This window comes from Nomascus leucogenys, chromosome 13, assembly GCF_006542625.1.
Source record: "Nomascus leucogenys isolate Asia chromosome 13, Asia_NLE_v1, whole genome shotgun sequence".
NCBI lineage: Eukaryota > Metazoa > Chordata > Mammalia > Primates > Hylobatidae > Nomascus > Nomascus leucogenys.
The window spans coordinates 11,440,686-11,512,774 of NC_044393.1; the positions used below are offsets into that span (position 1 = coordinate 11,440,686).

Below are 72,089 nucleotides of genomic sequence, written 5' to 3' on the forward strand. Positions count from 1 at the left end.
TGTTAGTCTACTTCCTGGTTGGGTTAACCTTCACCTGCTATATCCTGTTGTGGTCACTTCTGGTACCCAGATACCTGTTCCAGTACTCCAGAAAACTGGTTGAAGCTGGACACTCTCTGGAAAACCCAGCAACAAGAAAAGACCAGAAGCCTTAGGGCTGATACCAACAAAACACTTCCCTCTGTCATTTTCATTGAGGACATGATATACTCAGTCTGCATGGTGGCATGCCCCCAAATTCTACAGGATTTGAAGTTTTGAATAATCCCAGGCATTGGTTGAATCCTGCCTCTACCATGTTCCTGCTCTGTGACCCTGGACCAGTTCCTTAGAGTCTCTTGCCCTGCTTTTGTGTGTGACATTTATAAACTTGAGATCGGTGCAACAGTTCCCAACCCATATGGTTATCACGAACAAAGAGATGTACGAAGTTAAACATTAATACAGTGCTTGACAAAGAATATGTCCAATAAACATTATCATAATAAGAATATCATTATAATTATTATTTATTTTGGCCATTTTGATCTGGGATCATGCAAAGTATGGTCTCAATGGTACTTTCATTCCTGGAAAAGCTATCCCTCCTTACACACACACAGGAAGTCTTTTTAACTCATAGTATAGCTAAAATGTAGTCACTGTTAAACAAAACAGAAAAATAAATATATTGAATAAAACATGATTTCTCATTTATTCTGAATGTTGATATTTGAAGGAAAACATAATTGAGGATGAAGAGAGAGAGGAAGAGAGAGATGAGGTAGCAATTTTATAGGGCCTTGCTACTCAGTATGGTCCACAGATCAGCCTCATTAACATCACCAGGAGCTCCTAAGAAAAGCAGAAGTGCAGGTTCACCCTAGTCCTACTGAATCAGAATCTGCATTTCAAATGATCCCAGCCAATGCCTACCCACTTTAAGGTATACACTTAGCAGCACTATCCAGGGCTTAAAGCTGGTGGTGCTGGCTCTTCATGAAGTCAATTTTTACTCTAGAAAGTCTAGGTGACCTTTTTCTAGATGTACGTCTCATTAGCACAACTTTTATACTTACCAGTAATAATTAAAGCATTTTTTAAATTTCAAAAATTAAAATGGAGACAATGTTGGTGAGGAGAAAGAGAGGGACAGAGACAGAGACAAATAGATCAAGACGAATTTTCCTAAATGACTGCAGTGCAAGTCTCAGAAGCTACGGTGCCTGGGCTCTGGTTGCCAGGCAGACTAGCTGCAGCCCTGAGATTGGACAACATTGGTTTCAGTTCAGACCCTGGGTTTCTTCTAAATCCTACTGTGGCCATGAAAAGATGATCCAAAGAGGAAGTTTCCTTATAAACCAGTGGTGCTCCAAACTTGACTCAAGTGGATACTTGCAGTGGATTTTGAAGAAAAGAAGGCCCAGGAAAGAAGGAAAGAACACAGAATTTGAAGTCAGGGTCTTGAGTTCAATTCTACTAACACCATCGACTCACTGGTGGGAAGTGTAGCACAGAACCAAGAGCCTAAGGGTCAGTTCAGGCCAGGATTCAATACTCAGTCCTCCAGGGGCCAGTGTCAGAACATGGGTATGTTAGAAAACCACCCTGCTGTGGTCTGAATGTTTCTGACCCTCAACATTCATCTGTTGAAATGCTAACCTCCAGGGTGATGGTATTAGAAGGTGGGGTCTTTCAGGAGGTGATTTGGTCATGAGGGCAGAACCCTCGTAAATGGGATTCATGTCCTTATTAACAGGCCCAAGAGAGCTCATTTGCCCCTTCTGCCATGTGAGGACAAAGAAAGAAGGTGTCATCTGTGAACCAGATCCAGAGTCTGTTGATGGCTTGATCTTGGACTTTCCAGCCTCTAGAACTGTGAGAAACAAATTTCTGTTGTTTATAAGCTACCTGGTCTATGGTATTTTGTTATAGCAGAAGGAAAAAGTATTTTGTTACTTTTCCTAAGTAAGATTCTTTACTGTCAGTTACAGCAAGCTTCAACTATACAGAGTCCCATATGGTTGTTTTCACTGAAAGTAGGTAAAAGCAGCATCATAAATACAGAAAGTGCAAAGGTATCTTTGTGAATAAGGAGTTACAAACTAGACAACTTGAACTGGGTCTGGTTCAAAGGCCTATTTTATTGCTCTAAATGTGAAAAAAATTAAATATCAGTGTCCATAATAATCCAGATTTCTGGCTTCTTTTAAGGCAATTTGTTAATACTGAAACCACATTTAGGCAGGATAACAAGCAAATGGCACTGACCTTGGCTTATCCCTGTAGAGTTCAGCGAGACAGTACCCTCCAGTCCCTGTTTTCTTACATATGCCCGATTCACCCAGTTACGTTGGCTGATGAATCTTGAGAAGTATTTCAATTTGCAACCCCTGCCATAAATGAAAGACCTCTGTTAACCAATTTGGGGTGAGCTAGAGTGAGGTTCCTCCCACCACCGACCCAGTCTGGAACCCAGACTCAAGGGACCAACGTCCTTAGTTCATAATGAGCATGTTATATAATCACAATGCAGAACAGTTATCATTTCATTTAAAAGTAGTGACTGCTGGAATTACATTTCCCATGTAAAACAATAACACAATTCCCAGTTGATCAGCAAATAAATAAGAGAAAACAGCTTTGTAATTATTTTGACAGTGATCGGGCTCAAAGAAACCCATCAAATCCCATTTCATGAGAGAGAGGGCTAAGCAGAGTTGAGCAAACATTTTACCTGAGTCTAGTCCAACACATCCTGCTCCAAAGATGACTCCTATAATGAAAATCTGTCGTTCGCAAATGACTCATCATCTGAAAACTGTGCTGAAGATGCTGGAAATGTGGGTGATGCATGTGAAAATGAAATTAATCAATATGAAGATGAAGATCAGCAGTCTATCACAGCTGAGCTGTTTGATAATAATGAACTGAGGAAACAGACAGGGCTCAAGAAACTCATGAAAGTGCAGGAAATGTCAACAGGAATTATGAATTAGTAACTATTGCTAGAAATAAAGAAACAAGAGTAAGCAGACAAAAGAACAGTATTGTGTTGGGAAACAACCCCATGCATTTCTACCTCCCTTGTCTAAGCCACCAATATTGCTCCTGTGTATTATGACACTGGACTCCTCACTTGCCTGACCCACATCATGTTATCCTCACAGCAGCCAAAATAATCCTGTTGGAATGCAACTCACATCAAGGCACCCTTCTACTCAGAATAGTCCACTGGCCTCTATGTCACTTGCCATTAAAGCCAACATCCCCACAATGACCGATGAGACCTGCATCACCGGGATCCCACTTCCTCCCATTGCCCCTTCACTTACTCCAGGCGCACCAACCAGAAACACAGTGTTCCCAAGACACCAGCCATGGCTCCTTCTTGGAGCACTAACAGGTGCTCTTCCAAGAACTTGGAAGTTGCCTCTCTTAGGCAACCTCAGAACTTGTTCCCTCACTTCTTTACAATCCTCCCTTAAAAGACTTGTCTCTGCCCAGCCCTCCCTAGCCAACCTATCTGAAGTTAACAACCCTCTTATCCTAGCCAGAGAAATTCCCTACTCGCCACCCTCCTTCATTTTGTTCTTTAACATATTATTATCTCGAATACACATATTTTAGCCAAACATCTGGTTTATTGTCTGCCTCACCTGTTAGACTACAAGCTCCAGGAGATCTGAAAGTTTTGCTTATTTTGTTCTCTGTTGCATCTCCAGTATACAGATATGTACCTGGAATGCAGTAGATGCTTAATAAATATTTGTCAAATACATAACTATAATTCAGAGATGTACAGGAAAAGAATGATTATAACAATGTGTAAAAGAGATTTGTTAAATTTGCCAGAAATACGTCCAGGTAGCAGCCCCCATCCCCTCCCGAGGATTTGTAAAGGTGGTGAGACAACACCAATCTTCTCCCAAGTGAAAAGATAAAACGAAGGTTCTGGGACCACTAGAGGTGAACACTCTGCCTGCATTGGTGGTATCCTGGCCCTTTTTTCTCCTCTGGAGTAGTTATATGGTGAATCCCAGCCTAAAATCACCAGTCAGTCTCTTTCTCTCCCACTTCTTTATCAAGAATCAAAATGGACTGATTTGCAATTCAATTCAACAAACATTTATTTACTGAATTGAATTTGCAAGTACATTAAGGCTTCAATGTCACATAAAGGGAAAATTGTTAAGTTAGTCTTCAATGAGTTTTACTTCCACTTATTTATGAAGATTAATGATAAATATTTGGCATCAATCTGATTGCTTTTTATTTGCACATGTCTTCTATAGGAACCATTGATGGTAATTCAGCAATATTTGATGCCTATCTGCAAAACTATAGCAAAGGGTATGAATTAGGAAATGATGCATTTGCAAGATGGCCATTCTCAAAATCTATTATCAGCATCTGAGTGGGTCCTCCTCCTCTATCTAGAAAACTGATGCTCTTATATGGTACTTCACTGCTTCAAGATAGACCAATGGACCACAGACGAGAGGCCACATTCAGTAACATCCATACACCTAAGTTGGTATATATTTTACATGGAGTCTTGCTCTGTTGCCCAGACTGGAGTGCAGTGGCGTGATCTCTGCTCACTGCAACCTCCGCCTCCTGGGTTGAAGCGATTCTCCTGCCTCAGCCTCCTGAGTGGCTGAAATTACAGGCACATGCCACCACACCCAGCTAAGTTTTATATTTTTAGTAGAGACAGGGTTTCACCATGTCGGCCAGGCTGGTCTCAAACTCCTGACCTCAAGTGATCCACCCGCCTTGGCCTTTCAAAGTGCTAGGATTACAGGAGTGAGTCACCACACCCAGCCAGTAAGTATATTTTTCATTATCCTTTCTCCTTCCTTCAACTTGGAGCTATCTTAAAGGTCCAAGAAGCCCCGATGACAAATACTCATGCTTGTGTCTGAGTGCATTCTGTTTTCTTCCACAGTATTCTAGAGAAGTGTTTCTCAACCTCAGCACTGTTGACTATTGGAGATGAAAATTTCTTTGTTGTGAGAGGCTGTCCTGGACATTGCAGGATGGTTAGCAGCATCTTTGACCTCTACCCACTAGATGCCAGCAGTACCATCCTCCTGATCAAAATACGTCTCCAGACATTGCCAAATGTTTTCTGGAGGGCAAAATTGTCCTCAGTTGAGACTACTGTTGTAGAATGAGTCTTTCCATAAATTGAATTATGTTTTCAGCACCCAGTTGAAAACAGTACATAATTAGGCCCTATAAATGTATCACCATGGTATGTTTCATAGTCACCCCCTCCTCTCCTCATGTATTATCTCACCATACTTCAAGTTCTTCAGTGTCCTAATCAGGGAGCAATTTGGTTGTTTAAAAAAAAAAAGTAGAAATCCACTTAATTTAACCAAGTAAGGAATTATATATCCTAAGTGTGCACAAGAACTTCTCAGACCAGAGAAGACAGAGTGAAGACTTACAGGACTTATAAAGTAGACAAGTAGTCAACTCTTTCTTCTCTCTCCCTCCTCCTTTCTTTCACTCCCCTCTCATCATTTGTCCTTCACATAATAGCAAAAGTGATCCCTTTAAAATATAAATCTGGGCTAGGCACGGTGGCTCATGCCTGCAATCCCAGCACTTTGGGAGGCCGAGACGAGATCACTTGAGGCCAGGAGTTCAAGACCAGCCTGGCCATCATGGTGAAATCCCATCTCTACTAAAAAATACAAAAATTGGCTGGGCCTGGTGGCATGCACCTGTAATCTCAGCTACTCAGGAGGCTGAGAATCGCTCAAACCTGGGAGGCGGAGGCTGCAGTGAGCCAAGATTGCCCCACTGCAGTCCAGTCCCCTTGAGACTCTGTCGCAAGAAAAACAAACAAACAAACAAAAATCACATCTGTATAAATCTGGTCATGTTATTCCATGGTTTTCCAACATGCTTTAAAGAAAATCACCGTGATGACAGCTTTAAATAAAATCACCATGATGACAGTGACCTTCTGATCTGGCCACTGCTTAATGTCTCAGACCTTATAACTCTCTCCCTCCTTCTCACTTCTATAGCCACATAAGCTTTCTTGCCCCACTATATACGCTCACATCTCATGGATCTTGTACCTGCTTCCTCTGCCTGCAATGTCTTTTCCCCAGATAGCCCTGTGGCTTACTCTCTCATTTTATTCAAATTCCTACTCAAGTAGTACCTTCTAATAGATATCTTCTGCAGCTATTCTGTCTAAAGTAGCAAGGTCCCCTGCCCCCAATTTCTACTATTCTCTATCTCCTTTTTCTGTTATCCTTTCTTCATTGCCTTTAACTCTGTAACATAATTTCAGATGGCGTTATTTATTTATTTTCTTCCTCTCACCTCAGTTAAGCACATTCTGGGAGGTTAGGCCATTCCACTCTCATAATTTCAAAGCCTAAAACAGACGATGGCATTTTAGTAGGTTCTCAGTCAATATCTGTCAAGTGAATGAATACATATCTCATTCTTTATCCTTTGAAGAGGGACTCATATGTTCAACACACTTACAGGTAACCCATCATAGATAGTCCAAAACAGCAGCCTTAAACCTTGAGTCTATGAAGTGAAGTTTGAGTTTCACTCCAGTTAATTAATCCAGTCTTGGTTTCATTCTAAATTTGGAGGAGGAAACTGTCTTTTATAGTCAGTCTTGGCTGGGTGTCCATTCCTTGTTCAAGCAGCTGACATCAGAGATCAGGCTTCAAGGCTAAAGCTCTTAAGCCATAAATAGGGCAGATCCGCTAAGAAAAAGGAATAGAATGGGCTAAGATGCTCGAATCTTAGGTATTGGGTATTTTAACCTCATCCTCCCCTCCACTGTCAATACTCTAAGACTTTCCTGACTGCTAATTTCCAGGGAGCCAGGAAATAAAATCCCTTCACAGAGTGAAAACTCAAGAGTTATGTTGTCAAGAAAAAATGGCTAAGGTAATACATAGGCCAGAAACCATGGCAAGTAAATGTTAACCTCAGCCTATAATTTGCTCATAACTAAGAGTTTTAATCTTGAGATCAAAATAAAATGCCAAGATCAAAGTCAAAGGAATGTGACTGAGAAGAATGTAAAGTAATCTCAAAGACCATGAAGGCAAGAAGAAAGTATGCCCCAATTAGAAATCAGATGCAGTCCAGGTTGCAGTGTGGTTGGCTATACACGTGGAAATGGACACTGGGGGAAAGAAGGGAACATTAACACTCAAAGATTTAAGACAGGCAGGAAGAAATAAGCATGTGGGCTTCTATGGTTGGAATGTATCCCTCCACCAGGCGCAGTGGCTCATGCCTATAATCCCAGCACTTTGGGAGGCCAAGGAGGGCAGATCACTTGGGATCAGGAGTCCGGGACCAGCCTGGCCAACATGGTGAAACCCCGTCTCTACTAAAAAAGTACAAAAAGTAGCTAGCATGGTGGCGCGTGCCTGTAGTCCCAGCTACTCAGGAGGCTGAGGCTCAAGAATTGCTTGAACCCCGGAGGCAGAGGTTGCAGTGAGCTGAGATCACGTCACTGCACTCCAGCTGGGTGACAGAGCAAGACTCCATCTAAAAAATAAAAAGAAAAAGAATATGTCCCTCAAAGTTCACGTGTTGGAAATTTAATTCCTAATGTGAAAGTTTTGAGAGGTGGGGAGGTTTTAAGAGCTGATTAGGTCATGAGGACTCTTCCTTCATGAAAGGATTATGTTACTTTCATAAGAGTGGGTTTAGAATCACAAGAGTGAGCTCGTTGTAAAAGGAAGTTTGACTCCCTTTTGCTCCCTCAAATGCTCTCTCTCGCCCTTGTGGATACTTTACACCATGTTATGATGCTGCAAGAAGGCTCTCATCAGATGCCAGCACCATGCTCTTGTGCTTCAAAACCTCAACAACCATGAGCAACATCAATTTCTGTTCATTATAAATTATCCGGCTTGTGGTATTCTGTTATAGTAGCACAAAACAGACTAAGACATGGACTGAGCATGAGGAAATAGGTAAGAAATTGAATTCTTACCTATTATTTGATAAGAAAGTCTTTCACAAGAGGGTAGGCAGAGCAGTACCCCTTAGCAGCAGATCAACTAGGATCGAGCTCTGGTTGCTGGAAAGAATGTCTACATACTGCCTTAGGATTATAGGCCTTTCTGGTGTGAGAAGATGTGTGCTCTGTCCCGAACAAAAGGCTGAGCTCAGCAGCAGGCAGTGATTGTAGTTGGGCGCTAGGCCCAGGAGATTTCTCATGGTCCTAATAACCAGCTTCCATCATGAGCCAACCCATCATGTACACTATTTCCATGTTAATGTTGTTAAAATGACACTAACAGCATGTCACTCCTTTGTTCAGAAGCCGTCAGTGACTCATTGATGCCTAGTGGATGAAGTACAAATGTCTCAATCCTGTCTGCACTTGCAACTTTCCAAAATTTACACTAAAGAGTTCATTGTACAAGAACCAAAGAATGCAAGACTGGGCATTTGTGTCCTCCAAAAAGAGATATGCTGAATTTCTAACCCCCAAAATCTTAGAATGTGACCCTATTTGGAAATAGGGTCCTCACAAATTCAACTAAGTTAAGATGAGGTTATTAGAATGGGTTCTAATCCAATACTACTGGTGTCCTCATACAAAGGGAGAAATTTGGACATAGACAGCACAGAGAGAAGATTATGTGAAGACAAACAGAGAGAAGACGGCTATGTGACAATGGAGGCAAAGAGGGGAGTGATGTATCTACCAAGCCAAGGAATACCAAGGGTTGCTGGCCTTGGCATCAGAAGCTAGAAGACTCAGGAAGGATTCTCTCGTAGAGCTGTCAGAGAGAACATGATGCTGCTGACACTTTGACTTCGTACTTCTAGCTTCCAGAACTGTGATAGAATTCATTGTTGCTGTTTTAAGCCATCTGGTTTATAATATTTTGTTAAAGCAGCCCTAGAAAACTAACATATTGAAAAAGGGGCATACCAGGATCTTCCTTTTAATTTCACATGGGAAAAGTGACCAATATCTCAGTTTGCCTGGGTTTTCTCAGGGATTTTCAGTGATAAAACTGGGAAAGTCCCAAGTACACTGGGACAAGTTGGTCACCTTGTGTGGCAGCCTCCTCCCTTAGTAGGCAGAGTTCCATGGAGGAAGTAAAGCAGCTTTCACAAAGTTCCTCTTTCGAGGGTAAAGTTAGGGAAAACTGTTAGGTAGGGTATGGCAGCCTTAACCAATGTCCAGGGGCAAGGAAAGGTCAAGAGACCCTAAATATAAATTTAACATGAAGGTCCTAGAAATTATGATTGGTGAACTAGTCCCCACAGGAGCTAAATCAGGAGAGAGATAAAGCAAAGGGTAATTTCATCTTGGGGAGATGATGAGAAATAAAAACAATCCATATTTGGCCCTCCTGGAGCAGATTCACCAAATGTTCCCCAGCACTGGTATTTTTTAAAATTTGTATTTGTTTATAGCATAGGTAGAAAGATACCTTTTTAGTATGAATCTATTTCTTGTTTGGGTTGAGCACTTTCAAATATTTACTAACCACTTGTATTTCCTCTTATGTGAATGGAGTATTTGCCCATGTTTCTCCCATAGGTTTTAGTTTTGAAAAATTGGTTCACATGAGTTCTTCAATAGTAAATATATTTACAATGCATGTGCCACATATGTTGCACCTATCTATCCATGTTTATAGTATGCTTTTTAATGCAGTCTATGTTGCTTTCAAAGTATAGAAAATTTATTTAAATTGTTGATGTTTCCTTTTTGATTTTTAACCATTTTTTTAAATTTTGCTCTTAGGCAGTCCTTACCCACAATTTAAACTTGTTTTTAATTTTTAATAGATAATGGTAATATTTTATCCTCGGAGAGAGAGGAGCATAAAAGGTGAAAACACTCATCATTCCATTTCATTACAAAAAGTCATGTCATCTTTACTTACTATACTAAATGGCTCTTGTTCTTCCTTCCTATGGCTGGCACAGCATAAGCCAGTGGCTGGACTAGGGTGAGGGGAATAAGGTGCCAAGGGCACCAAATGGAAGGATTAAATAGTAATTAACTAATTAGTATGTTTAAAAACATAAATACAACACTAAAAATTCAAAGAGTGACAGAGGGCAACAGGGGAAGCAATGTTGGAAAAATAAGGAGGGGAGTAAGAAGAGAATGAAACAACTTTAAAAATTGGTATCACAAATAAAATAGAGAGGAAATTTCATTGGGGTGGAGTTGTGAGGATGAATTGAAAATTATTTCCTTGTTAATGAATGCAATAGATGCTGGAGAACAATATTAATTATTGCTCATTTTTATGTTATTTTGTACTTATAGAACTTACCTGTTTAAGCCCTATTTCACAGTTTTGCTCTGTGATATCTTTGGCTAGAAGTGAAAGAACAGTGTCTTGAAAAACTAAAAGTCAAGATTCTTAATGGAATACAGTGCATACTCTATTCCTTCCTTATCCACTTGAAGAATTATCATTCTCAGGCCTCCAATAGACTGCAACTGCTCCCTGTCCTTCTGCACCTAGCATCCCAAATTTCAACATGGACTTGAGGGAGCTGGCTGTGAGCTTGCCTTCCACTCTATGTACTACTAGGGTACCATAGAAAGGCAGTTGGTCTTTGTCCTGGCTCCTGACACATATTTCTTAAGTTCCTTGTAATTTCCTGCATAATAAGGGTGACAGGAGCATCTTTTGTTCAAATGAGGTGACTCTTGGTGGGTCCCTAGATAGCTTCAGGATGGGAAATAGTTGCCAGAAAGACCAAGCCTTGATTAAAAGCATGGAACTTTTAGCTCCCAACCTCCACCTCCCGGGAGGGGAAAGGGGCTAGAGATCGAGTCAATCATCAATGGCCAACGATTTAATCAATCATGTCTACATAACGAGACCTGCATTACAAACTCAAAATGACCAGGTTCAGAGAGCTTTCCAGTTCACAACCACATCCGTGTGCCAGGAGGGTGGGGCACCTCAACTCCATGAAGAGAGATGCTGCACTCAGGACTCATCTAAACTTTGCCCTATGTACCACTTTATCTGGCTGCTCATCTTTATCCTTTAGAATAAGCCAGCAGAAGTAAGTTAAGTGGCTTTCTGACTTCTGTGAGACATCCTAGCAAACTGTCAAACCTGAGGAGAAAGTTGTGGGAACCCCCAGTCTATGCAGCTGGTTGGTCAGAAGTATAGGTGACCTGGGATTTGCAATTGGTGTCTGAGCCCTTTAACTTGTTGAATCTGTTGCTAATTCCAGGTAGATGGTGTCAGAGATCAGTTGAATTATTGGACACCCAGCTGGTGTTCAGAGAATTGGATAATTCATTGATGTGAAAAGAAACCTCTGATTTGGTGTCAGAAGCACTATTAAGTAAAAATAGTTCAACTGCATAACTTCCCCCTTCTTGGGAATTCCCTTGCATCATTTCTGCCTTTGATAGCAGAGCTTACTGGCTCTTTTGATCTCATCATCCAGAAGTACAAAGTTCACCTTTTAATGGAGAAATAATTATATAAAATATTGCATTTTTTATTATTTATGTAATTTCTCTTAAGTAAGATTTAACACGTATAGGGCAATATTAATTGATTTAATGTGGCTCATCTTTTGTTTTAAATTAAATTCCCCTAAAAATAATTTTTATGTATAAATTCCTTATAAGCTGTGTTTTCCTTTTATGTACTCTCAACATTTATCAAAGACTAAATAATTCCCACTGACAAATGGCATTTTTACTTTAAGTTGCACTTTCCTATAATGTGATTTCAACGTATAGGAAAAACCAAATCATGCCATATATTTTTTTCTATACACATAACCTTGATATGTATGGAATCTAGGTGCTTGGAATTTAGGTTAACAAGATGGATGTGGCCTTTTACATCAGGAAGTTTAGTATGCAGAGTGTGTTAAGGAATGACTTCCCTCTTCTGGCCTAGAAGTTCTGCCTCTCTTTACTGCAGCACTTAGTTGGTGGACGGGAACGGTCCACAGGCTCTTAGAAAATTTGTTGGTGTGTAGCAAACAAGCTCACCTCTATTGGTTCCTGGCAGGAAGGAGGGATGCAGCAGCAACTCTGCAATTGTGAGCAATAATTTCCAAGAGAGACGTAAGACTGTGCTAATATTGACAACACCTTGTTGATTAACTTTCTCTGGAAGAGCATGTATAGCAACTAATCAATAACAAGTCCAAGTCTTCTCTTCTCCTACTACTCACTCTTTGGTTGATGGAGGTTAAAAAAAAAATATGTTTATGTAATTTTTAACAACTACCAGAACAAATCCTGAGTCAATGTTTGACAATCTAAATCCCTTTAAAGTCCTCCTAGGGATTGCAAGTTGTTTATTGATCAAATCCTCATGTTTAGAAAATGAATTCCTCTATGAAATTGGGGGAAGAAATTCCAGTCATATGAATGAGTTGGTCTTTTCTTCCAAGGCCAATAGTGAAATAATTTATAGAGAAGAATTATAAGTGAATTAGCAATTGAGACACTGGGACTTATCTTCAGAGGAGAAAATCTAAATATTTGTCCAACTGAAAACAGTCACACTTCTGTCTGTTAAAGAAAAAAGTAAACAAGAGACACAGTATTTAAGTCCTAAGAAGGGTGGCTAGAAAATGAGGATTTAAAATTTTATCCAAGAAAAAGAATGAAATAAGCACATTTTTACCTATTTCTCCTTTAAACTAGTTACATCTGTTGAAATTACGCATTTATAGACATTAACCATTTGGATAGTTGAGCAATTCTTTATTGCATTTTGTTCCTTAACTATTACTTTTAGGCAGGAGTGATACTAAAATAATCAGCAACCTACATAGCACGGGCACGGCACTAACCAATCAGAACAGACATTCCCTTGTGCAGGCTTTTTTCTTTTTACTCTTTATTCTATAGCTGCTTGATCAATAAGGAGTCTTAGTGTAGGACCTTAGGTGACCAGGATGAGGTAGGGGATCTTCAGAGGAAACTAGAGAAGGAGCAACATATAAACTAGTATGGCAATACCCATCATCCTTGCTGAATATCAACTCTTACTTTTAAGTCCAAAGTCAAACTCCATTATAAAAGACAGTGCCTCCCTCTTCTACACCTTACAATAGCTTGAAGGGGTAAATATTGTTGCCAAGACTTTGTACATGACCAAACAATGGTTAGGAGAGATTGCATCACTTTGCTGTATTAATTTCCTATTGTTGCTATAACAAATTAGCACACAAGTTTTGGCTTTAAAACAACACAAATTCATAATCTTACAGTTTTGGAGGTCAACAGTCAAAACTGGGTCACACTGGGCTAAAATCAAGGTGTCAGCAGGGCTGTGTTCCTTCTGGAGGCTCTAGGTCTAGAGGAGAGTCCATTTCTTACTTTTTCCAGCATTTAAAAGCTTCTTATATTCTTTGGCTTGTCATCTCTTCTTCTGTTTTCAAGTCAACATGCTAGCAGTTTCTAACCTCTCTGATTCTGACCTCCTTTTTGGGATGACATTTGTTCAACTCAGATGATTCAGGATAATCTCCCCCCTCAAGATTCTTAACATAATTGTATCTGCAAAGTCCTTTTTGTCAGGTAAGGCAACATATTCACAGGTTTCAAGGATTAAGACACTAGCATCTTCAAGGAGCCATTACTCTGCCTGTCACACTTGCTTAGTCTCACACAGCTGATAGTAGTGAAGTCAGGATTCAAACCCAGTCCCATCTAACCCCAGAGTCAATGATCTTGACCATGGTGGCTTTTCACCTCCCACAAATGCCATGCAAAAGGAATTTAAGTCATTAGAGTGACTATGTATTTGAGCATGAGCACGAGCAGTGATCATGAAAAGCATTTGTCATAGAAAAGCAAGCAGGTTCACAAAGCACTGCTTAGTAAATTATCCACAGGAACATGAAAATGCTTTGTTACAAAGAATGCTTAAACGTCTGGAATTTTACTTCCATGACTAACTGAAAAAGCGAATTATTCAGGCTTCCAACACTAAAATGATGCTTCTCTGATCACATAGATTAGCTACAAAGCCAAATTTGGGGAAGACTGAATTTTTAAAGAGTATCTTGGAAGAAGAAAGAGACAAACAAGGACACTTTAATGCCAAAGTTAGGGCTACTGTCATCACACAGAACACCCCAAAATCTCAAGGATCAGTTTGCAGACTTGACCAGCTCCAAGAAGCCACATGGATAAAATAGGGTTGGGAGGATTTGGAAAATAAAGCTTGGAATCCCCCAGCTTATGACAGAAGGAAGAAGGATGTATTTACTTGGATAAAGAGAGTTCAAAACAAAACTCCGAAAAAATCACAAATAAAATTGCCCAAGGAAAATGAAAAATAACAAAACAAACAATCCCGCGTGAACATACTGTCTATTCTCCTTTAACGGACTTTTTGCTAATTTCTCAGTTCATCAAGTTGCAAGACAACATTTTAAAAATGACCATGGAAACAGCCTGTTTGAAGGGCTGGTAGCAGAGCACAGTGGGCAAGGATGCCCTGTTTACAACGCAGATGCACACACACACACACACACACACAAACTGAACTTGATTTTTCAATAACTTGATTTCTACTTCCATTTTCTCTGCCCTGGGAGATATTTGGCTGTTGATTTAGAGATGCGATCAGCTCTGAAATACGACTTTTCTCCTTATTTTTATGAGAAAGAAGATTAAACAAAAAGAAAAGAAATTTCCATCTGCCTTCTATAACACTTCCCTAGGAAAAACTGATTGCTTTATAATAGGCAGCAGTGGTTCTCAATTGGGGCTATTTGTGCCCCAGTGGGCATTTGGCAATGTCTGGAGACATTTTTGGTTGTCAGAACAGGAGATGGGGAGGCAGGTACTACTGGCTTCTAGTGGTAGAGGGGATGCTTTGCCAAGCATCCTACGATGCACAGGACAGCCCCCATAACAAAGAATTATTCAGCGCAGAATGGCAATAATAATAAAGGTTGAGAAAACCTGACCTATAGCCTAGTGGATAAGAACAGGGCTCTGGAGGTAGATAGCCTGTATTCAAATCCTGGCTTCACTACAGACTAGCTGAACACCTTAATGTTTCCATATCTCCACTTCCTTATCTCTAAAAGAGATAACAAATGCCCCCAATTTAGAGGGCTCTTGTGGGCATCAAATAAGTTAGTCAAGGTAAATGCTTACAGTACAGCCTAACAAATAATATGCATATCACAAATGATGCACATATTGTTAAATATATCATCATAGACTACTAACCTCACAGGCTCAAAATTGCTTACCTGTTTAGCTTCCCCAACTCCCTCACTGAAGTGTGAGCATCCTAAGGACAACACTGAATCTTAATTGTTTGCTTCACCTCAGCACCAAGCACAGAGGTTAAGAAGACTTACAAGAAATGAGATGCCGAAGATTCAATCCACTGATGGTAGCCGTTGTCATTGGCCATCGCCCACATCCACTCAGCCCTTGGCACTCCAGGCCCCGTGGCTTGATGTTCTCTATGACCGAGGGCTTTCTCTGACCTGAAGTGCCAGGGAATCAATACCGCCAGTAAGCAGCCCTCAATCAACAACAGATGGAACTGGTGTATTAATACCCCAGTTCCCCCGGCCCTCACAAGCATCACTGTGAGGTACATGTTCCCCACTGTCTCAGGCTTCCCCAGCAGGTGTAAGCTCCAATTGCCCAAAACAGTGCCTTGCTTGATAACATGCCCTTTCCTGATTGCCTTCCCATCCTTGTCTCATTTTCCCCCTCTTCCACCAGTGTTTTCTGGCTTTACCTCCCATGTAAGCGACTGTACTCTGACCCTGGTCTTCAAGCTGGCACCTGGAGGAACTACAACTAACACAGCACTCCAGGAGCAGGATGGACCAGTTTCTCCAGGAAGATGATCTCCCTGAATAAATATTCCTGCACATCTGTGGGAGATAAGAAATCACAGTACTTGGACTCAGGCTCCATTCCTGCCCATTTCTCATCTCTTGGGAAGCATGTCCCTTTCCACAAGATGGCAGGTGCTGAAATGGGAAGTAGAAGAGAAAAAAATCCATTTTCAGAGTGATGAACTAAATAATTTGCCTCCAGGTCTGAGACAGGTATTAAATGAAACTTGAGGTAATCTTCCGAGCAGAGCTTGGGGGCACCTGTGACTTTTAAATGGAGCTACTCTGTTTCTAGGGAAATACATACTTTTAAAAATTACGCTTGAGGCTAAAAGCTTCCAACAATAAATCTCCTGGAGGCGTGCTCCTCTAGGGACAAATATACCAGGAAATCTTCAAAGAGGGTGCTCGGTTTATCACTTGGTGTCTCTTTCCCACTGCGGAAGGAAATCCCTTTGTTTCCGCTGAGAAATCAAGTCCACTGGGACTTCTTCGAAGGATCAAGAGGTCTTCAGCTCGTCCCATCCCCACCCGTTAAAGACCACAGATCATTTCATTCTGAAAATAATCCTTTGGGGGTTGAAAGCAGACAGCATATTAGCAATCGATGCTGTTCCTCTTGACCTGAAAAAAAAAAGAAAATCAAGCATACAAATAACAACAAGTACCCATCCTGCTGTGAAATAAAAATATAATCTCACATCTGTTCCTGTATCTTTCACAGAAAACCGGATGATACTATTCCTAAGAACTTGTTGAGCACTTACTATGTGTCTTAATCTGTTTTCTATTGCCCATAATAGAATACATGAAACTGAGTAATTTATAAGGAGATTCATTTTTCACAGTTGTGGAGGCTGAGAAATCCAAGGTCAGGGGAGTGCAGCTAGTGACAGTCTTCTTGCTGATGGGGATTACAGTCCTGAAATGGCCCAGGGCATAGCATGGGAAGGGGGCTGAATATGTTAGCTCAGGTCTCTCTTGCTCTTCTTATAAAACCACCGGTCCCACTCTTATGTTAACCCATTATCCGTTAATCTATGAATGGATTAATTCATTCATAAAGTCAGAGCCCTCATGACGCAATCACCTCTTAAAGGACCTACCTCTCAGTATTGCCACATTGGAGATTAAGTTCCAACAATAGTTTCAGAGGAGACAAACATTCAAACTGTAGCACTATGTATAAGGCATTTAAATTTATCTCACTTAAAAACTCCACAAGATAAGTAAGAGTATGTCCATTTTACAGATGGACAGTCTGAGAGGCAAAGCTTTAAAAAATTGATGAAAGTTATGCCATTAGCTCATAAAAAGCAAAGCTGGGATTTTTTTTAACCCAGGAGAGCCTGACTTTAGAATTCTACACTCAGTGATTACCTTATGTGAAACTTAAGTCAATTTAACTAATAAACATCATCTGAGGAAAGCTGATTAATTATTCCACTAGATATCAGGGAGCGTATAAAAACTGACAGTCGTCAGAGGGAAAAGCCCAATGAATGGGGAATAATTGCTGCTGATGGCTAGTGAAGTCTTTCATCTAAGATTCCATATCATCATAAACTTTATTTCTCATATGTATATGAAACATGCATGCAACTACAACACAGTTGTTGAAGAATCTAATTTGCAGGAAAATGAAATTAAATATAGGAGTAATAGAATTAATAGAAAAATGAGACTTGGAGATGAATCTACCCTCACTAAAGAAAATGAGGAAAAGAGACTCATGTTATACTGCACTGAGACCAACACTGTGACTGAAAAACCTCAGTTTCCTGCAAAGTGAATGTGCTAAATTCTCTTCACATTCCCCATCTGCCTCCCACTCAGAGCTGTGTGCCAGACTGCCCTAGCCCATTCTGAGCTCCAACACTCACTAGCTATAGGGGCTTGAGAAGTTCCCTCATCTTTTGTGAGCCTCTGCTTCTCACTAAAATGCAGCCAGGGCTAATAACTTCATCAAAGGATTGTTGTGAAGACGAAATGAGAAATGCATGCAAAGGCATGACTCCGTGACCAGCAAGTGATAAGCACTCAGTAAATATTCCTGGGTCTCCTTCTGCCCTCATCTAAATCCTGAGAGTGCCAGATAGTGCACACAGATACCACTGGCCCCAAGCTCTACCCAGTGGCCTTTGAGCTTGGCTTCCTTTGCAGACCAGAGCAAAGAAGGGAAACCTTGGTTAGCTGAACTAGCCTCTGCACTGAGTTCCTGGGGGGGGACTCTTACATTGGTGATTCAACCATTTATAGGACTCCAAGTTCAGGGGAGAGCCCTCTTTCATTCCCAGCCCCCTGGGATGAGATCTTACAGGGGTGAGCTTAGAAGAAAATCCAGCTGTAGGTGCATGGATTCTCATGGTGCTTTGGGATGCACTGAACAGAAAGAAAATGCTTATAACCAGGGGGAGATACATAAACAGGTGGGTGTTAGGAAGACTGATGAGTGGCCCAGAACATGAACTCTTTCTTCAGAGGTTCATAAAAATAGTCCTTATTGACTGAAATTACTTTAAAGAAATTATTCCTAGTCCTCATCATAAATGAATAAAATTGTTCCATTATCTCCAGTTTACAGGTTGGATTGATCTCAAAGTTCAAGTATCTTACCATAAAGCCCTAGTTGGGAAGAGGCTGATTTGGAATAGAGACTCAGACATCCTGATTCTGCACCCTGTAATCTTTTCTCTCTCCCTTCTGTGTCCCTCTTGAGTGATTAGTGTTTCTATAGATACCCGGAAACATCTAGAAACATCTAGAAAATCCACCTAGAGAGATGAGCTGCTCAGCACAGACCTCCCTTCAGGAAAGGCCTTACCATCTAGCTGAGGGGTGTGGGTCAGCAGACTGTACCCCCTCCCCACTCCTTGCCATCTGTTCTTGAATGCAGGGGCTGCCACAGCTGCAAAGTGCCAGCTGAACCCAGGTCATGCTTTTGGAGCAGCTCCCATAGTGATAGAGCAAGGTGGGGGCATAAAGGCCCAGTCATTTCTGTCCAAGGCAGGATGCTCTGATAGGCAATATGAGCCCCAGAGCTCCGCAAAGGGTTGGCAGGGGCTTTATCAGAGTTGCATGTCAGTTCAACATCTGCCTCTGCCCAATCTTGCTTTCTCCCCTTCTTTTTATAGGTGTTAATCCCAATAAATACCTAAACTCCCAATTCTGCCTCCAAAGAACCCAACCTGCAGTACAAAATGAAGTACGGAGTGTGGTCTACAGAGCCACTCTGATCCTAAAATCACAATCATTCCCATTCAGAGCGCCCAGGGAACTCAGGTCTTTTAAGCTGCAGAAAGATAGGCTCAGGTAGGGAAAAACAGAAGTTCAGTTTTGGAGTGAAAAGACCTCTGCTGGACCCTTAGCTCATCCACTGTCTATCTCTGTGTTAAGCAATCCAGGCGACCTCACTCAACCTTATAGGTAAATTAGAACAAATATTACTTCATGGGATCAATCAAGACAATGCAAATAAAAATCACAGTGCATTTTATAATGCTTATCACTGTCATCCTGACATATCCCCCTCATTCCATTATAGATGAATGCGCACAGTTATTTGTGGCATGGGAGAAATGCTTCTCTCTTCCCCAAACTCAATTCCCCTCTCACTAAAGGAGAGTAAATTCCATTCTTTTCCAAAACTCTCCAAAATCAGCAGGCCCAGAAGCAAGAAAGCGAGGAACATTGTTATTCTTGTACGGCAGAGCTGTAGCATATAATTAAATCATTAAAAGGCAAATTAACTCCTCTAGCAATACTCTTCCAAGTATTTGTGGGCAAACCCATTAGCATTGTGCCAGTAAACTCCGAAATTTCTTTGCATGCAGACTGAGTAACTACAGCCTCAAAGGAAAGGGGTGGGGTGGGTAGTGCAGAGTATGGTGATTTGACCTACCACGGAGATATACGGGAGTGTTAGGGTGGGGAATAGATAGGATGCCAATGATGTGTTGTGACCGTATTTCATAAACCCTTGAAAATATAGCTGCCAAATTTCTTCTACATAGAGCCAACAATAAATCTATTTGTTTCCCAGGAAAACCATTCAAGAGTTTTTGGTTTCCCATTCACTTAGTCTTCATCAACTGCCCCCAGTTTTGCTGAATTCACTCAGCTTGGATTATTTGGTTCTGGAGAGGACGTAGCTAGGCAGGGTTACTGAGTCAGTAGAATGGGCATCTTCCAGTGGGACACTTTGGAGCTATTTATTTAGCAGGGTTTTCAGAATAATGAATATAAAGTTGGCTTTGACTCTGTAGCCAAATATATATTTATGCTATTGACTCAAATTCAAGCTGACCAATCTGGTTGGCTGTCTGCAGCCTTCAATTCTTCAAGGCTTGAGTGTTTTAGTCAATATGTTGATCATTTGTATGATGACCCTGCTTAAACCATTTAATAAAATGTAAACAGCATGAAAGTGTATTGGAAGTCAACATAGCTCATTATTGTTGCTTATACACTCATCGAAATCCTGAGCAGCGCATCTGACCTGATTGGAGGTTTCCTCCAGAGTCATACAATAATTTCAGCTGTGAAAAAAAAATTTTATGGCATGTAAGATTAGCCCACACTAATGCAAGGTCAAAAATAATAGAATCAATAGGCAAACTCAATACTGTTAACATTTTGAGAAAATTACTACCAGAAAACAATGTCAACAACAGATTGAAATGGGTCTCCAAAGTCGTCCCATTGATTTCCTTTCACTTTGGTGACAATCTAACTCTTTCTTTTATGCAATATGTAATGTTTTAGCCTTCTTTTCCCCCAGCTCTGCTTTAAACATGGAATATTTCTGTTGTACTCTTTTTGACTGATGTCAAACATTACATGTGTCAGAAAAACGTATATGGTTGTCCATATCTAAAACAACTGAATATGAAAATTTATTCCATCATGTAGAGCCTTTCATGGGTCTTTAAGGCTCAGTTGATAAATTCAAGAGTTATTTTAATTATAGCAAGGCATCCAAATGCAAATGTAAACAGTGTCATTAATAAATTATCAACTAAGTAAAAACCTAATACTGGAAACATACGGACTTGAACATAGTTTTATATCAACTATATTGCAAGCATGGTCATCACCCTTGATGTTTGAAGGAGAGTTTACTGTTTGGCAGATCTACGTTCTTTAGCATTGAGAAATCAGACAGTAGCCATGCATTAGCAATGGAGTTAGCAACCCCAACCCCACCCAAGACTTTTCTGCTCCAGTCTTCCCATTTTAGTCAAAGGCTCTATCACCCCTAACTCCAACCACTGATTTATTCAAACCAAAACTTTAGGAATTATCATTAATTTCTCTCTTTCCCTCTTTCTCATAGCCAATCCATCAGCAAGCTGTGGCAATTTTAACTCAGAATTATATTCTGAATCCATTTACTGAACTCCATCTCTGGTTATGCACTGCAGTAGCCTCTTTCCTGGTCTCCTTCTTCCTATTTCATATTGAACAGGGCATAACGATCACTTACAAACACAAATCAAGTCCTTAAAACTCTTTCATGGTGCCATTGCCCTTAATATAAAACCCAGACCTCCATATCATTGCCTACCGGGCCCTATATAACCTGGTCCTTGTCCACCTGTCCTTCCTCATCCTTGGTCACTCCATTCCTAACTTCCTGAGCTCCAGCCCCACAGTTCTTTCGTGGCTCAGAACATGCCAAACTCAGTAATATTTCAAGGCCTTTGCCTGGGCTGTTTCTTCTTCCTGGCACATTTTTCTCCCAACCTTATTCATCACTGGTTTCTTCTCTTTGGCTAGGTCTCAGTTCTCCTGGAAGAACCTTCTCTGACATGTCATCAAAGGGTGGCCTTAACCTCACCCTCATACCTCTTGGTTACTTTTATCATCTTCATCATTTCTAATTAATATGAGATTCCTTAAAGAACTAAAAGTAGAACTACCATTTTTTTTATTATACTTTAAGTTTTAGGGTACATGTGCACAACGTGCAGGTTAGTTACATATGTATACATGTGCCATGTTGGTGTGCTGCACCCAGTAACTCGTCATTTAACATTAGGTATATCTCCTAATGCTATTCCTCCCCCCTTTCCCCACCCCACAACAGGCCCCGGTGTGTGATGTTCCCCTTCCTGTGTCCATGTGTTCTCATTGTAGAACTACCATTTGATCCAGCAATCCTACTAGTGGGTATCTACCCAGGGGAAAAGAAGTCATTACACGAAAAAGATACTTCCACATGCATGTTTATAGCAGCACAATTCACAATTGCAAAAACATGGAACCAACTCAAATGCCCATTAATCAATGAGTGGATAAAGAAACTGTGGTATATATATATATGATGGAATACTACTCAGCCATAAAAAGGAATTAATTAATGGCATTCGCAGAGACCTGGATGAGACTGGAGACTATTAATCTAAGTGAAGTAACTCAGGAATGGAAAACCAAACATCGTATGTTCTCACTCATAAGTGGGAGCTAAGCTATAAGGATGCAAAGGCATAAGAATAACACAATGGACTTTGGAGACTCAGGGGGAAAGGGTGGGAAGGAAGTGAGGGATAAAAGACCACAAATTGGGTGCAGCATATACTGCTCAGAAAATGGGTGCACCAAAATCTCACAAATCACCACTAAAGGACTTACTCATATAACCAAACACCACCTGTTCCCCAATAACCTATGGAAATAAAAAAATTAATAACGAATAAATTGAAACATAAAATATGGGGTCTTTTGACTTTTTTCACTTAGCACAGTGTTTTCAGGTATTACCCACGTTATAACACATATCAATACTTCATTTTAAAAAAAGTTAACATTTATAACTGACTCCAATGTATAAAAGAAAAGGGAGGGGGAGAGCTGAATCGTATTCTCTAACATATACCCCTTTGTTCTCAAGCTTGATTCACACAGACAGCCAAACTCTCTTCATTTATCCATGAAGGGCATTAGTACTCATCTTGCTAAATTTTCTTTGGAGTAATTTTTCAACCTTTCAGAGTTTCTCCCTAATTTCAGGGTTCTTGTCCCTTTCCCATAATGCACCTGGGCATCAGTGAAAGGTCGGTTCCTCATGGTGCCAGCAAGGCATTTCTGGCCTGTGAGCTCCCCTTTCATGATGGCTCCTTCTGTTCATGGTCTTCCGGCATTGCCCTCCACACTTACTGCAATTACTGTTGCATAGGGTGGCCTCCCTGCTCAACGGGCATTCCAGGCTGGTGTCCACCAAGATGCAGTTGAGACCCACCAGTCCTTTGGGCTCTGTGTTGGCCTCTGGTGTTAATGACCCTGGATCTCACCATTGCTTCTGGGCATGAAGTCCCAGTCCCCTAAACTTCCTCTACCTAAACGCAGTCTTATTCCAGGCAAAGAGTTTATACAACATTTCCATATCCCCATGAGTACAAATGGCTGCTTGTTTCCCCACCATGTCGGGGTATGTGTGGTCCTGTGATGCTGCCCAGGCCAGCCAATGTTACTCTCCTTTTTCCTGCCTCAGCCTCCTGAGTAGCTGGGACTACAGGTGCATGCCACCACACCCGGCTAATTTTTTGTGTTTTTAGTAGAGACAGAGTTTCACTGTGTTAGCCAGGATGGTCTCAATCTCCTGACCTCATGATCCACCCACCTCGGCCTCCCAAAGTACTAGGATCACAGGCGTGAGCCACCGCACCCGGCCGTTACTCTCTTATTTGAAACTATGTTAAGAGGTGTCCTTGTGTCTAACAGGATGCTTCTCTATGAGGCCTCATTCTCCTCAGTCTTCAAGCTGAAAAGTTATGTTCCAGAGTTAAATTCATGATGACCTGAAACCTAGAATCACTAGGATCCTCCTCTGAGGATTCCTGCCTCCTCTCTCCTTACCACGTTTCTGGGCTCCTCCTTCTGGCCTCCAAAAACTTTTCCCTTTCTATGTGATCAGAAATTTATTTTAACACATTACCTCATCTTTGCCACTCTAAGTTTCCTTCTGTGGTCTGCCTACCAAGCTTTGATTGTGGGATATAAAAACCCAGTTTGGAGAATACTCAGAATAATAGTACTTTCTTGTAGAAACCTGGCTTATAAAACTATCCTTACTACATTTCTATTTTGAAACTCAAAGCTAAGAGTTATAATTAAGATAATTATATTTACATAAGTGTTGCTTGAGGATTTTTAAATATTTTTTTAAATTCTGAAGTCATCTTAAAATTGCAGAAAAGTTTCAGGTATAGAAAAATAAAATTTATCCTCCCCACACTATAAGAGTAAGTTGCTAACCTGATGCCCAAACAGCTTAGCGTGTATTTTCTATAAACAAGGACATTCTTTTACACAAGCAATCATCAAGATCAGGAAACTAACATGAATCACAGGATATATTCCTATTATCCCACTCATGTTTCTCTAATTGTCCTAGTAATGTCCTTTGTAGTCAAAGGAGCAAGTTCAAAATCAACTGTTGCTTCTGTCCTCTTCAATCTGGAACACTACCTTGGTCTTTCCTTGACTTTTATAACCCAACACTTTAGAAGAGCATAAGCCAGTCATTTTGTATATGTTCTCTGCACTTCTGTGGCTGCCCACCCTTAGTGATTGTGAGATAACTATAGCATAATCTGAAGCCATGGTTAAGAAGACAGATTCTAAAACAAACATCCGGGGGTCACATTCTGTCTCTACCACTCCTGCATCTCTGTTGCTGCAAAAATATGATTTCCTTGTCAGTAGAATGAAAGGAATGAAAGTGATCATTGTGCTTATTTCCTGGGGCTATTATGAGAATAGTCTTCTTCTTGCTCACTCAGTGCCTGGGTTATCTGGGAATTGATGAACTCTGGCTGTAGCCTTTACAAATGACTGGCAGGTGCAAGAAATATAAATATCCCTTGCTCCTAATTGGGACAATTTGATGCATGGCTTACACTCAGAAGTTCCCCCGTGGGATAGAGGGCAAGAACCCAAGTTACCTTCCCTAGAACCTGTAGATATTGTATACTCGCTTGGCCTCCTTCTTCTCCTGGCTTTATTTCCTCACTTCCCTTCTGGTATTTTCAGTAGATGCTTCCTAATAAATTACTTCCACACAGATCCTTCTTTCAAGATCTGCTTCTGGGGAACACAACTTAGGACAATTTCCATCTTTTAAGAAAGCAGTTTGCCCACCATATAGAGGACAGATAGAAAATAGATCAGTTCAGAAGCTGCTAGAGTCTATATATTTTTAAAAATGTAAATCATTCTACCCAAAAGTCAGATGTTTATCACAGCACTATTCACAAAAACAAAGACACAGAATGAACCCAGGTGCCCGTCAATGGTGGATTGAATAAAGAAAAGGTGGTACATATATACCATGGAATACTATGCAGCCATAAAAAAGAACAAAGTCATATTTTTGCAGCAACATGGGTGCAGCTGGAGGCCATTATCTTACATGAATTAATGCAGGGACAGAAAAACAAATATTGCATGCTCTTACTTATAAGTGGGAACTAAACCCTGGGTACTTATGAACATGACGATGGCAACAATAGACACCGGGTACTACTACAGGTGTGAGGGAGAGATGGGGGCAAGAGCTGAAAAACTAAATATCAGGCACTATGCTCAGTACCTGGGTGATGGAATCAATGGTATCCCAAACCTCAGCATCATTCAATATGCCCATGTAACAAACCTGTACATGTACCCCTGAGTCTAAAAAAGTTGAAATGATTTTAAAAGGTGGCTTAATTTTATTGTAACTGGAGAAATGCAAAATTGAAATGAAAAACCATTTTATATCCTACACATGAGCAATAACTTTTTTTTTTTTTTTAGACGGAGTCTCGCTCTGTCGCCCAGGCTAGAGTGCAGTGGCGTGATCTCTGCTCACAGCAAGCTCTGCCTCCCGAGTAGCTGGGACTACAGGCACCCACCACCATGCCCGGCTAATTTTTGTATTTTTGTATTTTTAGTAGAGACAGGGTTTCATCGTGTTAGCCAGGATGGTCTCGATCTCCTGAGCTTGTGATCCGCCCGCCTCAGCCTCCCAAAGTGCTGGGATTACAGGCGTGAGCCACCGCGCCTGGCCGAGCAGTAATTTTTAAAAGTCTAAATACTATCAGTAGGCAAGGATGTAACAGAGGAAAATTCTTATGTAACACAGGAAAATTCTGATATACTGCCGGCAGGAGGGTAAATTGGTAGAACTACTTTGGAGGTCAGCTTAGCACTATCTGGTAAAGCTGATGTGTATATCCACAACCATGTAATAAACCCATGCAACAAACCTGCACACGTACCCCTGCACATGAATCTAAAATAAAAGTTGAAGTTATATTTTTTAAAAAATAGAAGCTGCCAGAGTTGCCCAGATGTGAACCATGTGGGCAGAGAAATGAACATACACAGAATATATGTGGAGATGGAGTCTACAGGACTGGCTTCTAAATGGCATACAGAGAATAAGGAGGGAAAGAGGCATATCAAGGGCGAATCCGAGATATATGCAAATTGTTTCACATGAGGAACAGAACAGCACTCCAGCTATGGAGAGCTGATATTCTTAGAATCTCAGTTAATAATACTAAACATCGTTGGTAACAAGGGCTGTAGACACACAATAGAATTTAATCGCTGGTACCACAGTCTCACAATGGGAAATTACAATGCCCTGAATTTAATAGGTTTCATTTTTCAAAGTGAATATTTCGCTTTTACAATCTCTCACTGCCAGCGATGCTCTTGGATTAGAACTGATTAGAGAGTTTTCTTTTATCTAGAAACAAGGCCCTTGGCTATTCATACAGACTGGTTAGCTTTGTCCAATGGAAACAAAGGCCACTTGCCTTCCTCTTCCTCCTTTATGTTCCAATGTTTTTGATTACCTCAGACAGGCCTTCAATTTTTTTTTTCCATTTTAGCACAGCAGTGACAGTATAAGGAAAAAAAAGGTGTCAGAAGACCTGAGTTCCAGTCCACCAACCCCAGCACTTGGATGGGTCACGCATCATCTGATTCCCAGGTTCCTCAACTGAGTTAATAATTACATTCTGTACATATTTATTGAGTAGCTAGTGCTTCAGGCTCTGTTATGTATTAGGGATATGGTGATAAAATCGTCCTCGCCCCTGACCTCACAGAGTTTACAGGATTCCCCATCCCCACCCACAAACAAAATGTTACGTAAAATTGATGGGACAGACAAATGTACACTTACTAGAATTTTTGTAATTTATTTACAGTCTTTTAAATGGCTCCACCTACCTTCTAATATGATCAATTATGATTCAAATGCCTGATTGCACATTCTGAAGAAATGATCACATACAGTTGTGTAGGTCTATAATCCCCCATCTGGAATTTTCAGGCCAAATATATTTCAAAATTCAAGTTTTACTTAGATTTTAGGTTAATAGGTTCAGATATATTAAATCATAATCTCAAAGGAAACTGAGGCTGATCCCTGTAATCAAGCCCAATATTTCTGCAGTGCAACCTAGCCTCAAATGTCACTACACACACACACATACACACACACACACACACACACATACACGTATATAGTCTTTATTCATCTTGCTGTGTGGGAATATCCCTTAGTTCAATTTTGGCCATCAAGTGAATCATAAAACAAATTTAAAATAGCCAACTTTGGTCTTCAGGTGGTTTTTTTTTTGGATTTCAGAATTGCATGTAAGAAATTGCAGGCCTACAGCTCATAATTTTGAAATAAGCAGGACATGGGTTGAGCCTTAAAAACCAAATTTATCAAAGATATTCATTACAATTGCATTTGCTATAATGGTATTTGACCTATAGATGACCCAGCTTTATAAATAAACTTAAAGCACCTCCAGGTCCATTAATATTTCATTGATCCATAAAATACTTTCAAGTACTTATATTTATCTGCCTCATAGAAAGACCGTAACTGATGTAGAAACCACATGCACAAAGCCTCGCTCTGGTGTCCTGGATCATAACTCACATGAACATTAGGAGTCAGCTATAATATAATTTTTAAGGCCCCAGGAGGGACTAATGAAAGTTGGCATGACAGAATTGGACCATGCCATATGGTGGGTCAGCTTTTCCCATGCTCAAGATAGCAATATTAGAGTGATCTCTTTAAAATGCACATTGGTGCCAATGTCTTCTGCTTAAAACCCTCCAGTAGCTTCCCACAGCACCTGGAAGAAAGGCCAAATTCCTTAACTTGGTCTGGCACCATATGACCTCATCTTTCTCCATCTCTCCTGATGTTCCAACCACCTGGCCTTCTAATTTACAAAGCTCCCACCCACCTCAACACCTTTGCCCAGCTATTCTTCCTGCCTAAAAAGACTTGAACTGGCCCCATCCTTATTCCTAATGGCTTCTCTCCATCACTGAGGTTTCAGCTTAAATGTCACCCACACAAAAAGATCCCTGACCACAACTTTATCTGAGGAAGGCACCCGGCACAGCCTTCATCAGGTTTTCTGCAGGAAAGCTGAGGCAGGACAGGTGAACAGTTTAGAGCTGTCTAGTTTAAATAATTCTAGTGTACTCTGGGACTTAAAGCTGTTCCTACTTGTCTGGTACCTGGCCCCAGGTTGATTTAGGGTAGGGGACATATTGGGCTGGTGTATGAAAGTAAGCTACAGAGTATGAAATATGGATCACAGAATAAATTGTAAACAACTTTTGTCATTAGTTTGGCCTTGTAATTAATGGATGTCAAATAGACAAATTCAGAAGCTATGGAAACACAGACTGGTGTCACACAACACTAAAACAAATATAAGACTGTTTTAAATAAGATAGAAGTTTATTTCTTTCATGCACAAAGAAGTCCAAAAGTAACAAATCTAAGGTCAACATGGTCGCCCAATGGTGTCATCAGGGAACATATGTCCTTGTCTTTCCACTTCCCCAATGTTGCACAAGAGTCCCATCTCAAGATCACTTTGCACTCATTTCCCATTGCTGTTGTAGCAAATTATCACTAATTTAGTGGTTTAACGTGACATACATTTAGTATTGTACTATTCGAAGGTCACAATCCAAAATGAGTCTTACAGTGCTAAGAAAAAGATGTCTTTCAGGAAGACTGTGGTCCTTTTCAGGGCTCTAGGAGAAAATCAGTTCCTCGCCTTTTCCAGCTCCTATGGGCTGCCCACATTCCTTGACTCATGGCCTGTCCCTCCATCTTCAAAGCGCATCACTCCAACCTCTGCTTCCAAAGTCTTTGACCCACTTGCTTCCTTCATCTAAGAACCTTTCTGATGACAGTGGGCCCACCTGGATAATCGTTCCTCTCAAGATCCTTAACTTAATCACATCTGTAATGTTCCTTTTGCCATCTAAGGTAAGGTACTCACAGGTTTTGAGAATCAGGACATGCGTATCTTTGGGGGGCCATTATTCTGTCACCATGCATCAAATTCTCCAGGGTGGCAGCTAGAGCTCCAGGCATCAAATACACATTCCAGGCAGCAGAAAGAGAAAGGAGTGGAAAGTGTCACTATCTCCACCTGCTTTAAGGAGCCTTCTCTGAAGTCCTCATAGCACTGTCTCTTATGTCTCTTTAGCTAGATTTAGTCATAATGCATATGCTCCAAAGAAATGCAAGAGAGGCAAGGAAATGCAGACTTTCATGCCAAAGGGTTATGTGCCCAGCTCAAAATGAAGGTTTGCTACTAAGGAAGAGGTGGAAATTAATATATGGAAGCCCCTAGCAGTCAATACTACAATCTCCAACAGCAATATAGGTGTCATGATTGCAGAAACCTTCTCTCTCTTCTGGCTGTTCTCTCCCACAGAGCTTGAACAGCCATCTGGGACCCAGCTGGTCCAGCCACAGACTGTGGAAATGTGACATGAAGCCATTCCTGCTGGAAAATCTGAGTCCTTTGAAGGCAGGGCCTTGTCTTTCATGCTCACTTATTATTCTTAGTGCCTAAAACAGTGCCTGGTGCCCAACGGGCTTGCAGTAGCTGTTGACTGCAGAATGAGTCTAATTTCTTTCATGTCTAGTATGGAGGTTCTCAACTGGAGGTAATTGTGACTCCCAGGGTACATTTGCCAATGTCTGGAGACATTTTTGGTTGTCACACTAAGATGAGAGGGTGACTGGCATCTAGTGGGTAGAAGCCAGTGATGCTGCTAAACACCCCATAATGCCCAGAACTGCCCTCAGCAACAGATGATTACCTCACCTCAAATGTCAATACTGCCAAGACTGAGAAACTCGGCTCTATGATAGGGTGTCAAAATTCTTACACCCCAAAGTTCTAAATTTGTTTAAAAATGCCCACCATGAACTGCCTGCTAGGACTCTGGGTGGAAATAGCCCCATTGCCCTCAGGACAGAGCCCCATTGCCCTCCTGTTAAAATGTAAATTCCATGGGTGAAGGGTAAAGTGCCTTATGTCTCCACCTACACTTGCCCATCCTGTGTCATGCCTTGGGGAACCTCCACAGCCATTCTTGCTGGAGAAACAGCCCCCTCCCTGCAGGTCACCAAACACGTTTCCATATCCACAAGCACCTTCGCTCAAGACACTCCTTTCTCCTTTTTCACCTGTTTAATTTTTGTATATCATCCAAGTACCAGTGCAAGAGCCATTTTCCTTTGGAAAACTTTTTCTGAAGTCTTTTTCATCTTCCCATCAGGGTGAGTCATCTTCTTGCCTGAACTCCCATAATACCTTCATCATGGCAGATCACTTCTTATTGATGTGTTAATTTCCCAGGGCTACTATTGCAAAGTACCACAAACTGGGTGGCTTAAAACCACAGAAACGGCCGGGCGTGGTGGCTCACACCTGTAATCCCAGCACTTTGGGAGACTAAGGCGGGTGGATCACCTGAGGTTGGGAGTTTGAGACCAGCCTGGCCAACATGGTGAAACCTCATCTCTACCAAAAATACAAAAATTAGCCAGGCATGGTAGCGGGCGCCTGTAATCCCAGCTACTCGGGAGGCTGAGGCAGGAGAATCGCCTGAACCCAGGAGGCAGAGGTGGCAGTGAGCCGAGATCACACCATTGTATTCCAGCCTGGGCAACGAGTGAAACTCCATCCCAAACCAAAAACAAAAAACAAAAAACACCACAGGAAACATTGCCTCACAGCTCTAGGGGCCAAAAGCCCCAAATCAAGTTATCATGCAGGTAATGCCTCCTCCGAAGGCTCTAGGGAAGGATCCTTCCTTACCTCTTCTAGTAGCTCCAGGGGTTCCTTGGCTTGTGGCAACATAACTTCAGTCTCTGCCTCCACTTCACATGGCCATCTTATCCCTGGGTCTTTCTTCTTATAAGGACACTAGTCATGTGGCATTAAGGGCCTACCTTAATTAGTTACCTCATCTTCACTAATTATATCTACAACAATCCTACTTCCAAATCAATTTACATTCTAAGTTATTGGGTGTTAGGACTTCAACATATCTTTTTGAGGGACAAAATTCAACCTGTAACAACTAGTATAATAATAAATAAATGTATTGGTCTTTGAAAAGAATATGAGAAAAATTCAACCAAATAGGTTTAAGAGTAGAATGTTTTGGACATGCCAAGGAGGTAAATGTAGCTTCAGGCATAGCTGGATCCAGGAGCTCAAATACCAATCAAAGGGCTTGGTATCTGTCAGTCTCTAAATTCCACTTTGCACTGTGCTCAGCTTCATTTTCAGCAAGATTTCTCTATGTGGTAACTCCCAGAAATTGTGGGTTTACATTACTCTCACACTTAGAATCCCTATCAAGTGCAATTACAGCAGATAAGAACTTTTCTTCTGGTTTTTGCCAAATATATAATTGAATATTATAGCAATACTCGGGGTCAGGTGGCTAGCTGAACCTATTGCTGTGCTAACTGGCTCAGCCTGGTCCCATGTCCACACCTGGGGTTGGGAATAGACATAGAGTCAGCCCTCTCTATAACTCAAAGCCCGAGAACAAGGAAGAATGATACCAAGGAAAATCAGAAGGAGGAGTGGATATATGGCTGGAGAATCAGCAAATACTTAGCACAGATAGTTTTTTGTCCCCTTTTTTCCCAGGAGATGCCAAGCAAGCTAATGTCAAAAGTGACATCCATCTTGTTTGATTCTGAGAAACAACACCAGGCAAAGTATTTAGCACATAGTAATTGGTCAATAAATATTTCTCAAATTGAACTGAGATTTTCTTTTATCTGGTATCTTTCTGGCCCTCTCTGCGCATCTCTTCCTTTCTTTTGATCTAAGTGTCATGCATTTCTCCTCAAGTGCATCCCTCTTTTCTCATAAGTGAAAGTTGTAAACTGTTCTAAATATAACTTGTCTTTTCTTCTTCTTTCCCAAAAGTATGATCTTACCATTGGTGGACAAAGAATTACTACGTAAAGCTACATGACTGTTATGATTGTGATGACAATGCGTTTGAATGCCACCTTTCTCCCCAGGTTCCCACCAAAGTCCTCAGAAGATGTGTGATTTATAAGAAAGAATATTATGCACAGAAAAATCCCAACCATTCATTTTCTGCCATTCTCATGTCAGCCAATAAACAGATGCTGGTCAAAGAATAAGTCAACAGCAATTGGGTTCACCAGCTTTTGCCAACGGATCATAAAGGAGTTCATGATTTTAATCAAAGTTTGTCATCCATCCAGAACTTAATAAATGAATTTCCACCAAAAGGAAATTTAAGCCTCTGAAAGTTACCTAGCCCAAGAGTAACACAGTGAACTGTGGGTCCAGAAAGAAAATAAAAATCAATCGTGACAATTATTTTACTAAATTATCTTAAACTGCAGTGTATCAGAAAGGCTCAGGTAAATGTCGACTGTCACACCAACAAGCAGTGCTGTTCCCATCACTGACCTTTTTCGTGTTAAAATGCATGTCAATATGCAAAATAGAAGTGTTCCATATGAGAACTGAATGCACTATCCATTTTGAGAATATCCCGAAATAATCTGCAGGAAATGGAATTCAAGGGACAATTCAGTTTATCTAAAGACATGTACAAACAACCTTTAAAAATTGTCTTATCTGAAGATTCGCTCCTTCGGTTTGTCAGCTCCTGTTTCAGTGGATTCAGACCTGAGCTTTCTTCAAAATAAGATGCAGTGGAGTGGGATGTCCTGATGGCAAAACATCCTGAAATATCTCATTTATACACAGGTCACTTCTCTGCCAACTTCCATCATCTAGAATATAACTGAAAACCCAGTGAAAAGCAAGAGAAATGGTCCTTTGAACAGCCCATATAGATGTAGTCAAACTCAAGCACTTTGCTAATTAGAGAGCTACAGTCAGAACCTACGGACTCCAAACTCTTCTTAAAAATCTAACGATCTCTGTCTAACAGTGAAGGGCCTATCAGAAATCAGATGGCTCATTTAGACTGGGATAATTCAAGGGCAGTTCAGTAAAGGCACTATTTACAAAGGGGTTTGGTGTCAGAAATTTGAAGGAGCTGTTACCATTGTGAGGTCTGAAGGAAAAGAGGAGGGCATTGTTTCCAGAATCAGGAACGAGGAAGAGCTCTGTGAAAAAAGGCTGCCTGAAGAGGAATGATGGCCACGGAGGAAATGACCAGCCAAGGCAACCCCAGGAAAAGTGAGTCTAGGAAACAAATATCCCGGCCCCCTTTCTTCCCTCTTATTTCTTGCCAGCTTGCCCAGCTGAAAGGCAGTGAGCTAGGGAGCCAGTTGATGCAGCCCCTAAAGTTCAGCTTTGCAGCCAGAGAGCAGGGTAGGACAGGGTGGCAAGTGGCCCTGCTGGGGCAAATAGACCATGACATATACACTTGGCTGATAACTGTGGGTTTTTCAGCCCACAGTACATGTGGGGAAACTAGAAGCAATCGTTGCTAAATGCAGTACATGGTCGTGCCCAGAAGGGAACATCTAACAACGACAAAGAAGAAATCAATTTTTCCTGCAGATACTGATATTCTAATATGGGAACAGGAATTTTTGAAAGTTTCATTCAAAGATACAGATTCTCTCCCCAAATGAATTCAAATAGAAATCATACAGAATGGGACCATTTAGGATTGGGCCCCAATTCTCCATGGTGCCAGAGGACATCCCTGTAGTACAGATACCTCAGTAATTTGACAGCAAGTAGTCCAGAAAAGCTTTTAAAAATCCATAGACTTATCTTAAGCAGGTAGAGACATTTGGGAATTTTTTATAAGGCTTTTTGTCCCATAGTGGTTAAGATTTATTTGCTAATTTATGAAACACACAGTAATAATAACCAACATGTTATTGAGTTCTTACTATGTACTAGGCACTTTACACACAAAGGTCATCTTATCCTCACCCCAGCCTTATGAGCAAGCATGATTATTTCATTCCTATTTTACATATGGCAGTTAAGTAATTTGCCCAAGGTGCCACAGCTGGTAAGACACAGTGCCAGGTTTAAACCCAGGCAGTCTGGCTCGAGTCTGTCCTCCTAACTAGACACACAGCCTCTCTAGCTCACATTTACAGCATCTGCTATGTGTAAGCACAATGCAAAGGAGATGAGAAAAAAAAGAAAGAAAGAAGAAAGAAAGAAAGAAAGAAAGAAAGAAAGAAAGAAAGAAAGAAAGAAAAAAAAAAAAAAAAAAAGAAAGGCATCCGTGGCACCTCAATGAGTCTATAGTGCAGAAAAAGTACATGGGAACGCATGGTATATTATTTTTCTCTTGTCATGTAACAAATTACCACCAATTTAGCAGCTTAACATAATGAGCTCTTCCCATTCATGAGCTCTCAGTTCAGTTGATCAGAAACCCAAGCATGGCATGACTGGGTTGTCTTCTCGGGATCTAACAAGACTGAAATCAAGGTGTCGGTTAAGCAGCATTCATATCTGGAGGGTCTGGGGAAGGATCCATTTCCAGGCTCATATAAGTTATCAACAGAATTCAGTTCCTTACAGTTGTAGGACTGAAGTCCCCACTTTCTTGCTGGCTCACAACTCACAGAGGCCACCCACACTCCTTGCCATGTGACCCCTTCCATCTTCACAGCCAGCAATGGAGAATCTCCCTTATGCCAAACCCCACTCATTCTTTGACTCTCTCTACAGGAAGAGCATGAGCTCCTGCAAGGGCTCACCTGATTAGGTCAGGCCCACCCAGAATAATCCCCTTATCCTAATGTCAACTAATTATGCATCATGATTACAATGGTAAAATCCCTTTTTCCATGGGTGTGATATCTTGTCATAGTCACAGGTTCCTCCCACACTTAAGGGAAGGGGATTACACAAGGGTGAGAGTCAGTGAAAGTCATCTTAGAATTCTGCCACCAACACCTGGCAATGGTGACATGAGGCATTGACGTGAGATGGTCACAAAGCAGCGTGGAGCTGGCCCAAATGACCTTCTAATAAATTATATATATAACGCATTATAGTGATATGTAATTATAATATATATAATATTACATATAATATGACATTTATATTATAGTATATAAATAATATTTATATAGTTTATATAATATATAAAAAATTATATTTTATATGTATATATTATATATAATATATACTTATATATTGTATTAGTCCATTCTCATGCTGCTGTAAGGACATACCCGAGACTGGGTAATTTATAAAGAAAAAGAGGTTTAATGGACTCACAGTCTCACGTGGTTGGGGAGGCCTCACAATCATGGCAAAAGGCGAAGGAGGCACAAAGTCATGTCTTACATGGTGGCAGGCAAGACAGCCTGTGCAGGGGAACTGCCCTTTATAAAACCATGAGATCTCGGCCAGGCACGGTGGCTCATGCTTGTAATCCCAGCACTTTGGGAGGCCGAGGCGGGTGGATCACGAGGTCAGGAGATCGAGACCACGGTGAAACCCCGTCTCTACTAAAAAATACAAAACACTAGCCGGGCGTGGTGGCGGGCACCTGTAGTCCCAGCTACTCAGAGAGGCTGAGGCAGGAGAATGGCATGAACCTGGGAGGTGGAGCTTGCAGTGAGCCGAGATTGCGCCACTGCACTCCAGCCTGGGTGATAGAGCGAGACTCCGTCTCAAAAAAAAAAAAAAAAAAAAAAAAAAAAACAAAAAAAAAAACAAAAAAACCATGAGATCTCATGAGGCTTATTCAATATCACTAGAACAGCATGGGAAAAACCCACCCCCACGATTCAATTACTCTCCACTGGGTCCCTCCCACTACACATGGGGATTATGGGAGCTACAATTCAAGATGAGATTTGGGTGGGGACACAGCCAAACTATATCATATATATAGAAACTTGAGTTGCAAGTTTTCCATAGTGGTTAAAATTTATTTGTCATAACTTATATATAAGTTTTACATATATTATATATAATGTAAATATCTATATGTTATATATATCTATATAACATATAGATATATATATGTATTAGAGAGACAGAAAGTCATTAATTAAGCTTGCAAACCTGGAGTCAGACTATGGGGATCCTCCTTGGGCTCAGCCTCTATTGTTCAAGTTGTTTAATTCCTCCAAACCTTGGAGAAGTTTCCTGCTCTGATGTCCAATAAGTGACAGTATATTTCTCATAAGGTTGCTGTGAGGAGTAACAATTAAATCCATGTGGCTTCCTAGCACAGCACCTGGCAAGGAGTAGGCACTGCGTACTCTTAGCTAATATTAATTAGAATTAATATTAGCGTTGCTGTTAATATCTTTATTGCTATTCATATTTGAGTGAAATAAGCCTAGACTGATTTCACAGCACAGCTGAGAAAATTTCCATTGCTTGTGTGGTTTAACATGGATTCTGGGAGCAATAACTCTGGTCACTGATGCATCAACTCCGGAATAAATGCCAGTGGCTGCTGGCAAGAAAGAAACAAGAGCATCCCATATTCCAGCTCCATTTACAAGATGGCTTATTGCTTTTATAGATCCTTCAGACAATGGCACAAAGGCTTCCAGAGAGAAAAGGCTGAGATACTCTAATATGTATATGGACAGGAACATTTGTAAGATTCTTCAAAGCATATGGTCTCCAACCAAAGCAGACAAGCAACTGGAAACAGAAAAAGTTCTCCTCCTCTATCTATTTAAGCTATAACAAGCTTCTCTTTTGCATTCACTTTAATTTAAACAACATTGTATGTCAGGCTACTTCCTGCAAGTTGCAACTTACTTCAGCTCCTTTTGCATCATCACTCAAGAGAAGGCACTCACGCAGACAAGGTGTGGGGGTTGTTTCATTAGTGGGGACTGTGCCCTTTCCAGAAGCATCATCCTCTTTAACAGGTGAGGAGTGTTTTCTGATTTTTTTCTAGAGTAGTGTCCTCCAAAGTGGAAAATAAGCAAAAAAAGACATTAGACCTTCTGTTTATACTTACTTCAAACTAAAAATAAGAAATTAAACTGTGTTATATTTTAATAAGCAGCTTGGCACTTGCCTCACTCCCTCTGCGTCAGTTACGTATGGTATCGCAGAAATTCTGAGAGAAGGTGGGAATTCTACAACTCAGAGGAATTGGGGATGGGGGAGACAATGGCATTCTTTTTTTTTTTTTAATTATACTTTAAGTTCTGGGATACATGTGCAGAACACGCAGGTTGTTACATAGGTATACACGTACCATGGTGGTCTGCTGCACCCATCAACCCATCATCTACATTAGGTATTTCTCCTAATGCTATACTCCCCAAGCCCCCCACCGCCCCCACAACAGGCCCTGGTGTGTGATGGTCCCCTCCTGTGTCCATGTGTTCTCATTGTTCAACTCCCACTTATGAGTGAGAATGTGCAGTGTTTGGTTTTCTGTTCATGTGTTAGTTTGCTGAGAATGATGGTTTCCAGCTTCATCCATGTCCCTGCAAAGGACATGGACTCATCCTTTTTTATGGCTGAATAGCATTCCATGGTGTATATGTGCCACATTTTCTTTATCCAGTCTATCATTGATGGGCATTTGGTTCGGTTCCAAGTCTTTGCTATTGTGAATAGTGCTGCAATAAACATACATGTGCATGTGTCTTTATAGTAGAATGCAAATCAATAAATGTAATCCAAAAAGAACCAATGACAGAAACCACATGATTACCTCAATAGATGCAGAAAAGGCCTTCAATAAAATTCAACACCCCTTCATGCTAAAAACGCTCAATAAACTAGGTATTGATAGAACATATCTCAAAATACTGAGAGTTATTTATGACAAACCCACAGCCAATATCATACTGAATGGGCAAAAGCTGGAAGCATTCCCTTTGAAAACCAGTACAAGACAAGGATGCCCTCCGTCACCACTCCAATTCAACATAGTATTGGAAGTTCTGGCCAGGGCAATCAGGCAAGAGAAAGAAATAAAGGGTATTCAAATACAAAGAGAGGAAGTCAAATTATCTCTGCAGATGACAATGGCGTTCTTACTGCCTCTAGCCTACAGCCTACTGTGGTTTCTTGCAATTTACACATGCCTAGTAATGTGGATTCATAGACAGCATTATCACCTCTTAACTATAGCAGCTCTCACAAAAAGGACTAGTGGCTTAAAGATTCCTACAAAGTAATCTGAATTGAAGGAAATTTTAACAATGCAAGCATCTGCATGCAAGGAGAAAATGGCTGTAACTTCTTCTACCATCAACAGGAGCTTTTTATCAGTTATATTGTGATGTAAAAAAAAACGATGATGAGCAACTCGGAGCTGTCAAAACAAACAAAAAAGGAAGTTATCAAGCAGATTATGTAACATATAGATTTACATTTAAAACTATGATCGGATATTTTCTGTACTAGAATATAGGCTCCAGAACAGCAGGGATCTTGCGTTTTTTCATGCTTTTTACTCCTATTCTTAGCTTGGCACATAGCAGGCATTCCATAAATATCTATTAATAAATAAATTAATCAGTAATAATGAGGTTTACATTTTTCAGTTTACAGTTGTAGGACTGAAGTCCCCATTTTCTTGCTGGCTCACAACTCATAGAGGCCACCCACACTCCTTGCCATGTGACCCCTTCCATCTCCCTCTGCACATTTAGACAAATTACTCTAACCTTCCCCTCCACCCTTTTTCTTGAGACAAGATGGAGTATAGTAGTGTGATCACAGCTCATTGCAGGCTTGACCTCCCAAGCTCCAGTGATTCTCCCACCTCAGCCTCGCAAGTAGCTGAGACTACAGGTGTGCATCATCACACTCACCTAATTTATTTTATTTTGTTGTTGTTATTATTATTATTATTAGAGACAGGGGTCTCAATAGGTTTCCCAGTCTGGCCCCAAACTCCCGGGCTTAAATGATCCTCCCACCTCAGCCCCACAAAGTGCTGGGATTAGAGGCGTGAGCCACCACACCTATCCTCTAACTTTTTTCTGAGCCTCAGTTTCCTAATCTGTAAAAGCCAACTTATAAAACTAGATAGCTCATAGGGTTATTGTGAAGATCAAAGGAAAATGTTTCAGTAAAGAACCTATTCAGCATTGTATGTGCGTAGCAGACTCAGCACAAGTAGTCAACACTCAATAAACATCAGCTGCATCTTCATCCCCATTATTACAAGCGGCAACCTCCAAAAGAACACAGGAAAGGCAGGAAAGGCATGCACGATGGGGCCATAGAACAGATTCTGAGTGACGGTCCTAAGCACTCGAACGGGGAAGATGCTCAGTCTTATAAAGAGAAAAAAGAATAAAAATCATGAAACTACCACGGTATCAAGTGCAAAAAAATTCTGGGATAGCAGTGATTTGGAGAAATATACTGGTGAGAATGTGAAGTTCTATAAACTTTCTGGAAAGTAATCATCTGTGTTCATTTAAATTAAAATTATACATACCCTTTGACTCAGCAATCCTACCTTTGGAAATATATCCAAAAGCAACAGTGTACAAGAATATGTTAAAAAATGATGTGTGTATGTGTATTTATGTATATAGGCATACATACATACATGCATGTACATGCATGCATTTGTGTCTGGTTATAATACCATAGAAAAATGACTAGAAGAATATGCACTAAGCTGTGAAAATTAGTTACTTTAAGAGAGATGGAGATGGAGAGGAATAGAGCAAAAGAAATTCCTTATGCACTAAATTGCTACCCTTGGTATAAATCACTGGTATTTACATTTTATTTTGTTTTATTTTATTTATTTATTTATTTTTTGAGACGGAGTCTCGCTCTGTCACCCAGGCTGGAGTGCAGTGGCGCAGTCTCTGCTCACTGCAAGCTCCGCCTCCCGGGTTCACGCCATTCTCCTGTCTCAGCCTCTCCGAGTAGCTGGGACTACAGGCGCCCGCCACCACGCCCGGCTAATTTTTTTTTTGTATTTTTAGTAGAGACGGGGTTTCACCGTGGTCTCGATCTCCTGACCTCGTGATCCGCCCACCTCGGCCTCCCAAAGTGCTGGGATTACAAGCGTGAGCCACCGCGCCCAACCCATTTTTTTTTAAATAAAGAAACTAGAGAACTTGGAACTTCATTGTGTTACCTTAGATAAAGCCACATATAAATCACACTCTTCCTTCTCCTGAAGAGGAGTTTCTGGTCTTTAAAAGATGAAGTTCCAAATGGTGGATTCTCGTACCTTTGACCACTGGGGATGGATGGTGTAAGTGTGGGAGAAAAGGAGATGGGAGAGAGAGGAAAATCATGCAAAAAGTCAAAATCTTGGAATTTTGCATTTCACAGTCATGTAAAATAAACCAAATAGGCAAAAAGCAATGAGAACTTTTCTCACATAAAATATCTCCTATTATACTCCCCAAATTATAAACATATTTGAGATTTGCCAAGTACATATATTCTAGCATGCAAAAAAAGAAAATACACCATTTAGGTAGACTCAGGATATTTTTTAAGTACCTACCAACTGTCAGTCACCCTCCAGTTGCTTTCAAATATCAATTTCATCTCCAGAACATTCCAGTGGTTGAGTCAGCAAACTCTCCTAGTCATTGGCACTTTAGTTTGAAATACCATCATGAGCCACTCCAGTTTCTGAGGGAGATTGTTCTAGAGTACAGAGGAATTTGTCCTAAAGGAGATGTTTTATTTGGGATTCCTTTTATTTGGGATTCTTTTGGCAGCAGGTGTCAACATCTAATTTAATCTGATTTTAGCAAAAAAGGGACTTTATTGTCTTACTTATCATGGAATTTTTTTGCAATAAGCCTACCTCCCAGGAGGTATTCTGGCCATTCCAAGATTTCATCAGGATTCTGTCTCTAATTTTCATCTCTGCTTACCTCAAGGCTCGCTTTATTACCTGGGTGACTCTCCCTTCACAGTAACACAGCATCCAACATGCATTCTATGCACTTTGTAGCCCTAGTGAAAAGATGTCTTCTGGTTCCCCATAAAGTCCATCAAAGTACCTTGTCACATCTGGAACCAAGGAGGAGGAGTCAAATCTATTCAAACTCTTTGGATTGGGATGAGGGAGGCATGGTTCCTCAAAAGGAAATTTGAGATGTTACTATCAGAAGAAGGTCTGGACTTGGGGTAAGCAAAGCAACATATGTCTGTTTCAGGGAATAACAAGAAGAAGTGGTTTGGGCCACGGTGTCCTGCAGACTCCCAGGAACCCTTCTGTAGCACAAAGCCTGCCATGTGGTGAATATGGCTATGAGTGAGAAATCAGGGAGCCCCAGAAGGTCACACAAGGGTAACGGAAAAAGCTGGCCTGCTGATTCAAAGTCTATGTTTGGAATCCCCTGACGAATCCTACACTCTTTAGAGTTTGAGAACCTTGGGTTCTGAGCGCTGTTAAAAAAAGAAAAAAAAAAAAAAAGGATACCCCTGCTATACCTGCCCACAAACCTACAGACTTGAGAAGGACATAAAGGTAGGGCTTATGAACATGGGCTCTGACAACAAACCAGGGCCATCTCCCTCCTACCCTACCTGCCACCCATTAGCTTGTGATGTGTGGAAGTGATTTAACTTTTCTGCGTTTCATTTTCTCTTCGGGAAAATGCAGCTGATTGCCAACTACATGGACTTCTGGTCATCATTAGTGTTTTCTTCAAGAGTTGCATAAGGGAGCAGCTAAGAGGGTGAGGAACGGAACCCCATGTTTAGGAGGAGTTTGCTCTCCCGCTTACCAGTGAGATGAACTTGCTCTGAAATTGTTTCCTCGCCTGGGAAGAAGTAAAGTTAATGACAGCACCTGCCTTCTACAATTTTCTGTAGGATTAACATCACAGGCATTCTGCACTGCGCTGGCAGATAGCAAGCACTCAACATATGGCAGGTTCTCGGGCTTTCACTCAGATGCAGATCTCGTGAGCTCAAGGCTTTGTGTCTGTCTTAGCTGAGCTGTAACTTAGAACAGTGCCTGGCACGAAATGGATGTCCAACAGATATTTGTCACAGAAACTGTTGAATGCTTGTCATAAATTCAGTATCACCTCAACTCAGCCTTCTCTTCTACAATTTCTCCTACTTCCCAAATTTTCTGATTCAGATTTTATATTCAATGCATAGTTATCAAGAACCTATTTTGTTGCAGGCACTCATCTACACTCTGGGAACGGAGCTGTGACTAAGACATGCAAAGCAGTTACTCCTGGGAGTTCATATTCCCCTCGATAGAGGGAGGGGAGTTGTATATCCGGTGGTGACAAGGTTTAAGAAAGAAACAAAGTGCAGTGATGACAAGGAGTTGAGGCGCGGAAAGTCAAAAACGTGTGATCTGGGAAGCTTCTGGACAAGATGGCTTTTGAGTTCACTCCCAAAAGATGCAAGGAGCCAGTCGTGAAAAGGGCTAGTAGAAGGGAATTCAAGGCGGAAGTCCTGAGGTGGCATTGTGGATTGAATTGTGTCCCCGAAAAGATATGCTGATGTGATAACAGCTAGTACCTGTAAATATGGCCCTATTGGGAAATAGAGCCTTGGCAAACATAGTCAAGTTGAGTTCTACGCAATTCAGGCGGGCCCTAATCCAATGACTGATGTCTTCATAAGAAGAGAAGAAGAGATGTAGAAACACGCAGTGAGGCAGAGATGGGGACAAAGCACCCGCAAGCCAAGGAATGCCAGGAATTGCCAACAACATCAGGAACTCAGACAAGGAAGTGGAATAGACTCCCCCAGAGCCTTCAGAGGGGATACGGCCATGCAGACACCTTGGCTTCAGACTCTGAGCCTCCAGAACCATGGGAGAACACATTTCTGTTGTTTTTCACCACCTGGTTTGTGGGGCTTTGTTATGGCAACTCCAGGAAACTAATGCAAGTGGAAATAAGCTTGGCATGTTCAAGGGACAGAAAGGAAGATTGTTGACAGTGGACTGCGGGGGAGAGAGTCAAGAAATAAGCGCAGAGAGTTAGGAAGAGGCAGACTCAGCAGGACCTGGTGGGCCGTGGTGTAAACACCACCTGCTGCTCAGCCTGCAAGGGAAGTCAGGGGAGGAGCCGTCAGCGGGGGCAGGACATGACCTACGTTTTTCAGAATCACTTGGGCACCTATACTATGGGGGCACATAGCAAAACAGAGGGACTGTTTAGCCTGGAGAGACTCATTGCTAAGGGCATGGGGTGGCTTTTATTACCCTGGCAGTAGCATCCTTTAAATACTGAAAGGAAGGACCATCGACTGAGTTAAGTGAGTCTGGAAGCACCTTTCAACCCAGGAGCTGCTCAAGGAAGAAGGGTGGATGCTCATTTTTTGTGTGTGTGCCTCCAGATCTTTCCACCTCAAACCATAATCTGCCATCTTTCTCCCATTCTAAATTCACTAATAATGTTCCAGAAGTGAGGCTCATATTTTCTGTGAAAGAGGATAGGTGCATACATCTGCACATAGGCATTTGCACATGGCTGTAAATGAATAGCTCATACTTAAGGAAGAAGCAAGTATCAGTTCCTGCTATGTACGGTCAGCCTGTGTTTTCTCTTTCTTTCTCTAAGCATGAAAATGCTGCATTTTGTATTTTTCCCTCACTGTGATCATTCTGTTTTTGTGACTGTGTATTAGTTACCCTGGCAACGTGGTAGACTTGAATTTGATTGGCCAGGTTGTCAGGTTCATTGTGAGAGCCAGGGGCCCATTTTTGAGCGCTAGACCTGTGCATATTTACCGCAGCTACACAGACAAGCTTGGTCAGGAAAACCTGATTGAGCAGAACTTCTGCATCCCCTCTGTCTGCCAGAAGGACCCTTCCAGCACCTGCTGTGTGAATGTCCCTTGCATTGCTTTTGAAAAGATGCAAGAGCTCATCTATATCTTTGAAATGTCTGTCAGAAAATGTGCTTAGCATTGGTATGTTCAGACCATGGTGCAGAATATATTTATTTATAATGAGAAATTAATTCTCCAAGAAGCTTAGGGAGAATGGTCTAATTGCTGGACCACGGGATTAGAACCTGTTACACAGATTTAATTCAGACTTGCTGTGCAATCTCGAGTAAGCCACAAACTCAGCCAAATGCTTTGTTTTCTGTAAATAAATTCCATTCATAAAGAAAGAGCCTCATCTTAAGAATGAGGTTCTAAGAGCACTGAAGATTTAAACTGGGATAAAGTTGTAGTCTCATTCTTCTAACAATATTGAATCATTTATTTAATCAATTTACCAGATACCTTGTTTACTGATTAAAGTCTGGTTCTATTCATTTACCAATTACCTAGGAAAAAAACAAACTCCCATCTATGGCTGAAAATCTTTATTAGCCAATGAATAAATAAATCCGAAAAAGAGTAAAGTTAGATACAGACCAATGCCTAAAAAAGTAATAACCGTGTTTTTCTTATTTGCACAAATTCCTAAGTAGCCATACCTGGCTCACTTCTTGCAATCCTTTTGTTTTTAAAGAAAGCATATCATCGATGCCTGGATCTATCACACTCTCTGTATTTGAACATATTATATCTAACTGTGCTATATAAACAGCATAGTCTTAATATAGATGTAAAAGTCATTGGCAAGCAGTCATTTTTCACCTTGGTTAAGTGTTACAGTATGTTCAGCTCCAGTAAAGCTAACATTTAGGCTGTCCAATTCAAAGAAGAAGAAGAAAAAAAGTCTGAAGGGAAAAGAGACAAGAAGCACATTCCAAATATCCTTCCAAAAAAGGTGATTGCACAGTAATAATTAATTCCTCTGCCAAAGTTACTAGGAAAAAACGTGAACCATCTAAACCTCAGACCGCCCCCAATCCCCCCATTCAGGAAAAAAAATGCCTGGTCAATTGTGCACAGGGCGACAAGAGAATCAGAGCATAATAGGAAACTAACTCCTTCGTGGTTGAGCCGATAAACCAAATAATACTAGCTTTAGAACATCACATGCTTTCTAAAATACCTGGTGTGGTTGGACTTTGTTAGTGAAACTTATTTGCAAGACTATCAGTAGTGCATTCAGATTAAGCGTTGTTTCCAAATCTGCTAATTTGCTTGCACATGCCACAATGACATAGCCTTAGGTTTGTGTAAGGAGTGTTAATTTGTTAAATATACCACAATTTTTATAACTTTTTTTTTTTAGTCCGTCTTCATTGTCTAACACATTGGGAATCCCCCAAAATGGAAGTGGTAGGACTCTTGACCCTTGAGAGGCCTGCTTGCTCTCAGATTTCAGTGCCAGGAAGGTTCTTCTGGAAATAACCCTCTTTTTTTTTTTTGAGATGGAGTCTCACTCTGTCGCCCAGGCTGGAATGCAGTGGCGCGATCTCAGCTTACTGCAAGCTCTACCTCCCGGGTTCACCCCATTCTCCTGCCTCAGCCTCCCGAGTAGCTGAGACTACAGGAGCCCGCCACCATGCCCAGCTAATTTTTTTGTATTTTTAGTACAGACGGGGTTTCACCATGTTAGCCAGGATGGTCTCGATCTCCTGACCTCGTGATCCACCTGCCTCCGCCTTCCAAAGTGCTGGGATTACAGGCGTGAGCCCCCATGCCTGGCCCTGGAAATAACCCTCTCTTGACCAGGAAGCACTTGGTAAGAGGCTTCCTTGGTGAGTCCTGGCTTGGGGCTGCTCCTTCCTGCTGGTCTTGTGCCCTACCTGCTTGGAAGACACCCTCCCCGGCCTCTCCCTTCCCAGAATTCCGAGCCACAGACAAGTGCCCAGAAACATCACCCTGAGATTTTCGAAGAAGACAGAGAAGAATAGGAAAATGAAAAAAACGCAAATATAAGTCTGTGGGGATGGAATTAATTAAAAGGAAAAAATAATACGAAGGCCAAGGAGGGGAGAGAGGGTGAGAAACAACAAAATCTCATTGAGAGCCAACAGAGATCATCTGAGGGAAAACAAAGAATGGAACCCAAATGAAAGATTCTGTGCAAGTCTAGGGAGAAGACTTGGGGATGTGCAGGGAGATAAAAGGACGCAGTGATTAATAAAACAGAGGGGAAAATGAAAATGCAACACAAAGCCCTCCGGTTCTACATACAAGCCAAGGTACATATGCCAATAAAAGCAGGGAAATAGGGAACAAAGGATGTCATAGCAACCTCAAGGAGCCCTGTTGTGCTACTGACTGCAGCGCACACGGACATCCATCAGGAAGCCTCCAATACCCAAACTAGGTACTCAAGAGGGGAGGGCTGTGGCCCCCAGCCAGGGGGATCTGAGCCCCTGCATGACACTCTTGTCTCACTTTCTTCCTTTCTCCCTCCCAAAAAATCCAAACCAGTTCTGCGCCAAGCCTCTCCCTTCTTTTCCAGCAGGTGTTTTTCTGAAATGCAGGAAAACAAACCTGGACCAAGCATCCTGATGCTTTCACACCCCCCAAATTATGCTTCCCAAGTTGTTTCAACCCTGAGCAATGTGGTAGCATTCCCCTGTGCTCTCAAAAAACTCCCTGCTCCTTTAAAACAAAGACAATGATAATCACAAAAGAAAAACGCATAAATGTGTTTTGCTTGCTGTTGCAAAATCAGGCATCCCACTGTTCTAATTCATTTGGGGATGTGGACATCCAATGGGATATATAGCTCATTTGCCTGTGCCTAATTCAAAGAGAAATGCTCATTTCCTTGCACCTCTATCTTCTACTTAAATTATAGGTCTCTTCTTTATTAATAGACCATCACTTCTTTCTACTTTCTTGTGGTTTGAGTGGGGGAAATACTGTGACATTTGGAACGAAACAGGAAAGATGAATGTTTCACCATCAAGACTTGGAACACAGTGGAAAATAAAAGAGAACTTTTACAGGAACCTAATGGAGATATTGACATGTGTGTCTGGAAATCTAAACTTAGTAAAGTGTAAGGCAAGAACAGGCTTTCTCACTTTATTTCTGTATCTGGAAAGTTTTAGCGGCTGGTACCATATGAATATTTATTAATGCATTGTGAATCAGAACCTGTGATTATTACTCAAACTATCTTTTTACCTTGCAAGCTTCAACTCAGAAGAATAAAAACACATCTGCTTTTGCTCTTCCCATATTTTATTCAATGTTTTAACAGCTTTGCTGTAAATATCTCATCCATTACGATTTAGTTGTGACTATATCGGCTTCACGTCTCCTGTTTTATTACTGTCATCACAGTGAAACAACACACTGTTAATTCTGTTAACTAACAAGTTCATTGTTCGAGCTAGTCAGCCATCTCTCGTTTGTTGGGTCCACATGTTAAAAGAGAATTGGTTATAAATCAAAGAAGGGCCTGAGTGGGGCGTGTTCCCTTTGTTCAAATGAGTGGTCTTTATTTGAGATTGTCATTTAATATGCTGTCATGGAAGAAATGACAAATCTGAAGATAGGGCCAAATCCAATCGTATTAGATGAAGAGGTTGCACAACCCTCCAAGAATTCAGCTCTAAAACATGCAAGCGCACACAGAGCTTCAGATCCTCTGCATGAAACCTGTGCTTCCTTTATAGCTCCCATTCAATTTAGACCTTGTAAACCTATCTTCTAGATCTTTCCAGAGGAAACTTGCTAATATTTTTCACTCTCAATGTGAAAACTGAGTCAGTCAGTGTGGTCTGATGGTTAAGAATGTGGGCTTTCAAATTCAGCATCCTGGTTTGCTTTCCACTCTGCCATTTCGGAGTTGTATGGACTTGCATGATTTAGTTAGCATCCTGATCTGTAAAATGGGAGAGCAGCAATACCTGCCATGTTGGGTAGTTGTGACAATTAAATGAGAAAATGTCTATAAACTTCTGTATCAGTCAGGACTCAGTACAGGAAATCAGAATCATTCCAGATATTTCAACCATATAATCAGTTATTCAGGTATTAGGTGTGTACCAGTTACCTATTACCAGGATAATGTTGAGAAACACATGCCTGAACACATGTGCACACATACAGTGGCTAAAAACAACAAGCATGTATTTACATCACAGATCTGCAGGTCAGAGATTTGGGCTGGGCTGGGCTAGGCAGTTCTTCTGGTGATGCCAGGTTCATTCTATGCCTCACTGGCTGTTGGCTGGTACACCTGAGCTAAATGTGTAATTCTCCATCAGGATAGCCTGGGTTTTTTTTTTTTTTTTTTTTTTTTTTTTTTTTGACAGAGACAGAGGAGCAAAAGGACCTCTCCTTGTGTGATGCTGGCTAACATCCCACTGGCCAAAACAGGTTCCATGTTAGGTCCATAGACAAAGGCTGGGATGGATAGAATGCCCACTTTTATGAAATAAACATGAAAAAAGAATGAGTTCTGAGGGCATTTGAAATGGGTATCATAGATCTTGGTCTATATCGGAAAGGGAAGGGGAGGGGAGGGGAAGGGAGGGGAGGGGAGGGGAGGGGAGGGAAGGGAAGGGAAGGGAAGGGAAGAGAACAAAGGAAGAAACTCATTTTAAGAAGGTCATTTGAGTCTACTAATTTCAAAACACAAATGAGCTGAATTTATTAGGAACAAATTCTAGTTCATTAGAACTAATTTTTCTAAGATACATTCCTTAAGGAAAACATACCTTAGTTGTGATTCTAAATCTGTCTCCTGAGAAATCTTGGATGCCCGCTGATAATTCTGAATTCCTTGCCGCCCTCAACTTTCTGGCTGCATGTAAGAAATCATTTTAAATGAATTGAATAAAATTCACAAGTGTTATATGCCAGCAAATGATGAACTCACAGGAAATATGACTCAAATCCACTTTTTTCATTTTGTTTTTTTCTCATAATAAATAGAAATGAACAAATGTGGCTTTAATGACATCTTGGAGTGAGAGCTTTTATTGATATATTATCAGTTGGAAATGTGTAACACTTTGGTAAATAAACTCCATTCTGCATATTTACAACCAGATTGAAAAAGGTGTATTTGTTATTTTGTGTGACATTTTCTAATGATAGTGAAGTTTTATATATGAAGATATACACATACCATCATAAAAATGAACAATATTTCAGCTTACAAAATGTTTCTTTGATTGAAGATGTTTTTGTACTTATTTAGTTTCCAATTACTTTTTTAACTTGTGCTCACACACTTAAAAATACCTTGTCCCCCTTCCTGTAAAGCTGTAAACAGATGCTCCAAATTGTGTCAGTTGAGACAAAATTTGGAGCATCTGTTTTAGGGTGACAAGTCCTTCTTTGGACAGCAGAAGTTTTGATCATTAGCTAATTACAGTTTGTATCAGGTCAAAGTCTGGGTTACAAAAAAAATGGAAACTGGCTTAAGAAAAAAAGGGAATCCAGTGATTCACATCTGCTGGCTTCAGACACACATTTAAATGATGCCCTAGAACCTGGTATCTCCCTCTCTCTCAGCTATGATTTCTGATTTGTGTTAGCTTTATTTTAAGACAGGTTACCTCCACAAAGTTGCAAGATGACAACAGCTATAGAACAACTTCTTTGCTTCATAGATGGCAGAAAACAGTCTCTCTCTCTCTCTCTCCACCCCCTCCACCTCCTCTCTTGCTTTCTTTTTTTCCTTCCCTCCCCTCTCCTTCTACCAGTTGAAAAGTCGAGGATCAGCCTACTTACCATTGGCTCAATTGCTCACATGCACATCCTGAACAAACTTTTATAACCAGGAGTGTATCAGTTATCTATTGCTATATAACAAATTACACCTCCCTCCTTCCTCTGCCAAACTTAGCAGCTTAAAATAACATGCACTTATTACCTCACAGTTTCTATGGGCCAGAGATCCAAATATGGCTTCACTAGGTCCTCCAGCTCAGAGTCTTTTGTAAGCTCCAATTGTGGTGTCAACCAGGACTCCAGTCATTTCAAGGTTCAACAGGATCCTCTCCCAAACCCACTCAGTGGTTGCTGGCAGGATTCAATTCATTGTGGGCTGTTGGACTGAGAGCCTTAGGTCCTCATTGGCTGTTCAGCAGAGACCATGCTCAGCTTTTTGCCACGGGGCCTCTCTGTAGGGCGGTTCACAACAAGGCAGCTGGCTTCATGAGAGTAAGCAAACAAGAGAGATGGAAGTCACAGTCTCTAATAACCTAATCCTGGAAGGGATATCCCATTATTTCTGCCTTATTTTAGTCATTATTAGTGTATTATTCCATTTTCATGCTGCTGATAAAGACATACCTGAGACCAAGCAATTTACAAAAGAAAGAGGTTTAATTGGACTTACAGTTCCATGTGGCTGGGGAAGCCTCAAAATCAAGGCAGAAGGCAAGGAAGAGCAATCCACGTCTTCCATGGATGGCAGCAGGCAAAGAGAGAGCTTGGGCGGGGGAATTTCTCTTTTTAAAATCATCAGATCTCATGAGACTTATTCACTATCATGAGAATAACATGGGAAAGACTTGCCCCATGATTCGTTACCTCCCACCAGGTCCCTCCCACAACATGTGGGAATTCAAGATGAGAATTGGGTGGGGACACAGCAAAACCATATCAATTAGCAAGTGATAAGTCCATCCACACTCAAAAAGCAGGGATTACACAACAGCATGAATACCAGGAGGTGGGGACCCCATGGGAGCTATTTCCAAAGCTGCTTACTACCATGGATAATGACATATGCTGGTTGGTTTAACTGGATCTCAGCCGACCACTAGAGCTGGGGGATAATCAACCACAACATTTTCTAAACTGTGAGTGAAGGTGACCATCACAAATGGGAATTTGCATATGGTTAGAAAGTTTGCATGTGGTTTGAATATGGTTGAGTGGATGACATTTATGAGCATCACTCACAACAGTCTGATGATACTTTACCATCGTAAGTGTTGAGACTAATACATTAAGTCACGTTCCTGATTTTGACACTGTTTCATGCATCACAAAGACAACATATTCAGAGGCAGTAAGTTAAAACTACAGAAACGATGGTTGCATGATAAAACTGACCTTAACATACTTGAATGTAGATTTAAACAGAACGGACTCATGTCCCACTGACTCCATATTTTCTGCAGAGTGTCTGATGTTGAGATTTCTGAACATTTGAGACCTAAAACATGGGTACTATTTTTCAGAACTTGAAAATAATAAGTGTTTATTTTCATTTGTGGTGAGGAGAAAGGAAAAAGAGTATTTCAAGCAACTGACTGCAGTCATTTTTCTATTCTAGGGGTAGTTGCCTAATCCACGTCCATGTTGATAGCTCTTTGCTTAGGAAACCTTGATGGCTTATTTGGACGAGAAAGGTGAGTTCAGAGACTGATGTTGCAAAGATAGTTTAATGGGTCTGTATAAGAAAGAAGGAGCTGGGCACCATGGTTCATTTCTGTAATCTCAGCATTTTGGGAGGCTGAGACAGGAGGACTGCTTGAGCCCAGGAATTCAAGAGCAGCCTGGGCAACATAGGGAGACCCCCATCTCTACAAAAAAAAAAAAAAAAAAATTAGCCAGGTGTAGTGTTGTGCACCTGTAGTCCCAGCTACCCAGGAAGTTGAGTCAGGAGGAGCCCTTGAGCCTGGGAAGTTGAGGCTGCAATGAGCAGTGATCCCACCACTGCACTGCAGCCTGGGAGACAGAGTGAGACACTGTCTCAAAAAAGAAAGAAAAGAAAAGAGAAGCAAAGAAAAAAGTAAGAGGGAAAGAAAAAGAAGAGAGAAAGAAGGAAAGAGAGAGAAGGAAAGAGAAATACAGGAATAAAGAGAGGGAGGGAGGGAGGGAGGAAAGGAGGGAGGAAGGAAGGAACAAAAGGAAGGAAGGAAGGAAGGAAGGAAGGAAGGAAGGAAGGAAGGAAGGAAGACAAGGAAGGAAGGAAGGGAGGAAGGAAGGAAGGAACGAGGGAAAGGAAGGAAGAAAGATGGAAGGAAGGAAACAAGGAAGGGAGAGAGGGAGAGAAGGAGGGAGGGAGGGAGGATGAGGAAGGAAGAAAGGAAGGAAAGAGAGGAAGAAAGGATGGAAGGAAGAAAGATGGAAGGAAGGAAGGGAAGGAAGGAGAGGAAGGAAGGATGGAAGGAAGAAAGATGGAAGGAAGGAAGACAAGGGAGGAAGGAAGGAATGAAGGAAGAAAGGATAGAAAGGAAGGAAGGAAGGAAGGAAAGAAGGAAGGAAGGAAAGAGAGGAAGGAAGGGTGGAAGGAGGAAAGATGGAAGGAAGGAAAGGAAGGAAGGAGAGGAAGGAAAGATGGAAGGAAGAAAGATGGAAGGAAGGGAAGGAGGGAGGAAAGGAGGGAGGGAGGAAGGAAGGAAGGAAGGTAGGAAGGAAGGAAGGAAGGAAGGAAGTTTTCAGATTCTCAACATGGAGGGAGAAAAAGAACCCTTAGATTGAATGAGGGCCCAGAGAATACTATTACAGTTGAGCTTTAAAAGAAAAGGTAATCCCAGAATGCTGAAGTTAGGGACCCCTGACATTGGAGTTAAATGGCAGTGACGGATTCTGTCTATTACCTGTTTAATAACCATTCTCTTTTATCTCATGTATAATAAACAATGACTTTATTTTCAGAGTATAAAAACATTCAGTGAAATATTCCCTTTTAAAGGTTCCCTTTTGGCGATACGTAGCCATGCAAGACAACATAGCCATGAAACAAACCGAGTCTGCCAGTGACTTCCTAGGAACTCATTTGCTTTCCTGATAAAAGAGGACAGACGCAGTTGCAGAAGTACCTGTGCCTCTTTTTTTTTTTTTTTTTTTTTTTTTAATCTGTTAAACGCAGATGTAAGAACTGGTACTGAAGCAGCCATCTTGCGACCATAAGGAAAAAGCCAAGAGCATCAGAACCAGTGGCCTAGCCATTGCACAGCCATCTAAACACACCTCTGGACTTGTTATTATGTAAAAAAATAAATAAATAAATAAACACCTGCTCTTGTTATTTGCAATTCAACATAATCCTAACTTATGTAATATTTATCAAATTGATACAAATAAGAAATAAATTACTTGGGAATAAAATTTCCAGTAGTTTGTCAAGCATCTCCAATCTTCTGATTTCTTTATTTCCCATTGCATTTTTCTCCAATAAATATTCATCTTCAATCCTCAAGAGTCTTCATTATGTCAGAGGGAAGTTTCTCTGAAGTTAAAATCACAATAGAAAAATATATCCAGAGGTATAGGCCTGTATCCCCCAGCAGTTTCTTTCCTCAGTTATGTCACCTATTGTCAGGGCATATCAACAAAACACAACGAATGGTCGGATGTGGCTGTCCTTGGTCATGACCTGTTTCATTCTTGAATACCTACTCATCACTTACAGTTCTGCCTCAGTTTACTGTGCAGAAGCCACTTGTCATGTAACATCCAAATCTGGTCATTTAGGACTTAACTTCCCTCCATCTCTTCATACTGAGATGCAGCGATGGGAGATTTCCATTTCTTCTTTCAAATGTTGTTTATACACACATTTCAGGCATAAACTTTGTGGGAAACAAAAATGAATGAGGAATCAAGTTGCTCTCAACAGCATCTTATAGACATAAACTTTCATGAAAAAAAAAAAAGAAAACCTCAAAGGTCTTGTAGAAGAGATAAATCATCCACCCAACCACCTAAAATAGAAAATGAAAAAGTAGCAACGGCCATGCCAGAGGCAGAAATTAAGGCAATGGGCATTCATAAGGGAAAAAGTAGTATTTCTGCAGTATGAGAGAGAAGATCACATTTTAAATGGACCTTTAGAGAGGGGAACAATTAAATGGGTGAAGTCAGGGTGGGAGGAGCTAATGAAATGGCTAATGAATGGAGAGAGCATTGCAGAGGCTGTAGGGAGCCATCAAAGGTGGTGGAGCAGAGCAATGGTCATCTGCACGTAAGCTTCCAGAGTAATTCTAGAAAGAAAACTTTTTAAATTTTATAGTTGCTACTGTCCAGTGTGAAGATCAAACAAGATGCAAAACCACGAAACACCATACCTTTTGTAGATACTAAACTTCTCACTATGTAATGGTTCAGGGAAGAACCCACCTCTTGAAAAGGTGGAATAGAATAGCTTGAACCGAAGCACTTTTTAATGCTCCACAAACTCAGGGTAGTTCATTATTACAGAAGTATTTCCCACACATCCATATACCAGTTTGTTGAGACCTCTCAAATTCCTTTGAAAAAAAATGTGGACTATAAATCAAAATATAACACAGCAAATAAACTATGGTTCTTTTGTCTTTAAAAACCATCTGCTAATCACATTTAGTGAAAATCAAACTCTACTGCTCACGGAGGGGTGCTAGCTCCACAGGTCCGGCTTCTTGCTGACATATGGAAACACCTGGTGTCAACAGATCTCCTGGTTTTTTTCAAGGAAAATAGGAAATTCAGATTTGTATGTAAACTGTGCTAACTACTGGCTCCATTAACATATATATGTATATATAAAGAAATGTGCTGGCCAGGCCAAATTTGTCTGCAGGCTAGATTTATTCGATACCTTGGCTGAGACGTTAGACCTAATGGCTGTACTTCTGAAATTGACCCTACGAAAAGAATGCAAAATACCAAAGGAAAAAGCGTAAACAAGTGAAAACCTGTAACAACTCAGTTTAATTCACTTAAAAAGTTAAATAAACTATTATGTATCCACTCAATGGATTATTATGCAGATTAATTAATAAAACCTATATATTAACATCAAAAAAATATATAAAAGAAAATAGCAAAACTATGAAGATAGTAAAAAGATCAGTGGTTACCAGGAGTTGGGGTGAGAGAGAGATTAATTAATTCAAAGACACAGAGGATTGTTAGGGCAGTATGATTCTATGTGACATGATAATGGTGGATACATGTTATGATACATTTGTTAGAAGCCCATAGAATGTACATCACTAAGAGTAAACCCTAAAGTAAACTATGGACTTTGGGTGATGATGTGCCAACGTAGGTTCATTGACTCTAACAAATGTATCACTCTGGTGCATGATGTTGCTGGTAGGGGAGTCTGTGCTTATGTGAGGATATGAGGCATAATGGGAGCTCTCTGTACTTACCACTCAATTTTGCTGTGAACTTAAAACTCCTCTAAAAAGTGAAGTCTATTTTTAAAAAGGGAATAAAATTCTTTAAGCAGCATGATCACAAGTATGTAAAACCAACAGATATAAAATTATACCAATCAAAATGACTATTGGAAAGATATACATTTTTATACTCACAAGTGCTTTTGGGATGGGGTTATATGTAAATTTTTTTCTCTTGCTCTATTTTCCAAGTGTTCTTCAATGAGAAAATTACATCACTGTCTTCACTTTGCAGAACAGTGTGGGACCATAAAAACGATTGTGCAGGCTACAACTGTGCAAAACCATCTGATTATTAATAATCAGTGGTAAAAATTGCATTTGTTCTGTGACCTTTAAAAATAGTTGTCAAAACATTAAAAAGTCACTTATTCTCACTTATAAGTAGGGAAATATAGAAATAGTAAAACTAATACTTTAGTACACTACAATTTTAAAAATTAGAAACATTGAAAATTGAAGTTTTTTTCTTTATTAAAAATTTATCAAGAGTTCTTCAAACATTGTAGAACTTATGAGACAAAGCAAGCATCTTCTCCACGCCTTCGTGAATTGTTATACTTAATTCTAACTTTAAATCAGTTTCCAAACCTTGAGTGTAAATCTTTCAATGTTGTCAGTTATCTCTGAGAATCCCTTTAAAGTGAAGTTTTTGCCAGCATCCTTTCCTCTGGGACATCTTCATCCTTTTTGTCACAACCACTTTCCTTACTTATTTTGATAAGCTTGCTTCCTTGAAGTTCCTCCAGCTGCACAGTAGAGCCTCCAAGCACAGCAGCATCAATATTCCTACGATCAGCTATTTCTTCAATAACTCCATTTAGGTTCAATGCAAGTTTCACTTTTAGGTTCAATGCAAGTTTCACTTCCAGCACTACCACTTTTTGTTTCTTTAATCCACTTTTATCTTTGTTGCTAATCCTATTTTAGGATTACTCACTTTTATTTTTTTGTCTTTTTGTTTTTTTGTTTTGTTTTGTTGTTGAGACAGAGTCTCACTCTGTCGCCAGGTTGGAGTGCAGTGGCACAATCTCAGCTCACTGCAACCTCCGCCTCCCGAGTTCGAGCAATTTTCCTGCCTCAGCCTCCTGAGTAGCTGGAACTACAGGCGTGTGCCACCACGCCCAGCTAATTTTTGTATTTTTAGTAGAGACGGGGTTTCACCATGTTGGCCAGGATGGTCTCAATCTCTTGACATCGTGATCTGCCCACCTCGGCCTCCCAAAGTGCTGGGATTACAGGCATGAGCCACCGCGCCCAGCCAGGATTATTCACGTTTATAAAATGTCACGTGGTTTAATCACTGGGAGACAAGGAGACAACACAACTTCATGCTTTGCTGTCTGCGTATGAACTGAATACAGATGCTTAGTGACCAGTCATTGACTTCGAAGAAGTGACATGATCAGTCACAGATCATGATGTGCATGTGTTATTTATGTAGTGATTTATGAACTGAAGAGCTAGCAGGGAAATTTGCACTTCATGCAATTACAGGTAGTATACCATGGTAACTAAAAATTGACCCATATTGTTGGGGAACTGGAGTTATTTAATTAAAACACGGTAACTGAAATTTGTGCCTATTGGAAGCAAGGACCTCTGGTATTTCAATATCGGAAAAATATTGGAAAAATAAACTTCATCAAAAAATATCCTCGTTTCTTTTATTGGTCATGGGCAGTCTCGAAGACTAAAGATACACTTCTGAAGAAGACATGGTGCTGGCTGAGTTCAGTTGATTTATGGCCCTGGAGACCTCATGGAGCATTTCATAATGCTGTTTTGTTCTGACTCCCTGTGAATAGGTACATCTGGAGACATATATATTTATGGAAAATGCTAAATATTCTTTCTCCCCTACCTTATGTCTAAGTAGGTCATGTTAGCAATATTTTGAGTAGTCATTACATTGTGGCCAATGTATTTCCAAGAACATATTGAATGTAGCTGTAGGACGCCCATGGGTGGTGACAGTGAATGCCTCCTACTTCAAAGTCCCTTAAATATGATTGTTCTCTGGGAAACCACAGCATCATGTATAAAAGCAAAAAAATGCAAAGTCAACTTAGAAATAAAATTTTAAAAGTCATCTGACGTCCTTGGTAGACGCAAAATGGATAAAATTTAATAATTTTAAATGATTTTTACAATAATAGGGAATTAGCAACATAGCAGTGGAAAGAAGAAATTTTTGTAGGAAAAGCACCTATAACAAACATCATTTTAGGTGGTGGTCTTAGTGTGTTCAGGCTGCTATAACAAACTATCATAGACTGGGTGACTGATAAACTACAAATGTTTATTTCTCACAGTTCTGGAGGCCGGGAAGTCCCAGATCAAGGTTCAGACAGATTTGGTGCCTGGTGAGGGCTTGCATCTCTTTTGTAGATGATCATCTTCTCACATGTCCTCACATGGTGAAAGGGGAAAGGAAGCTCTGGGTTGTTTTTTTTTTTTCTTTTTAGATGGGGTCTCCTCTGTTACCCCAAGCTGAAGTGCAGCGGTGCAACTTCAGCTCACTGCAGCCTCCACCTCCCGGGTTCAAGCAATTCTCCTACCTCAGCGTCTCTAGTAGCTGCGACCACAGGCACACACCACCACACCCGGCTAATTTTTTTTTTTTTTTTGGTAGAAATGGGGCTTCACCATGTTGGCCAGGCTGGTCTCAAACTGCTGGGCTCAAGTGATCTGCTCACCTCAGCCTCCCAAAGTACTGGGATTACAGGCATGAGCCACCATGCCCAGCCTGGATCTCTTTTTTAAAGGCACTATTCTCATTCAGGAAAGCTCTGCTCTCATGACCTAATCACCTACCAAGTCTCCACCTCCTAATACCATCACCTTGGGGGTTAGGATTTCAACAGATGAACTTTGGAGAGACATAAATATTCAGTTTGTAGCAACTGTGAAAATTTAGAAGATTTGCTGTCAAAGCTAACAATAAAACAAGCATGCCCATCACTGTTACTTTGCAACACTGTTCTGAAGGTCCCAGCCAATAAATTAAAAAGAGAAAAGCTAATTAGAGGGCTAAGGATTTGAAAGGAAACAAATATATCATCATTTGCAGCTGAAAAGATTATCAATAAGGAAAATAGAGTCAACAAATGACTGCGACCAAAGGGAACGTTTACCAAAGTTGATACACATGAGATGGGTGTTAAAAAAATGTCCTAGATGCTAGATGTAATCAATTATGATATGTAAAGAAGCATCAATGTGATTCCTAAACCATCAAAGCTGGAGGTAACCAGATTGAAGGTATTAACACAGATAAGCAAATATATAAATTTGTAGGGGACCAGGTGAGCCATGAATTCAGGGACAGTGAGAATCACAGAGGACAGTATCAGCAACACCCAGGCAAACAGTCCTGTGACATGGACAGGTCAATACTGTGAAACCGTTAGTACCTGAGGCCATTATATTTCCTAATCTTATATAAAAATCACCTGTCACCCCATTTCTTAAAATTTTTATTAAATTTGCTTTGTGCCCTTTAACAGTCCTTGGAAATTCAAGGTTGCCAAATAAATTTATCAAGTTTAATCAATGATGGTTCATAGTCTGGTCCGAATTTTTGAGCCCACGTTTGCAGAAAGGGAGCCTAAACCAGGGCACAAAATCTCTCCTTTCCTGAAAGTCAAGAGCAAGCTGTTCATGGATTCCCAATGTATTTCTGGTTGCAAATCTTTCTGAGATAATTTGACTGTTTGAACCACATCCGCCTTCCCAGAAAAAAAAAAAAATGCACATTGATGGAAATGCTGCATTTATTTCCAGGGGGCTCAAAGACCTCCTGAATCCTATCCAAGAGACCTCAGTTAGAGGATCCTCGCTCTGAAGTATACGGCACATCTGTTTCTAGATGCATCAGTGCTCATCACAGCGGTTCAAAGTAAAGAAGCCCTTCCCATTTGGCTGCCTGGGATAGGATCTCAGCTCAGTCCTTAATCAGCTATGTGACCTTAGTTACATAATTTAACTTATTTGGGCCACAGTTTTATCATTTGCAATGGGGATCATAATAGTTCCTACCTTATAGAGTAATTATGAGGATCAAATAAGGCAAAGAAGGGAAAACTGTTGGCACAGTGCCTGCCACATGACAAATGCCAAATACATTTGAGTTATTATTGTTTTATTATTAACTATCCCTATGCCTGCATTGTGTTTTAGTTCTATTCTAGATTTTTAAGATAAATACACTTTCTAATCTACACCAGAGTTTTTCAACCTTGGCGTTATTGGCATTTGAATATTTCTTTGTTGTGGGGCTGTCCTGGGCTTTGGAGTATTGTTCCGCAGCATCCCTGGCCTCTCCCCACCAGATGCCAGAAGGACCCCCACCAGTCGTGACAACTACAAATGTCTCTTAGTGGGCAAAATCACCCCTCCCTGACTGAGAATCAGTGTTCTATACTGATCATATGGATGTTTTGGGAGATTTTTATAGCAGAGAGAAAAGTAATCATAATATTTAAAATATTAGCATTGCTGATGAAAGCTCCTTGAGGCCAAGAATTTTTACTCAACACAGAGAATGAACGGCTCAGAGTGAGGAAGAGAAAGTGATCAGGAGCGCAGATGCAGAATCGCAAGGCTCAGGACACATATAAAGGTGATAGATATGGAACATAGGGATTGTGGAAGATACAGAGGGAAAAAGACATTTTGGCAGTAGAAGAAATAAATGGGAAACTCGGGGCAGGGGGGAAACGACTTAGCCTACAGAATACATCACATGAGTAACACCTGGGAAGGGTCAACAGAGGTTGAATATGAAAAACAGGGAGAGGAAATGAAGGGAATGGTCCTGTGATTCCTTGTGAGGTCAACACCGCTGATTCAGAGTAAGACTGCTGGAGAGAACGATTTGATGTGGAATTAAAGGGTAGAGCCAGGGGATAAGAAAGAGAGGCTTAGAAACCTTGGATTCAGACCAAGGCTGAGGTTAGGCTGAAACCAGAGTATCAACCTTTTAAGAGACTCACACAGTATACTCATTCCTGCAACAAATAAAATTGATACCTGATGTGTATTTAGTCAGTATACTTATAAATTTGTTTTACATTCTGAGTAAATAAGCTTGTTGGGGCAGGCTTAAAGTCTTAAAACACACACACACACACACACACACAGAGAGAGAGAGAGAGAGAGAGAGAGATCAGAGAAGTTAAAAAAGGCAGCCCTTGTCATAAAGTGCATGGTATGCAGATGAGACACATGACCTTCCCCTGAGCACTTTCGAACACTTCCCGTATGTCTGGTTAAATTCTTCACTGGTCTTATCTCACCTCATCTCACAAAATCTTCTGGGGTAGTAACAGTAACGACCCCCATTTTACAGATGAGAAAACCTGGGGTTTGAGAGGTTAAATGCTTGCCCCAAGGCTGCACAGCTACAGAGTGAGGACCTAAAACCCAGTGGTCACCCTTGAAGACTTGCTCTTGAAGACTTGCTCTCTTGGAACCTCTGCTGCCTTCTCTCGAGGCTTCCGCTGCCTGGGAGGGTTGGAGTGCTGAACCCACCTCATCTCAGTGTGCTCAAGCCAGGACCAAACAGACTAAAAACACTTGAGTAACGTGGCTCTCCTCTGCCTTGCATTTATTTGTATTGCATAAATATAACCACTTTGCAACTGAATGGTGCCTTAGCATGTTACTTGTATCACTGAAGGTGACAGAAGGTGGAAAGAGGGGGGGTATAATCTAAGTGAGGGAGAAGTGTTGTGGTTTTCTGCATCATCAGTTTACCTCACAATGATTTAAACCAAACTATAAAAGAATATGTACTGAACAACTACTTTGTGCTGCATTATATACTAGGTATTCCCACGTAAATTATTTTACTTACACTGACATTAAAAAAAATATATTCCAAAATTGGCCTCATTATCCTCATTGTTCAAAGAGAAAACCAAGGTCACTCAGTCATCAGGAGAGGGGGCTAATACTCAAACCAAGCTAGATCTGACCCCAAATCTAAGGATTTTTTTTATCAGACCGAAACAAACATGTGAAAACCAAGGATCCTATGTTCTGACATCTTTTCCTTGTCTCCAAAATTTTTGTCATGTGTGACCTATTAGCAAGCACAGTTGGCTAGAACATGGTGCTAATAAGGCCACGGTCAGGGGTTCAATTCCCTTATGGGCTGAAACTTGATGCTTCCTTCTACAGACACAGACCATCTAGACCACAGCTGGGCCCCTCCCAAGAGCATCATATTGGTCGTAAGTGCAGTTGAGAAAGTCTTGCTAAATCACAGTAACTCCATCTGCACTATTGGAACAATTCAAACATATGCCATACTGATGGTGTGACTATAGACATAAATAAAAAACAACATTGTTATTAGTTAAATAAATTAGTAATTTTTGCTAACACTGTAAATTTTAAGTGTATTCTTTGTGGCCCAGTAGAGCCATGACTTTATTTTTAAAAGCTCATGCATGTAGAGATACTAAAATTTCAAGATGTTGAATGACATGTGCAATAATACCTCAATTACTGAAACTCATCAGGAAATGAGTTATTTTGTAGATGCAAGTTATGTTCAGGTAATGGAAGTGTCTGCTTAGCACCAAGACATGTTCATATTAGAAATTTTGATGAAAATATTTCTAAGTAAAATTCACATTTTTACGCCTCTCAAATAGGAGAGATGAAACATAATTTACCTTAGGTATTTGTTATTCTGTTATTTACCAAAAAACACAATTTAAACAAACTATTTTTTGCAAAAATTGGGAAATAAAGATATGGGCAAAGATACACAAAACAGGAAATCAATGTTAACGTCAAACAAGATAGAATTTAGAATTAAAGTAATAAAAGAATAAGGAGGAATATAATGTAATAGTAAAAGACATATTTTCCAAAGAAGACACTATAATCATAAACCTATCTGCACCAAATAATATAACATTGTCATTGAATTGCAACTATTTTGGACTTCTTGATATTCCTTAAATAAGCCAAAATAGTTCCAGACTCAAGGCCTTTGTGGCTACGTTCTCCTCTGCCTGAAACTCACTTCCTCTAAGTTTGCTTTCTCATCTTATTTGGTTCTCCACCCAAACATCACTTCCCCAACCCCACTCACCGTAATGAAGACTGAACATTCTATCTGATTTGTCACCTATGATCCTAAAATTTGGAGTTGTTCAATAACTGACTCTCTATATGCAGATTTTATCAATACGGGAGACATTAAAGATATCCAGGGCCCTGAATCCACCTACCCTAAATTTTATTAGGTTCTCAAGTGGTGATTACCAGCATCAGAATCCTCTAAGCAAATGTACTCTTTATTCAAGAGTTTAGACCCAAAACCCCACAGGAAGATAAGCCCACAGCTTCTCTCAATCCCTTTCCTCAATAGCCAGTCCTAATCTAGACCATTCATTTCTTACCATCGTAATAGTGAGAAGAATCACAGAGAAATACATGCAATGAAAAACATGAATTCTTTCTGTATTTGTTGCCCATGGCTGCTGTAACAATTTCCCACACACTTCATGTCTTAAACTAAAATAAATTTATTCTCCCATAATTCTAGAGGAAAAGGCTGACCTGAAGGCGTTGGCAGGGTCGCACTCCCTCCAGAGGCCTCAGGTAAGCATATATTCCCTACCTGCTGCAGTTCCAGAGTGTGTGACCAGATAACAAACTTCACATTGCCTTCTTGTGTGTGTGTGTGTGTGTGTGTGTGTGTGTGTGTGTGTGTGTGTGTGAAATTCCCTCTATCACTCTCTCATAAAGACACTTGTGATGGAATTTAGGGCACACCTGGGTAATCCAGGCTTATCTCCCCATCTCATGATTCTTAATCACATCTGCAAAGACTTTTTTTCCAAATAAGATAACATTCACAGGTCCCATATATTAGGATCTGGTATCTTTGGGTCAACCTCCTTAGTCTTCTCAGGCAGCCATAAAAAAAAAAATAACAATCACTGTGAAGGTTACACACCAGAAATGTATTTTCTGAAGGCTGGAAAGCTGAAGATCAAGGCTCCAAAAGGAGTCTGTTTTGGGTGAAGGTTCCCTTCCAGATAGTCACCTTCTTGCTCTGTCTTCACAGGGTAGAGAGAGAGAGAGAGAGAGAGAGAGAAGGATTTTTGTTGTCTCTATCTCTGTCCCCAGGCTGGAGTGCAGTGGCGCGATCTTGACTCACTGCAAGCTCTGCCTCCCAGGTTCACGCCATGCTCCTGCCTCAGCCTCCCGAGTAGCTGGGAATACAGGCGCCCACCACCATGCCCAGCTAATTTTTTTTGTATTTTTAGTAGAGATGGGGTTTCACTGTGTTAGCCAGGATGGTCTCGATCTCCTGATTTTGTGATCGGCCTCCCAAAGTACTGGGATTACAGGCGTGAGCCACCACGCCCAGGCTCTATCTCTTCTTATATTGGCACCAGCCCTATCAGATTAGAGACCCACACTTACAACCTTTTTTAAACTTTATTTATCTCCTGGATGAGGCAGGGGGAGTTTATGACAAGACTGACTTTGGACATACTGAGTTTGGAGATGTCTCTGAGGTATCCCAGAGCTGATGTCAAGGTGATTTAATATGAGTCTAACACTCAAAGGAGCTTGCAGGAAAGGCCTACTCCAGTGATCAAAGTGTGTGAGTCATCCAGAGGATACTGGTCTGCAGCTCCTGGAGCGTATACAGTTTGGAATCTCTAATTAAGCACAATAACACAAGAATATAAAATTCAGTACAGAAGTGTACATGTATTTAGAGTTAAAATAAAATCTCAACAAATTGCAAGTACTAAAAACTGAAAATACCACTAGCATCACAAGATTCAAAAAAATGACATAACAGTTTGTATTATTTAACTGCCTGATATAACTCCATAATAGATCTCTTTTCCACATTTTAGGCCATCTACAATTTGATAATCTTTTCTTATGATAATTTTTTATACTTTTCATAAGAAATAGTAATGAAATTCAGACCTTCCTCTAACATGATTAAAATTGGTTTCATATTACTGATAATTGGTATACCTAGAACATGTAACTTCATAGACAGAGGTACTTGCCTTCCCACTGCTGCCACAGGTTCATGCCCTACAATTCAGGAATTCTGATACATTTTCTTTGGCTTATTTTTTAAAAAACAGAAAAATATGTGGTGCTTTCATAATTGTATACACTGTACTATCAACTGTATTTCAGACAGGAAAGAAATCCTTTTTTTGCTTTTAGGTTCAGGGGTACATGTGCAGCTTTGTTATGTAGGTAAACTCATGTCACAGGGGTTTATTGTACAGATGATTTCATCACTCAGGCATTAAGCCTCGTACTCATTAGTTATTTTTCCCGATCCCCTCCCTCCTCCCACTCTTCATGCTCTGGTAGGCCCGGGTGTCTGCTGTTCCCTTGCATGTGTGCATGTGTTCTCACAGAAAAGAAATTCTATTTTGCCATGGCGTCAATGGGAAATTCATCCATTGCTTCAGTTTACACATTTGGTGAATGGAAAAACTTCCCACAAACTAGCTTCTGGCTCCATATATTTTATTTATTATTTATTTATTTATTTTGAAACTGAGTCTCCCTCTGTCGCCCAGGCTGGAGTGCAGTGGCATGATCGCGGCTCACTGCAACCTCCCCCTTCTGGGTTCAAGCGATTCACCGGCAATAGCCTCCCGAGTAGCTTGGATTACAGGTGCCCACCACCACACCCAGCTAATTTTTGTATGTAGAGATAGGGTTTCACCATACTGGCCAGGCTGGTCTCGAACTCATGACCTCAGGTGATCCACCCACCTCAATCTTCCCAAAGTGCTGGGATTACAGGTGTGAGCCACCATGCCCATCCTGGCTCCCTATATTTTCAACTTTGTGTCTCCTCCACTACCCACTTACATTGAGTGTTAAGTGCCTAGAAAACACAAGTAGCCCTACAGAGCCTCTGGCCTTCACCTTTGTATCACCATCCGCTGGGAGAGATGGCAAAGTGAGCATTAAGAATATTCTGGAAGTCATTCCTACACCAGTAAAGTGAGCAGTAACTTTACTGTACACAAAGTCACCTAAAACCACATGTGTGTGTTCCACGCAAGACAAACCAAATAAATTCTAGGGCATCCCCTTAGACACGTCCAAAAGCTTCCTGTAGCCACCTACATTTGGGCAAAATCATATGGCCCCTCCCAGAGCTTTAGAAGGGCTGATGCCAGTGGGTGAGACCTTAATGTTTTATGAGTGTCACAGGAAATTCATCCCCCATTTTGGGTGTGTATTAGATACCTCTAGAGCAGGCTTTCTCTTTCGGCACCATTGACATTTGGATTTGGGGTGGGAAAATTCTTTGCATGAAGGACTGTCTTGTGTATTGTAGGATGTTTAGCAACATCCCTGGCCTCCACCCACTGGATGCCACCAGTACCCCACCCCCACCTCAGCCAAAGGTCTTCAGACATTGCCAGATATCCTGAGGACAACACCACCGCTGTCGAAAACCACTGCTCTAGAAACAGAGTTCCGAGAGAGAACAACACACTTCCTTAGTGAAGGTTTATCGAATGCCTACTATGTTTAAAGCCCTAAGGAAGGTCACTTTGCAAAAGGTCACAGTGCTGTTGGGAAAGCACACAATAAACAATGAATTTTGGTACAATGCAGTAGGTACCGTAACAAAGTTATCCAAGACACTGTGGGAATCCAAGACACACCTCTTTCCTACTTCACAGGGCTATTGGAGGGATCAAAACGATGGAGACTGTAAAGCGTGAGATAACTGCATCTAGTCCACAAAGGTATTTCTTTATGTTGGCTCGTATAAGCTGACATGAGAAAACTGCAAGGAATATTCCAATTAGCCACAACAGTCACTATTTGCAAATGTTGGCCAAGAATGACTGAGAAAGTGTGTTAGTCATGACAAGGTGGAAAACCCATCTCCTTTTCTCTTTATTCTGACGGCTATTTCCTTCTACCATAGTAGTCATACATATTTGAAATCCACAAATACACAGATTGACTCATTCCTAGGAAAGACGGACAATTTCATTCACAGAAGATTGGCCACAGGGGTTTATTCCAGCTAAATGGAACAGAGAAGAGAGAGGTTAAATCAGTGAGAATTTAGCTTGTGAACGGCACTGTATATAATTGGAAAAAAAAAAAAAAAAACTACTCGCCTAATTTTACACAAATCATTCCTCCAGAACTCTTGAGATAACCCTGGTATTTTTCTTACCCTATTGTGTTTTCCCCACAATCAATTATTAAACCTATTGACAACAACATAAAAGAATTCAAGGGTATATTGAAAATCAGGGCCTATTTCATACAGGGTGTTGTCTCAAATATCAAATGTATTTGTTCACGGAAAGCCTTGGAACAGACAATGTGTTCCCTTTGCTGAGCTGTTTGCGTTTCTGTAAGATTAGTCATTGGAGAGGGAATGCCGCTAATTCCCATTTCTCTGTTTGAAAGCTACTGCAGGGTCCTTTATCAAATTGAGCACTATGTAACTGTGCTCGGCAGAAATGAGTTAACCCATTAGTTCTCCTTTGATTGCATTTAATCACAGGAGCTCCTTGGAAGCATTTTCCTTTAATCTTTTTTCTTTATCATCTCTCTTTGTTTTGCTGATCTTACCTTAATTCGGCCACTCAGAACTTCTTCTAGAGAGCACTTTGTGGCCCTCACGTGGATTAACCAATCAATTATTACAATAATTTCCACTTATATAGTGCTTGATCATTAAAAATTCATTTTGAAATAGGCGAGAGGTGGCTTAACATTGTGGTGTTAAAGCAGTGATTCCTCAAAATTTATTAGAAATATAATGTATGCTAGGGTGCTGAACCCATGATTCCAGCCCGTTACTGTTGAGAGTAAGGTTAAATTTATTTAAATTTTTAAAAATCAGAAAAATAATAATGCACGTATCTCATAGATATGCAAAAATCATTGAAGAGGGCGTGGAATAAGTGACAGTTCAGAGATCCTAGCTAAGAGGATGGGCTTTGGGGCTGAGACAGCCTAGACTGAGATATGTCTCTCTCACCTACCAGGGCTCATGTTATCTTTGACAAGTTACTGATCTTTAAACCACAGGTTATCATCTTTGAGTGGGGTTAATCCCACTTACAGTGTTGTAGTGAGATTAAGCCAGATCATCCATTTACAGTCGGTCCAACCTTATGCCTGATACATAAACATGCAGGACATTTCAGGATAAGGAAAAGAAGTGATTACTTTGCCATACGCTATCACTGTACACATGCACACATACACACACAGGCATGCACGCTTCATGCATAAACAAACTAAACAAAGAGGCCAACTTTATAAAATGTGGTTATTTTACTCATCAATTGACCAGTTATTAATTGGGAAAAAACTTGAGTCAATTCAGTCAAAAGAGATCCATATCATTAATTAGTTGGTTAGTTAACTGATGAGTTGTTTACGTAACTGGCGAATTAGTTACTTAGTGTAAGGCTTGTTTCTGTGAGTTCTCTGGTTCAGGATCTAAAAACCTCAACATTATTGATGTTTGGGGCCAGCTAATTCTCTGTCGTGGGCCTTCCCTGAGCATTGTAGGATATTTAGCAGCAACCGTGACCTCAACCCACTAGTGCCAGTAGCACCCTCCTTCCCTAGTTTTGATGACCAAAAATGTGTCCAGACATTGCCATGTGTCCTCTGGGTTGAGAATCACTGCTTGGGTCCAACATGCTAAACATTTATATTAACAGTCATATAATTTTCTCCCATCTGCTATTTATTTTTAATCTCGTTTTGTTCCAAGCCTGAACTTAATGACCAAACTGAGTATGAAATTTTGAGCCTGGCTAATAATTTTTTAAAATAGAATTGCCAGTTGTTCCCCATTATAATTGTTATTTTAAAATTACTACCTCGATTTCAAAATATTTGGCCAGGAAGGGGTCCCAATTGGGCTGAAAATTGAAAAATTATAAATTAGTCTCTGCCATCAAATCTCTTATGCTTTAGTTTGGGAAATGATACATAAAACTGAAAATTTTTAAATGGGGGTAATCAGTGGAGAATTTAATTCTCCAGAATTCTGCATGTCTGTGTGAAAGAGGTTGTAGTGAATTCTAGCAGTGTCTACAAAAACATTCATAGTAGAAACTAGCCCACACCAGTTTAGGGTGCGCATGTAGTCGGGGATAGGGTTTCCAGGGTTTAAAGAGTGTTAGGCCGGGGACAGAGTGGAAAATAGAGCAGCAGGATGGTGAGGGTAATGGGAGGTTCAGGGAGAGAGATAGCGACATTTTGGGGAAAATGACTTTTAGGAATCTTTGGGTATGGCACACCGTGTCATTTTGGCTGCTAGATTAGCTCCCTCAGGGAAATCTGCAGTAAGGATTTTCATAATCCGTCATGGTCTGTAGTCACATTTATGCTCTGTTTTGTTTTGACTTGATCTGTGGATGGTGATCGGGGCAGCAGGGCCTCCCTGTTTTATCGGGGTTACAGCAGAATCTAGAATTCTAAGATCCATAACAGTGTGGACCTGTAGTGGATTTACCACGAAGCTAACGAAGCTTAGGTTTCAGAACCCCTCACTTGCAAGACCTCCTCCCTGGCCCTGAATCTAACTGTGTGTATGTAATTTAATGTTCTTTTCCTAAAGAGGACCCCCCCAAATAAAGGTTTAAGTCGCCTTGAAGTTTGGCTCTTCCCTTAGTGAATAGCAAGTCTCTTCAGTTCTCCCCTGTATCCTCAGAATCTCCCACAGTGCCTGGAATATAATAGACCACAATTATGTTTGCTGAGTGGCTGGCTGACCAAATCAATGAACAAACAAAGGCAATAGTGATTTAAATACTTCAGGAAAGCATGGGAGGCCATAATGAACTAGAGGCCATGATTTATTACCTACTGATTTAGATAGACAGTAAAAGCCACTGAAGTTTGAAAGAGAGAGTGATCACTCCAGGTGTGATGAAATGAAAAGACATTTACAAGCCAATGGTAGACTCATCGAGTTTGATGACAACACGATGAGCCACAGCAGCTGGCAAAATCGCTGACTCAGAGCTTGGATTCTGAGCTTGAACTCCAACTCCATTGCTTACCAGATGGAAACCACCCAGCTACTCTCTCCAAAATGAGGGCAGACATGGCCCCGTCAGCACAGGACACTGGTGAAGATTAGAGAGATGCCACCTGCAGAGTATGCAATGTGGAGCCAAGCACATTGTAGGTACTAGTAAACATTAGCTAATATTATTACTGACTGGTATCTCTGTGCCACATACTGTGCTAAATGCTTTCCAAGCCTTAGAAAGAAAAGTGTCCATAAGTAATGGAGAAAAGTCAACATTTATTGGGCATGACTGTAATTCATCAGTGGTCAAGGTACTTCACTATGTTCCCCATTTAATAGTCACTGCAACTCAGTAAGTTTGGTGTTGTTATTATTTCTGTTTTCTAAGTGTAAACTCGAACTGAGAGAAGTTACATGCAAAGATATCAAGTGAGAGAGCAGAGATGGATCACAGACTATTGGATGTCAACACCAATATTTCTATTGATTGGCTTGCTTTGGTTCCATCTTGTTGGCTAAGAGCTCAGGTTTGGGGGTAGGTGTTAAGAATTCAAATCTTGAGTCAGCCCTTCTTTGACCTCTGCAATGTATTTGAGTTGCAGTTGCAGTATCTGCAGAACAAAGAAGACAACAGTACTTATAGGGCCACAGAGAGGATTAAATGAGATGACACAAGTGAACTCCTTGACTCAGTGTCTATTACATGATACATGTTCAGTGCATCTTCAGGTTACTATTGGCCAAAACTACAAACAAGTAGAAAGTTCTATATTGACTCACCTTCAAACCCCAACTTAATGAGTGTGATGTCTTCAAGGAGTGCCCTAAGAAAAATTTATATATTTCAAATTCAAATTATGCCCACCCAATTAACTGAAAATGTCTGCTTCCATCACACATTAGCATGATTTACTGAGAACATTCTCATGGAGAAATTGGGAAAAGTAAGAGAAGTGAATCTCAGGAGAGAAGTGAATCTCACGGAGGTTGGAGGGAGATGCAATTCCTGTGCCATCTAGAATCACGTGACCCTAGATCTTTGAGGAGAAAATTGTGGTTTTGGCATAGGCGGTTCAGGATCATGTAGAGGACAGGAAGTGCCCTGGAATAGCAACAGTGACCTCTAAGATGGCAGCCAAATCTTTAGTTTTAAAAGTTATTAATCTTTACATGAAATTCCTAGTCAGTGGCAGGAGGAATATTAGTATTATTTAATTTCATTCAAATTACACTACAAAAAAAACAATTAAGGTGAATAATTATGAAAGTGAGGTCAACTCAATTTTCTATAATAATGTTTTTTTGTTCCCAGGCTCATTATTGCTAATTCCTTTCATAATCTTTGCCATCTAACCTCATTTGTTTCATTTATAAGTGGCAAGAAACGCACATCACAAAACAGCAATGAAATCAAGACAGCAGCATGTCACTTTGGTGATCTCTGGAGAAAGTAATTATTGTCTCTAGCTAACCTTTTAGGGAAAAACTTGTCTGCATATTCCCAATGTAGGTATTATATTTGTCAAAGTAAAATTTTCCTTTTTTGATTTTTTTTAGTCATGCAGCCTAGCTGGAGAGGGTGGAGGCTTGCCTAAACCTGAGGCTTTATTCTGATGTTCTGAATACTTATAAACCAAATGAAAAAGCACTCAAGTAGGTTTTAAATGGGCTTTTAGTGGAACACAAAACACATACACACACTCGTTTTTAAACTTTCAAAATCACCTTGCTTATGCAGCTTCAAAAAAAGAAAAGATTTTTCATGTTCATTACCAAGGCCCTCATATTTGAGATCCTCAGAATTTAATTTGATGCCATTCCTGCACTTTAAACCTGTACTGTTTGGGTTTATGAAGATTCTCGAAAATGTAACTAACAAAGGCATGCCCTGCTTTAAAAGCATTGTGTCTTAGACACAGAAATTTTACTTCCAGAAACTTAGCACAAAGCAGGATGGGTGAACTTTTGGATGATTGACAACCCTGCCCTTCAGGTGCTTAAATACTTTGATTATCACCTTTTTGCTGATCACTAAAGAAACACTCAAGAACACTCAAAGAAACACTCAAGAACATTCAAACATCGCTCTGTGCCCTTAGACCCTACAAATAGGTATGTATTAATTTAGCAAATACATAAATACATAGTGGCTCATGCCTGTAATCCCAGCACTTTGGGAGGCTGAGGCAGAAGAATTGCTTGAGCCTGGGAGTCCCAGACCAGCCTGCATAACATAACGAGACCTTGTCTCTACAAAAAATATAAAAAATCAGCCAGGTGTAGTGGGGTATACCTGTAGTCCCAGCTACTTGGGAGGCTGATGTGGGAGGATCACCTGAGCCCAGGAGGTTGAGGCTGCAGTGACCTATGACTGCACCATTGCACTTCAGCCTGGGGAACAGAGTGAGACCCTGTCTCAAAAAACAAACAAACAAAAACAGCAACAACAAAATAAATTTTAAAAAATACACAAACCAAGAAGGGTATGATTCACAATTGTAGTAAGTGCTTTCAAGGCCATGGACAGGATGAAGGAACAGAGATCAATGGAGGACTCTAGAGCACAGTCAGCTCCCCCCACATATTCCCTTGTCATGCCCATGGCGCCACTTGCACCCTGCTGGGCAGTTCCCTTACACTTCAAGAGCTTCCTACCCCTAGCACCTGCAACTCTCTGCCATAGAGCCTTCTGTAATGCAGCAAGATTCATGCTCAATCCGTACGAGCAGAGGCTGGAAATGCCAAATAATGAGCCCCTCCAGGAGTGCCCCTCCACATGCGGAGGATGAGAATTGGTGGAAAACGATCACGGCTTCCCAGCCCCTTATAGCACAACTTGGAGGAGGTTTCACACTGTCTCCCAGAAACTCCCTGCAGAATTGAGTTCCAGTTGCCTGCAGTGATCAATTTCTCATCAATATCACCTTGACTTAACTCTCCTTCCTTCTGTATTCCTCTGATTCCCAGGATCACCTTCTAAATAAA

At 40.7% G+C, this 72,089-nt stretch overlaps 1 long non-coding RNA gene across 1 annotated transcript; it reads right to left on the reverse strand.

Moving 5' to 3' along the window:
- Positions 1-13,044: 13,044 nt before the first annotated feature.
- Positions 13,045-42,167, reverse strand: LOC105740680. The gene is made up of 3 exons (XR_001116749.2): positions 41,849-42,167; positions 40,991-41,129; positions 13,045-16,461 (listed from the first exon to the last, which is right to left on the reverse strand). It is a non-coding gene; the product is annotated as an uncharacterized LOC105740680 (long non-coding RNA).
- Positions 42,168-72,089: the final 29,922 nt, after the last annotated feature.